The sequence below is a fragment of the Mercenaria mercenaria genome, chromosome 6 (assembly GCF_021730395.1).
Source record: "Mercenaria mercenaria strain notata chromosome 6, MADL_Memer_1, whole genome shotgun sequence".
NCBI lineage: Eukaryota > Metazoa > Mollusca > Bivalvia > Venerida > Veneridae > Mercenaria > Mercenaria mercenaria.
Window position 1 is genome coordinate 90,958,526 of NC_069366.1, and position 72,089 is coordinate 91,030,614.

A 72,089-nucleotide genomic window follows, 5' to 3' on the forward strand; every position below is an offset into this window, starting at 1 on the left:
TTCGGGCTTGGTTTGGGTTTATATTAAGTTAAGGTTTCAGTTGGGTTTGGGATTGGACTTGGGATGCGTTTAAGTTCGGCTTTGTGTTTCGGTTTGGATTTGGGTTGAAGTTTCGTTTGGGTTTGTGTTTGGGTTTGATGGTTTCAGTTTCAGTTGTGTTTGCGATTGAAATTTGCATGGGTTTAGGTTTGGGTTTAATTTTTTGTTTGGGTTTGTGTTCGGGTTTGGGTTTGTCTTCGGGTTTGGTTTGGATTGGTGCAACATCAAAAGGTCGGGTGTCTTGATCAGTTGACTATTGGGTTTGGGTTTGACATTAGGTTTTCGTTTGGGTTTGGTTTTGGGTTTAGATTACAGGGTTTGGGTTTAGGTTTGACTTCGGGTTGGGTTTGGATTTGGGTTTTCATTCCGGTTTGGATTTGGGTTTGGGTCAGACTTTGGTTTGAGCAAAATAGTGGATATGGGGTAAGCGTCATTATCAATTGACAGGTCTGGTTTAGTTTGGGTTTGGATTAAGTTTACTTGGGATTTGGTTTGGATCTGAGAGTTTGGGTTAGGCTTTGGTTTTTCTTTGGATTTCGTTTGGGTTTCGGATTGAATTTGGGATGGGTTTAGGTTTGACTTTGTGTTTAGGTTGGGATTTGGGTTGAAGTTTGGTTTGGTTATGGGTTTCAGCTTATCGGTTTGAGTTGTGTTTGGGATTGATTTTGGGTAGGGTTTAGGTTTGGGTTAAAGTTTGCGTTTGGGTTTGCGTTTGCGTTTGGGCTTGTCTTTGTGTTCGGTTTAGATTGGTGCATTATCAAAAGGTCTGGTGTCCTGGTCAATTGACTATTGGGTTTGGGTTTTGGGTTTAGGTTTGGGTTTGAGGGTTTCTGTTTCAGTTGTGTTTGGGATTGAATTTTGCCTAGGTTTAGGTTTGGGTTAAAGTTTGCGTTTGGGTTAAAGTTTGCGTTTGGGCTTGTCTTTGGGTTTGGTTTAGATTGGTGCATTATCAAAAGGTCGGGTGTCTTGGTCAATTGACTATTGGGTTTGGGTTTCGTGTTTGGGTTTTGGGTTTGAGGGTTTCTGTTTCAGTTGTGTTTGGAATTGAATTTTGCCTAGGTTTAGGTTTGGGTTTAAGGTTGGGTTTGGGTTTGGGTTCGGGTTTGGGTTTGTCTTTGGGTTTGGTTTGGATTGGTGCAATATCAAAATGTCGGGGGTTGCCGAATCAATTGAGTTTTGGGTTTGGGTTTGGGTTTCGGTTTGACATTAGGTTTTAGTTTGTGTTTGGTTTGGGTTTGGATTACAGGGTTTGTGTTTAGGTTTGACTTTGGGTTGTGTTTGGGTTTGGGTTTTCATTCCGGTTTGGATTTGAGTTTGGGTTTAGGTCTGACTTGGGTTTGAACAAAATAGTGCATCGAACTGGGGTAAGGGTCATTGTCAATTGACAGTTCGGGTTTAGTTTGGGTTTGGATTAAGCTTACTTTGGGTTTGGTTTGGATCTTAGTGTTTGGGTTAGGCTTTGGTTTTTGTTTGGGTTTCATTTGGGATTCAGATTGAATTTGGGATGGGTTTAGGTTTGGGTTTGTGTTTAGGTTTGGATTTGTGTTGAAGTTTGGTTTGGGTTTGGGTTTGAGTGTTTTATGTTTGAGTTGTGTTTGAGATTGAATTTGGGTTGGGTTTAGGTTTGGGTTAAAGTTTGCATTTGGGTTTTGGGTTTGCGTTTGGGTTTGTCTTTGGGTTTGGTTTGGATTGGTGCATTATCGAAACGTCGGGTGTCTTGGTCAAATGACTATTGGGTGTGGGTTTGGGTTGACATTACGTTACCGTTTGGGGTTTGGTTTGGTGTTGGGTTTTGGTTTCGGTTTGAATTTGGGTTGTGTTTGGGTTTGGGTTAAGAGTCAATTAACTATTTGGTTTGTGTTTGGGTTTTACATTAGGTTTTCGTTTAGGTTTGGGTTACAGGTTTGGGTTTAGGTTTGACTTTGCATTTAGGTTTGGGTTTTCGTTCCAGTTTGGAGTTGGGTTTGGGTTTAGGTCTGACTTTGGTTTGAGCAAAATAGTCGGTCTGGGGTAAGGGTCTTTAGTTTTGGTTTTTGTTTTTGGTTTCAGTTGTGTTTGGGATTGAATTTGGGGTGGGTTAAGTTTAGGGTTAAAGTTTGGGTTTGGGTTCGAGTTTGGGTTTCTCTTTGGGGTTGGTTTGGACTGGTGCAATATCAAAAGGTTTACAAGGTTTGGGTTTAGGTTTGACTTTCGGTTTGGTTTGGGTTTGGGATAGGGTTTGGGTCTGACTTTGGTTTGAGCAAAATAGTCAGTCTGGGGTAAGGGTCACTGTCAATTCACAGTTCGGGTTTGGCTTGGGTTTAAATTAAGTTTACTTCGGGTTTGGTTTGGATCTGAGAGTTTGGGTTAGGCTTTGGTTTTTGTTTGGGTTTCAGTTGTGTTTGTGATTGAATCTGCGGTGGGTTTATAGTTAGGATTAAAGTTTGGGTTTGGGCTCGAGTTTGGGTTTCTCTTTGGGGTTGGTTTGAACTGGTGCAATATCAAAAGGTCGGGTGTAATCCTCAATTGACTATTGGCTTTGGGTTTGGGTTTGACATTAGGTAAACGTTTGGGTTTGGTTTGGGTTTGGGTTGGGATTTGGGTCCGACTTAGGTTCAAGCAAAATTGTCGGTCTAGGGTAAGAGTCATGAGTTTGGGTTATCTTTCACTTTCAGGGTTTAAGAATATGGTGTTGTATCGCACGTCATGTGACATATGGCATCTATTTATAGCTCCATAACTCACGTGACCTTATGACGTATTCTGTATGCAATGAGACTAGTACGAACGCACGAATGCACGGCGAGCTCGTTCAGACAGACATACGGACGGACAATGGTCCCACAAGTGCCATTTTCGTCCCAAAAACGGGTTCGAGCACTGATTTCCAATATAAAAATGATTAAAACAACCAAATCAGCATTGCTACCCGTCATGCATGTACATTCAATAACACCTGCGAGCAATTTTATGCATGTTTATGATATTTCTTTCGGAAATAAATGCAGCAGACAAACAGAAACATCTTTGCTCGTAAAATTCCAATTAATTATACATTTCTTACCTTTTCATTAAGGCAAAAAAATCAAAAATATTACGCTTCTATATTCCTACTGCATTCACTTTGTAACAAAAATGGCGTCTTCTTTATCAACAACTTTGAATTCAGCCAATCAGAGCACGCCATCGCATGATGACATATTTTACCAATAATGCATTTCTCGCGCATGCGCAAACATACTTCCGTGAACATAGCGCACATAATCTTCCTCTCACTAATACCCTTACCCTAACCTAACCTAACCCTAACCCTAACCCTAACCCTTAACGTGGTAGATTAAAAACGGTAGGTAGTAGCTCTGTCAGTACCTGTTTTGCAGCTAAAGTTTGTTCTACCTTTTCCGTAACAAGAGTTTTCCTTTATTTTTTAATCTGAAAATCAGCTGAGGAATTTAGGACCTCAGGTCCCCAGCGAGGCCAAGAGGCAGTAGGAAGCGTGAGGGTAAAGCAGCTCCCCATCTCCAAGGAGTTAACGCAATTTGCTCTCTGCCATACCGTCTAGATTCTATCTAAAAGTTTTTAACCATATTTTGCTTGAACTTCTGCACATTTATATATTTCTAAAATTCACAACAGCCGAGTTCATTTTGTGTTATTTTTCGTATAACCTGAATATAGCCCAGATAATTTTCTGTTTATAGCCTAATTCAATTCTAATTTTAAATTTTATAACAACCAGGCTTGAAATAAAAAAAAAGTGATTAAGTATATCAACACTACAAAATTCGTTACTGCGATTATAATTCGTTACTAACTGCAATCATTGCTTGATAAGATATAATTACTCGACCCAGGGATGAGGAGTTTGGTAAAACCTAGGAGTTTCCGATATTTGAGTAACTGACAGTATACATATAGCTGAAGTGCATTTCAGAACTCGTTTTGTCAACAACATAATTCATCCGAAAATATTTTCAGCAAAGGGTTCATCAACGTCGCCGTGTAGACATTTTTTTTCTTTTTGTATCTATAATTTCTCAAAATGTGTGTTTGTAGCTAAATAATGTGAACATATCTATTTATATTCACGGAATGATATAAAAAGCATGTGCCATTTTCCCTCCAAATTTAAACGCCGAGTTGCACAGCCGATTAATTTTTATCCTCCGTGCCCACGGAGTATTTGTAATGGCTTTTTGTGAGTGCAATGTATGTCGTAAATGACGATTTTTTCCTTTTGATTTAAAAAATTTCATTTTTTTATTTTCAATGCCTGGCCAAGCCCAAAATAATGGCATCAGATTTAAAAACACACACGAGAACAATAAAATTTACAAGAAGAAAAAAAACTCAGAAAAGTAACCAGAAGAGCAGAAAAAAATCATTTTTGTCGGACATCACGTGGAAAATAATTTTTGTTTTCAGTCCGATGAATGCGCCAAAAAGAAATAGTTCTGATTAGCGTGCTTTTTTTCCATAAACTCTTAAACATGCATTTCTCAAGCACATATTGATGGCTTACCAATAACATTTTAAATGTAAGCATATCCAAATATGTTTACAGTGTGTTGCAATAACTACCGTTTGCGTAATAGTATTTGAAGTAGCTGCGCAAATGTTACGCGCAAATAACCAATCTGCGCATTTTGTAATCGCACAGCGCAAATTACCACTTTGTGATTTAAAACATACTGTTTTATCTTCCGACCAAATTTTATTAAAGTACCTTTCATAAAAAATTGTTTAATGATACAAATGTCGAAAACCAGACATTCTTGAAGGTGTGAATTATCCGAGCCGTTTCTATTTATATGTACATTTCTTTATATAATAAAGAAGGTGATCCATATATTTATATAGAGCGGACGCAATGATCCAGTGGTAACACGGTCTGACTACGAAACTAGGGGTCGTGAGTTCGAGCCCCGCTCCTCCAACTAAAAATTACGTACATTGGGATAAGAGTCCCGTGTATGTGTGCTTTACATTTTGCACGCTAAAGAATTAGGGAAGCTTCTGGAATTGGAGCGTCTTCTGTATATTGCACTATACTCCTACTAACATTACTAACATCTCCTGGATGAGTTACCGGTGGCGACTATAAATAAGCTGATAAAAAACACCGTATATTTATGCAGTTTTTTTTCAAGACCTTGGTAATGCACGTACTATTTCTTTAAAAGTCGTTTATAGAGTTACTTATCGTCACCCAACACATCATTCTTAACTTTTTAATGCTTTTATAGTTCAACATTTTAAAACAAACAAGTTTCCTGAAAGAGGATGGAACGCACGTCTGCATCCTTTGTACTGATATAATAAGCCTCGCTAGGTTAAGTCAGTGCTATAGACATTCAGTAATGTTGACTATGCCATTACTGTTATTTAAATCTAGCCAGTTCGTCTCCATTGTATACAACGACAAAACAAATAGATCCACATAAACCTATGGAAGCTCTGAAGGGACATTTGACTTCCGTAGTTACTACCTTTAACTCCAGACTTCTGCAGTTCTCTCTTGCAGTTTCTCGACTTCTTGCTTCTGATTCCCAACTTTCGCAGTTCTGACTTGTAACTTCCTGACTTCTGACTTCCGACATCCACCTTTTTAACTTTTCTTTTTCATCTTCCTCACTTCTACAGTGCTTCCGACTACTGACTTCCAATTTCTTCACTTCTAACTTAAAACATACGAACTTCTCACTTCTTATTTACAGTTTCCACATTTCTTACTTCTTACTTATTGACTTCTGACTTCTAATTTCAAGCTTCTACATTTTCTCTCCCAACTTCCTTATTTCTGACCTCTAATTTCCTTACTTCTGACGTCCAATTTCCACTCTTTTAGCTTCAAACTTCTAAGTTCTTACTTCCTGATTTCTGACTTATAACTTCTAACTTTCAAATTTCTCATTTCTGACTCCCATCTTCCAACTTCGGATTTTCGACTTCCACACTTCTGACGTCCACGTTCTACGCTTAAGTCTTCTAACTTCCTGACTTCCGGCTTCCAATTTCTAAACTTCTGGCTTAGAAATCAGAAATGTGGAAGTCTGAAGTAAGGAGTGTGGAAGTTAGAAATCCGATGTCGAAAAGTGAAAGCCGGAGATCAGAAGTTCGGAAGCAAGAAGTCAGAAGTAAGGAAGTTAGAAGTAGGAAGTAAGAAGTCAAGAAGTTAGAAGTGAGAAATGCAAAAGATAGAAGTGCGGAATTCAAGTGTCCCTCAAAGGCTACCATATAAACCTCATGTATTCAGTTGAGTCTTGTCTAATTCATTTTGAAACGTAAAATCAAGATACGGACCTAAGCGATAAACAAAACAAAAATCGATATTTATATTTAATATGAGGTTGTAAATAGGAAATAATATATAAGTTTGCAGTAGATGTATTTGCCGACCATTAAATGCTTGGAAAAAAACTATCCAACTTTTGAAAACGCAAAATCCGTGTTAAATGGAATTTATTTACATTTTGACTATGCTGAGAGAATACCAGAACTGTGTTTTAATATTTACTTCCATACTGGTTATATCATCAACCGCTGCAGCTCTCCTTATAGTAACTGACAACTAACCAACAGTTTACTTAATTGAGATATGTTATCGTTAGTTTCATTGTCTCGCTCAGTACCTACAACTCCACATTGAAATTATTTTGTACAAGCTATAATAACTTAGCCTTTAACGAGAAATAATGACTGACACTGAGTGAAAGGTTTAGAAACAATTTTATGCGTTTCATATATAAGTAGGAGGAAATTTGAGATAAACTTTCCTCAGCGGTCTATTCTCACGGGAGTAAATTTACTTAACACCGGTTGTGTCAGTGACAACCAAACCGACTCCAGGAAATTCCAAAAGAACAAACGTTTTCGAGAGTGGTAAAATTATTAAATTTGAAATGGCTGAGGGTAATGTGCTGGACTTAAAGATGCAAAATGAATTTTAAGGCTCAGTCATTGCTGATCTAACTGACAATAGTGTTAGAAAGTGCGATACTCACATTTCGTTAAGGAAAAGACATTTGATTTAATTTCAATTTCGAGGAAGAAGAGTAAGTCGGATGAGATAGATTGCTCGTCACAACGAGTAACGGCGCAAGCACGTCGGTCATTAAATGGGGATACACGGGTATGAAACCTAGTGAAACGGGAATCGATCCTCAAAACGAGTATGCAGGCATGAACAACGATCAAGATATGAACAGTAACAAAATAGTCGAATCGGTGAGCCCTCCGGTATCTTCTCAGACAAGTGACATTTATCAGTTGACTAAGATGATCGTCAGATTATCAGATGACGTCAGTTCGTTAAAAGGTAGCCTACATGACCGTATTGACAAGCTAGAAAACTCACTAGAGTCTCACAGAAACATGCCATCATGTTGGATAAGCGTATTAACAGTGAGGTTACACGCATCAAGAAAGACGTTGACTCTCAAATGCAACCATTCAAAGATGACATTCGTTTAGACATTAACGAACTGGATGAGAAGTTGGGCCAGCTAGCTACTGAAGCAGTGGGTAAATCAGAGAAGTCTAGGCATTTAAACATTGATTCAGGAGGGACTTGGTGTGAGGGCCGCGAACATTGTCAGATTGGAAAGAGAAGATTCAGACCGTGAGAGCAAGCCCGGAACGGTGATTGCTACCTTACAATCAGTTGAGGACAAGAAATATGTTTTGTCTACAAAATTCAACTTGAAAAACTATTCACAATATAAAGACGTGTACATTATGCAGGATCAGTCATACGAAGAAAGAGCGTTGAATAAAAATCTGAACGTTATCATGGGCGCATTACTGGAGAAAGGGTGTAATGTTCGGCTCCAGGGAAACCATGTTAGGCGTTACACCAGACGAGATGATTAAGGGAGCAATGGTGCACGCCCCCATTATGGTGAACGGGATAGCAGTTGTGATAAATATCGTGAAAATCGTGATCAAATTGAAAACAGACATGATTCTTTTTCAGGTAGTGCAAATGATTACGAGAATACAAATTATAATCAAAATACAGACAGACATGATTCTTTTTAAGGGCGTGCAAGTGATCATGATAATAATCGCAATCACAGCCTATGCAATAGGTATTCTGATAATAACAGTCATAGCTCTTTTTTTCAAGGAAATCGTGGTCGTGATATCAACAGAGGCCGTGGTAACAACAATCGAAACAGCTACAGATGTCGTGGTAGAGGACATATTTCCAACAGGAACAGAAGAGGTCGTTATTAGGTTCAAGCAGGCTTTTGGAATGTGCGAGGTTGGAATTTAGATAACAGATCAGATAATTTTATGGTTAGAAAACGGTGTATAGATTTTTTGGATTTTGATGAAATAGGAATTGCAGAAAGTCATCTTTTAGGCTCAGATAATATTGACATAGAAAAGCACTTGGTATAGCAATAATAGAAAAGCTCATAAAAATGCAAAGCATGGCTCTGGGGGTGTTGTTGTTGTTGTTTTTTTTTTTTGCTAAAGAAAAAACAATCTTTTAAATGATTTTAATGTAAATGTTTTAAATAGTTCACACGAGGGGATACTCTGGTTAGAACTAACACATAAATATGAAGATGTGTCGATATACCCAAATGTCTGCTACTTGCCTCCTGAACATTCATCCCGTTTCTCTGATATATTTCTGTATATACTTTTTTATGAAGGTTTATTGCAAGATATCTATGAATATCCAAATAGGGGTTTGATTTTTGTCAGCGGTGATACTGAGGATTTTATTTCAGGCGTAGGTAATATTATACAGCATGATATTGTTGATTTTACTAGTAATTCGTATGGTGACACAATTTTTGATAGACTGCAGTATGTATATACTTAATGGTAGAAACTATAATATATGTAATGACTGTAAATCTGTATCCACAAAAGGTTGCGCAGTTGTCGACTTGCCAGTTGCCATACATGAAAGCTTAGACTTCAGACTTTAATGTCAAACATACTATGGAGTTACTTCAGAATATTGCGTTGCATGAAATGTACCAGATCATTCTATATTATCATGGCAAATCAGTATTTTTGACGACAATCAGTCGGAGAGTTTGGATATTTTTACAAATGCGGAAGAGTATGCACCCAGTTTTGACAAATTTAATTTGAAAAATATACCGCCTGCTTTTTTGCTGGATAGTCATCAGAAGTTTATCGTGTTATTGAGGTGCTTGAGCAGGGTATGCGAGTGCAAGCCGACATAGATACTGCCTATAATGGTTGGTGTATAATTCTGAAACATGAAATGTATGATAGGTTCTCTTTTAAAACAATGCACCCTGGTACTGTTAACGAAAAGAGTTATAGGTGTACAAAACCTGTGTGGAGTCCGATTTTAACAGATATTTTTAAGAAAATGCATTTGACTGAAAAAGAGTGGCTAAAACGTAAAGTAAGAGCCCAGAAGTCTGTTTTAAAACATAAATATCTATTAGAAAGGAATTTGATATGGAAGTTCAGAAAAGCAAGCGTTTGTATTGGTATAAAAAAAAAAACAGAATGAATTGTTATCTGAACTAAGTAGAACAATACATAAATTATTTGGAAAAGTATCGGAAATGTTGGTATTATAGCTGACCGTAATTCTTCTATCCCAATGCAAATTGTGCTCGAGAATGGCACTGTTTCTTGTGAACTGAAAGCTGTTTTGAATAAGTGGAAAACTGACTTTCGTAATTTATTAAATGTAGATATGGCTGATAAAAGTACTGTTTTTACTGATTCTTTAGGAAATGTATTATGTGATGTTCTTGATGGTAATGTTGACCTATCAGAAGATGTAAAAGCTACAGAGACTGCTAAACTAGGTAAATCAGCAGGTGTAGACACAATACCGTCCGAAGTGCTTAAAAATAATGCATCCTTGTTGTATTGCATAGCCTGTTCAATGTATGTTTTGAAACAGTCAGGTACTATCTCTATGGACTAAGAGTGTTATAAATCCTATGCCTAAATCAGGTGATAAGGATGAAACAGATCCTCTTTCATATCGAGGGATATCGCTTGTAGCAACCGTGTATAAGATGCACACTAGTAGTTTGAATAACCGTATTGTGACTTGTGCTGATGAAAGAGATGTTATTATAGATTAGCAGAATGGTTACTAGAAAACGCGTAGCACTGTTGATCATATATCGAGCTTAACTAATATCATTGATACACGCAAAAAAACGTCGGTCAACTTTCTGCGCCTTCATCGATTTCAGAAAGGCTTTCGGCTCAGTTAACAGAGACCGTATGTGGAAAAAAATTGGCAGATATAGGCCTGTTGACGAAAATGCTCTCTGCAGTAAAATCTCTCTATAATAATATTTCATCCTGTGTGCGTATAAATGGTCATTTTACCGATTGGTTTACTGTTAATACGTGAGGGCTGTTTGTTATTCTTTTCAATATCTACATTAATGATCTTGCATTATTATTAAAAGGTATACAAAAGGGTATTGACATTGATAATGAAAAGTTGTGTATCCTTTTGTATGCGGACGGTATTGTCCTGATTGCAGGAAACGAACATGACCTGCAATTTATGTTAAATTTATTGAGTGACTGGTGTAAAACGAATTTCATGTCAGGTAACGCCAATAAAAGTAATACTGTGCACTTCAGGCCTAAATCTGTACAGAGGTCAGACTTTGTATTTACATGTGGAGAGTCAAAAATTGATTATGTAAATAAATATTTGTATCTCGGTGTTATTTTGAATGAGCACCAAGCAAAAGTTATAGCGCACAGTGCTGGGCGTGCCTTGGGGCTTCTCATTGCAGGGTTAAAAATAATAGAGGTTTGCCGTATGATGTTTACACAAAATTGTATTACTCATTTGTTGTATCTATCATAACATACGGTCCCTCCGTTTGGGGGACTAAATCCATTTCCTGTATAAATGCAGTCCATCACCGAGCAACGAGATTCTATCTTGGCACTGCTAAATACTTGCCAAATGCGGTTGTCTATGGTGAAATGGCTTGGAAGCCAATATTTGTATCTCAACGGATATCAGTATGTAGCCACTGACATCGGTTTTTGAGCTAATTCAGATTGATAAATATCAACACATTTTCGAATAAAAGATAATTCCTCTTGTTTACTAGCATCAGACATGCAGTAATCCCAGCCAGTTGGCAATTTGTTTAAACGGTAACGGCCGATTCCTAGATACAATACCACACTCGCTACATTGGCGCAATACTAAGATGTGATTTCTTTACTGTCACACCCTATCCAACATTTATACTTAACAGCTGATGTTCGCCTGCTTTGTGGCCTAGCTTGCAAAATACCGGGAAAATCGCTACATATAGATAATGGATATGTTTAGTTATGTACGATTTAGCTAATTCTACATTCTAGATGTAATTCCCCGCACTTGTTCTTCAGACAATTTCGGAAAGTCAATAACTCCTGACTCGTTTAGTTATCCCATCTTTTGCTTTGTCCAACTTTGAAGTTTATCTTCCACAGTATTTTGTAATTCGTTTTTCCGTTTAGCATGTTCGAACATTTTCGTGCCAAGTTCTATCCTATATTTTAGAAAGTGGTGGTTTTAACTTATTACAGATTGCGAAAATAATGCAGTTATAATCAGTTAAATACGGTAATAGACTTGTTGGTAATGTATTGTATAAACTCTGCCATTGTTTGATACCAGCAGTGGCAGATTCTACAACCTAACATATTTTCATCACAAGTCGACTTCAGTTAGCATCTTCTGTGTGTTGTGTTTTCCCATTCGTTAAAAATGAGGGCATTTTAGCTTCAATCCCAATGTCTTCAAGCATTCCTAAAGAATCTCTAAAACCTTTGTCGACAACGAAGACGTCGCCACACCTGAGCCATGTTTTCATTTCTTCAACGGTTTGCGAGGATAGCATACTGTTCAAAATATTCGCATCGTTATTCTTACTGACACTGTGTATCTAGATGTTGTTACTACCATCATTTATTTGACAAGTGGTCTTTTCTTGTGCACAAAGAATCATTTGCGCCTGAATTTGAAATTAGAACTTTTATGTATATACACGTACGTTCCGTATAAGACAAGGATCACTGACGGGTTACTTAATTTTGACATAATAAAGAAGTTGCTAATGATTGTGGATACTTCTCCATTACTTCACTCCTGCTAATATGTGAAAACCCGGTGTATGAAGGGGCACAGGATTTAGCCAGTTGCTTCTGGATTGAAGCTTTTGACATACGTACATTTTGACAGGTTATATAGAGTACTAATTATTCTGTTGGACAGACAAATCTTCATTTTGGTGAGAAAAACAGCAAGAGAGGGTCAAATACTTTTTTTTCAGATATCTTACTTTAACTTACAAACTGAACCATTTAATCGAAATCACATTTGTTAAGACCTGTTGAATTCAGATATTCATCTCTCGATATCGAGTCATCATCAAAGCAGAGTCTTCTTTCTTTAATTTCCATCGTAATTTTGCGTATATTTTCCAGCAAATCAGTCAATTCTGAACTCAAACGATTAACTCTGTTTTGAGCATTTTCATTTCCTTTGACAGTCGCAGTGCTGCTCGCAGTAAACAATATTTCAATTAAATGAACTGGACAGCATCTTGCTCCATTTGAAAGGAGCACCCCTCTTTCAACAAATAATTGATTCATAGCATCACTTTACACACTCATAAGTTTTGGGCCTGTCTTTCTGCAAAAAAAAAAACAACACCTGGAGTGTTTGTACCTTTTTATGAAAATGAAACTGTACCATTTCCAGCTTCCATTTGCATCATTCTTGTCGAGTTGTTTCCATAGTATTGCTGATATTCATCGTTTAAGCGGCGTTTGACTTTGTGTCTGCTTCACATTGTTATGAAGTCTAAAGAAGAATTTCCGCCTACATTATCTGCATGTAACGTCTGTTGTGCCAGACTGGAGATAAATAAGGAATTAGTTTTTCAGGAACTTTCTGAAATCTGTATTTGATTCTCCATTTTTCGGAATGCGGTCCTTTGGTTTGTATCTCTTATTGCAAAGTAAACATCGTCGATATTAATCCATCACTTCCGTCGCGATACAAAATAGATACAAGATTCTATTATCATTCTACTTTTTAACACAATCACGAGTATTCCCGTTTTCATTCTAAAACAATCCAAACTGAAATATATGTAGTGAAATATGAGCTCCTTTCATTTGAAATGGGCAGATATTTCACCACAATTTTTTTTGCTTGTATTGATTTAGGATGAAGACATATATCATTTAAAAGGAGCTTATTTTTCATTTTGGACTGATTTAGGATAAAACAGGAAATTTTATCTGTCTGGTCATGTTTTTTATCACAGGTCCGATACTCGTGCCAGTGGGTTTTAGCTCATTATGTCTCATATCCGAACCACATCACTTGATGAATGTACATCAGAATGCCTTTCATTAAAGACTGGTTTTGATATAGCTTTAGGAACTATTTTCAAGTCTGATGGAGGGTATGTATTTTAACAAATATGATACAAATCAAAAGAGAGTATATAAAATTAAAATTTTAATGCATATGTCATATTGCGGCTATAAGGGAGTTTAATAAAGAGGTTCCGATTAAATACTTGCACATGCAGGTACTGTAAAAAATATTCTTTATTCATGTAAGCCTCTGAGGTGTCAACCTATATGTATATCGTAATTGCTTGGTAGAAGTATTATAAGTTGTCATAAAGTTGCCCTTAATACGTGTTTTTTCAAAAATATTTATAGAATGCTATCACTCGGGGTTGGAGATATATTGAATATGAACGTTTGACAGATATTTCTGTTAGTCAACGTTATTTCGTTATTTACACAAGCAGTTAAACGAATTCAGCTATTTTCAAAGCACAATTCAAGTCTAAAAGCCAAAAGAAAGGCATAAGCTTATTATTCCTATCCTTAAATCACGAGAAAAACACGAATTTGACAAAAGCTGCCATTACGGCAAACAAAGTGATAATCAGAAGTACTGGTCTATTGAATTCGCGATCGTGTTTTCTTCGGAATTAATGGATCATGAATAATCCTGTTTCGAGTCAATTAAATATTTTAAAGCAACTAAAAAGAACGAGAGCAATTTGTTTTAACTATCTCCTGATCTTGACAGATAAATTATAGTCTCCTCTCATAAGTAACTGATGATATTCAGTATTGATTACCAGACTAGATATTATTATTATTATTATTATACCAGATTTATATAGCGCCCTTTTCAGGATCAATTTCACGTTCAAAGGCGCTTTACATAGTTCAAATGCAGCCAGACAGGGCGCACAGTTCATCCTCTACTAGTACAGACACAGGGCGATCTGACCAGAGGGACAGAGTGAGCCAAAGCCCCCACGACAGAGAGATCAGAAATCAGATACAGACTTGTCCGGCTAACTTAGCCTAGCTCGTTGCGAATAGACAGCCTGGTTTTTTAACGTGCCCAGTGTATAGACTGATACACGCAAGGATTGCCTGGGTTCCTGACCAGTACACCTCTAGTTGGGTGGGAAACACTGAAAAGCGTTTCTGAAAATTCCCGAGTAGCTGTCGGGGATCGAACCCCGACCTCAGGATTGTGCAAACCACTGAGTTATCCGTCCACCACTAATAGATAGCCCTATACGTGTGCCTATGGGTCCGGTAATCGGACCTCTAGACTCCGATTCTATAGGTCAGGTTACCAGATCCCTAGCAAATGCCAAAACAAAATTGGTCGACATTTCCTTCAACAGATAATGACTTGTACATAGGAGAATGTTGAATACCACCCTATGATTTTCGATAAATTTATCATGAACATTCATGATATGAGTGATGAGTGACAAGTTTCTGCCGTCTACGTTTGCAGATGAAAATAAAATATGATTAGACTGGTTTTAAGACTCAGACCCGTAACCCCAAGGTACGTAGTTGAACGATTTGTCCGCACACCTGTCTATGAACATGACATGGTAAATCAAATTAAATATGTATTATAAATACAGGGACAGAACGATCCACCCACATTACAAATAAGATTTATTCAGGTTCAGTCCAGTAATAAATATTGAAGAACTCGTCCGATTTCACTGCATGTGCAAATATTCAGAAGTGATAATAACGTCGCATACGAACGACGACAAAGGACGTTATAAAAGGGACGTTACTCTTAGCCTGGGCCAAGCTATTTTTATCAGTTAATTACATCTTGAATTAAGCTCTGGTTTAATTGTGTTAAAGAAAGATTGTTCTTTTTCTTTCCTTAAAATCGTGTTTTCTGACTGCAGTTTATATAATGGAAAAAAAGTAAATGGAAACGACCAATGATATCTCTACAACAACTGAACTATTGTTAGATGTCAACAAATTAAAGAAAAGTCAAAAATAAAAGGTAGATGAGTTTTGCATGAATTCCGGATTTGCAAAGTTAATCCGGAGACTGTTTGAAAAGGTGTTTGATCTCCAGAGATGTATGTTAAGAAAGGATATACTTCTATGCATAGACACAGAATAGAAACATATTCCGTATGAAATACTTTATTTCTAACATTAGAAACCTGTCAAACACAATAAATATGAGTAAATGCTTGATGCTAAAGCTTTTAAATGTTCCATAAAACGTAAAATGAAATAAAAATGTTTCGGGTTTAGCGCTGTTTCCTATGTTACGGCTGGCAGTCAACCTAACCAGTGTTGCTGGATTCTGTGTTCTTCACAGTAACTGCCAACTTCACCAAATTAATCAGAGATTGGAGAAGAATGATTTTGGACACAGGTCTTCTATCAAATCATCACGGAGAACATACGCCCCGCCCGGAGATGATTCATCATCCATAGATCTTTGCTTCTTCGCCTGAGCTAAGCGGGCGGTGTAAAAGAAACATAGTGGTTTATATTGAGACTCGATGTCACTCTTCAGTGGTCGAAGTTAAACATGACAGACATTATGTGTGTAGTTGTATGTTGCCCTTATCTATATGGGCTACTCTGAAGTCGTAACTTTGTACCGAGGACCGGTGACTAAAAATTGGTTTCGAATTAAAGATATATTAGGTATATATGGTTGAAATTTCATATATACACACAATAGACGTCAATAGGCGTATTTGAAGGTTTACAGAGAAAAACAGTACAGAAATACCATGAATATAAAATACGCATTTAATTATGAATATGGTGAATTTAATAGTTAACAAAATATCGAAATGGAACCCTATAACTTCAACTAATGCGCGTTCCACTTAAACAGTTTACGACTGGATTTTTAATGAATTAGAAACGCAGTTTCATAGGTAATTGATGGACATTGTCTTCAAAACAAACACAACTATACGATACGAGAGCAAACGAAAATACAAAGTTTACATAATGAACCTGACCTTCATAAACGTACAATGGTAAATTATGTATTTTCTAAACTGAATAGCTTGAAATACTAATACTTAAGAGGGCAAAATGGCATGCGGTGTTTATTGCGATTTTTTTTCGGAGTAGCATAATGCGAGTAGCTAAATTAAAGTATAAAACACAACTTGTGTTGGCTTAAAATTTGAAAAAAGGAACAGGATTGTTCCGTCACGCGAAACAGAATTAACTTACTAAAAGTGCTTATTTTAAGTAAAACTGATATTTTCCCAATGTTAATAACACGATGCGGATATATATGCTGGCATACAGGTGACAAGTGAATTTCACAAAAAAATAATAATGTCTCGCGAAAACAACTAAGAAAGAAAAGCAAATAAGAAATAAGTTGAAAATCTTGAAATGACCAAAGTTGGTCGTATCATTTGTTTTGGTAAAACAGAAACTCCTCAAGTATCTTTATTTCATAAGTCCGTAGGAGCATAGATGTTATGTCTTTCTCGAATTTTCGACTTACTTTCTCGGGATTTCCATGTACGAACTACCTTATATTGACGTTTATGTATAGGTCCTGGCTTGGGTAGCCTTAGATGGTCATGACTGGAGGTCTGCCAGTGTTCATATCTAAAAAGTATCACCATTTGGCCATGTTTAAGTCTGAAATGTCCTACCAAAATTTGATCCGAAGGTTGTTATTTGCTATTTCAGTTAGCTGTACTGATCAGAGTTAAACAGATATTGTGCATGTTACTTTCCCCGTATTGTTTCTTTTCTTGTCTCAACTATATATCTTAGGTCCTTCATCCCACACCGTTTAGCATTGTGTAAACGTTATAAGCACGAACAAATGACCCTCTGAAATAAAGAATAAAATGTAAGGTAGACAGCCAAACACAGCCATAGAGCCATGCATCGCAAAGTAGGCACACAACAAAAAGAAGCTGTAACGGAAAATATTGTAGACGGGTTGCTTCAAAAATCCAACGATAATTACATTATAAATATATGCAAAATACAGAAAAATGCGAGTGGAGTGGTAAGGTATAGACAATCAGTTGGTTCGGAATTCTCTGAGTTGTTGCAATCTTTGGCGGTATTCCCCAAACGGTTTCACCCTTGAACTTCCGTTATCTCTCGACTACGTTGACGACATGGCAAAATTTAATAATGAGCGTAACATGTCTTTTTGCCGCCTAAACTAATGGCACATTACGCACAAAATCATTGAAGAATGATCTAAAGATATTTACTTGATGAGAAGATATGTTCTTAAGTTGGAGTAATATCTATATTCTAAACAGAAAAATATGTTGCGTACGATTAACATCATGCAGTTATACGACAAATCATCACAATAACATTCAATAAAATTATCATCAAACTTCTATCGATTGATTTTAATCTATAAATTATAAATACGGCACAGAAATACTTACTTGCTTATTCAACATTATATTATGACACTTATGGTCATTACGTTAAACTACAAAAACATAGCATGCACGCAATCAATTCATGTTATCTCAGTGCAATAAACATATCTTTGCCAAGGTATACATCATTCAAAAATAAGGAACGGACGCTAAAAGTTACGGACGAATTTTGCTTCTTTAAGCTCTAAACCTTTCGTAGTATTCTAACTTCAGTACAATAGTGAAATATACGGGGTAAAATATAGTTCCTATTTTCACACAGAAAGACTACATTTGACACGAAACTACACCATACACTTTCATACACGGCTATGAAACTCTAGTGATCACTCGGTGAAAGATATTCCAATCTTACACTGGAACAAACACATCCTCTGTCCATTTACCGCTTTCAATAATTACAATTTGTGGTTCATATAGTGACTGATTTCTGCCATCGTGAGTTGTTGTGTTGGCGGAGCGAAGACACAAACATACGACTTTAGGATACACTACAAAAACAGAGAGTGTTCTGGCGAGGACACGATAATGCGATAGCCTGACAGATAAAGGATGCAAGTAAAACATTTTCATACCCACCGTCACAAAATCTCGACAACAGCATCTGTGAAATAGGCGAGTTTTATTGTTGTTATTTCGTGCAAAATCTGTTGAGCTGTAGTTTTATCGTGTGTTCGACCCGCCAACACGGCATCACAACAACACGACACATAAAACAAAAGGTTATGTCATGTTGGCGTAGCGAAGACACGGTAATTCGACAGCTCGACAAGATACGGACATCATTACCGCATTTTCATACCCGCCAATAAAAATAAGGACAAAAATACCTGCCGAGTCTGCTACCTTTATTTCTTGTTATTTCGTGTACATTCTATCGAGTTGTCGCGAGTTGTCGTGCCCCCCCCCCACACACACACACACACACTCCCGGGCTTAAGTGTCAAATTATTATTATTGACATGAATTTTAAGAATATTTGACAAGGCAAAACTTTGTCATGACGTTGCCATGGCTGATTTTCCGCCATTAACGTTTTATGGGAGATTTTGACATGGAAGTTGTTTGTCATTGTGCTTCCATATCAGAAATTTGCCATGAACTTGCATCCGCAAGACCATGCCAAGATATTGCAATGGCAAAAAGTAAAAGAAACACTAGAAGGTGTTTTTTTTTAAAACAACAAACATATGTCTCCCCCTAGGTATACCTTTAACTCTGGCGGTCATTTTGTGCAGCGAAGCAGAACGTGTCGGCGATATGCACAACTAGGTTTGGTACTGATCACTCATGTGAAGTTTCGTTGAAATCCGGCTGGCAGTTTAACCGGTGAAAGGATGACAAAATATTTCTATATATAGCTCTGATGGCCATTGTGTGCAGTCAAGCGGAACGTGCCGGCTATATGCAAAAGTAGGCTTGGTACTGATCACCACTGTCATGTTTCGTCGAAATTCAGCCAGCAGTTTAACCTGTGAAAGCCGGACAAGAATTTTCTATTTTTAGCTCTGGCGGCCATTTTGTGCAGCAAAGCAGACAGTGCCGGCGATATGCATAACAAAGTTTGGTACTGAGTACTTTGACCTGTGAAAGCCGGACAAGATTTTTCTATTTTTTCTATTGCCATTTTGTGCAGCAAAGCGAAACATGTCGGCGATATGCACAACTAGGCTTGGTACTGATCACTCCTGTAAAGTTTTGTCAAAATTAGGCCAGCGGTTTGAAATGTGAAAGCCGGACAAGATTTTTTTTTATTTTTAGCTCTGGCGGCCATTTTGTGCAGCGAAGAGGAACATGCCGGCGATATGCACAACTAGGCTTGGTACTGATCACTCCTATGAAGTTTCGTTGAAATCCGGCCAGCAGTTTGATCTGTGAAAGCCGGGCAAGCCTAATGCCTAATTCCCATGGGGAAGACATAATGATATAATGATATGCAAGTTATAATTTTACCTAAACATATGTTCAGAAATATATATAAAACACATTTTTCAGAAACTGTGAAGTAAATCTTGCCACGGCAATGCATTCTGCCATGTCAAAAAAAATGATCTGTCATGGCAATTCTTTTTTTTTTTGCCATGAAAAATCCAGTCTTTTCATTCATATTTTTACCAAAATTATATAAAATAATTTTATACTAACTTTAAAACAGGTCAGTATATATAACAATTTAAGAAAGTTTGAATTTTTGTAAAGCGTGTATAAATATAGGTTGAATTTGCCAAATACTGACGTGGCAAAAAGAAACCTGCGGCTATTTCATATAGATTACTGACCGTTCCAAGGTGCTGTTCCTTTTGTGTACACTTTTTCATTTCGATTTATATGTTATGCATATTGTCTTAAATGTTTTAAGCTCCTCTCATTTCTTGATGCTCCGTCTTTTATGCTCCTCCCATGTTGTTACTTACCCGTTCCCATTCACCCTAATTTACCCTATACCCACCCTATTTTTCCAGATTATTACAATGTACTTTTAATTGATATTGAAACAACCTGTCTACCTTATCTTTCTTCTCATTACGTTCATATCTGAAGTAATTCCTCAAGTTTCGAGTCTGATCAAATATAACGATGTGCCTTACGGATAAGGGTCAGAAAGGAGGTACACTATCGCAGATTATGCGAGTTTTATTCCATATAGACAAGTTATTAGACTGTTATTCTTGTTTGTTTTTTCAAATGCCGGAACCATAATTAATAATACATTTTCGTTTTATATATAGCCCTTGTAAAAGTTACTCGGATGCATTCACATCTCGCTCTAGTACTGTCTTAAAACTTGACAGAGCATTTTAGATGTGGTAGTGGTCTGGTCCACACGCAAAGCTTGACTAAAAGAAATGCATGTATTCCTTTATCAATGCTGCTGATTGGCTATGATAGACCTTTAGTTCCTACCAATACTAGTAATGCTGCCTTAAAAATAATATCTGTTTATTTTCCCTGTATGTATTGTATTGGACCTAAAGCATGAAACATGTACGTTAAATGCAACTTATAACTGAGACGAAGAATTCAAAATAGATGAAACACAATGTTTTGATTTAATTACATTATGTTGTATTCCAATAACATTGATTGCACGTTGATTATATTATGAATATTAGTATTCTATATTCACTGAACGAAAATTAAATTTTTTCAGATTACTACACACATCTTTATGGGTCTAGTGGGTACCCCTTGCAATAATTACCCTACAATCAACTGCTGTTACATAATCGTTACGGAGCATGTGGCGCACTGGTTAGCAGGTTGAACTACGCCAGCTTTTCGGATTTGATTCCCGGTCGTGACTGATATCAGTGCTGGGTAATTTATGTTCTGTTTCCAGCAGTATCGCCCTAAAGCGGATGCTGGGGAGTTAAATATGTTTGGGGATTTTTGTATGGTTTAACGTCGCACCGTCACAATTATAGGTCACAAGGTGGCTTTCTAGCTTCAATGGTTAAGGAAACCCCAGGTGTCTCTCCGTGTATTATTTCAATACGGACGGCACCTTGTTAGAGCCAGCTGGCTGGATGCCTTCCACAGATGAGGAATTCAACGCCCGAGGCTCGAACCTACATCTGTGAGGGGCAAGTGATTCGAGGTCAGCGGCCTTAACCACTCGGCCACGAAGGCACCTAGTTAAAACTGACACATGTCCGTGGGCTCGGCTTTAAACAATTTGTTCCATCCATTCCAGGCGGGGACTTTAGTCGACTACCTACGTTAATCAAGAAGCTAGCCTTTTTTATGCCTGATAAGCAAAAGATGATGTTTGATTTGTTTTGTGTTCTATTCTGGGGTTCATATATAGCAGTGAACCTATTATTTTAGAAACGTGTAAATTTAATTTATTTTATAATTTGGAAGCAAATTAGCCAAACTGATCCGCGATTTTGAAGCTGTAAAAGTCGGAAGTTATTCATATATTTAACAGAATTATTTAAACTATATTTCTAGTTGTTCTAGACCCAACCAATAGATTGATATGTGTTTATATTTTATTGTAATTGTTCTCCTTCCCTGTTTTCCATGCCTTTATTTCTTAATATTGAAAGATCGATATCAAAGTACATCGTATTCATATGTATGGTTTTAGTGTATATAAATACTCGGTTCGAACAAATAAGATACATTAAATCGTGTGTAAAGCGGATATCTACGGACTTACATTTCAGTAATATACAGTGCTCTTTACACAATAATGATAGTTTCTTTCACTCCTATACGTTCGGGATCAAAGTGTATTCCACATAAAAATGTTCGTTTACTTAATGGTAAACCTCTTTTTCATTATGTAACTTTAGAGGCACTAAAAGTCTCTTCTTTGGATGAGGTATGGATTTCAACAGATTGCGAACACTATGCAGTATTGGCACCTCCAGGAGTACAAGTACACAGACGGTCAGAAGTATCGTCTTCAGACAAATCACTACTGGCAGATGTGGTTATGGAATTTATCAAAGCTCGTCCGAATGTTACTACAATTGTAATTCTTCAAGCGACTTCGCCAACAACTACGTCCCAAGACATAGAAAAAGCTCTGCAACATAGCGCGTCTGGTAAAGGCTGTGTTAGTGTTCAGCCTGCGCATGTGTATCTATACCACGACAACAAACCATTATGGACAACGAGAACGCCACGACAAGACTCAAAAACATTTGCGGAAGATGGGAGTATATATGTTATTCATGTAGCCGATTTTCTAAAAACTAAAACAATCCCAACTTTCCCCTGCCATAACATGATTATTCAGCATCCGGTGTGTGATATTGATACAGAGGAAGACTTCAAACGCGCCACAGCATTGCTTTATCGGCCATATCCTGACGTGATAAATATTGATGGTATCAAAAGCATTGATTCATATCTTGAGTTGTGTGAATCCCTGCAGATTTCTACCAAAAACAAAAAACAGTTTTGTCAAAAGCGGACAATGATCATCGCTGAAATTGGATATAATCATCAGGGTAATATCAAAACTGCCAAAGAACTTATCCATGGCTGTAAAAATAGCGGTGTAGATGTAGTTAAACTTCAAAAACAAGATTTAGGTCCAGACGGACGTTTTACACCAGCGGCCTTGCAAAGACCGTATTTATCAAACAATTCTTTTGGTGAAACATATGGCGACCATCGAAGAGCTTTAGAATTATCTAAGGAAGATTTTAAAGCTCTGCAGAGTTATTCAAAAGAAATTGGAATTGCATTTGCCGCCAGTGCATATGATATGCCATCATTTGACTTTTTAGAATTGCTCAACGTTCCTTTCTATAAAATAGCATCTGGTGATATTGGTAATCTGAAACTCATTGAATATGTTGCAAAAAAGGGTAAGCCAGTGATATTGTCCACCGGAATGGCGGATATGACGACAGTAGCCAAAAGTGTTCGAGCTGTGTTAAAACATAATAGTGACCTAACACTGCTACAATGTACATCAAGTTACCCAGTACCTGATGACGAAGTCCAGTTAAATGTCATTCGTACTTACCAACGGGTATTTCCAAAAATAAAAATAGGGTTTTCAGGCCACGATCAAGGAACACCATTGACCCTTGCTGCTGTTGCATTGGGATGCAAAGTTGTTGAAAGACACGTAACATTGGGTAAACAAATGAAAGGTTCTGACCACATTGCATCTTTAGATATGAACGAATTAGCAACGCTCGTTCGAGATATTCGCCGCATCGATTCCGCATTAGGAACCGGCATCAAGTGCCTTCAACCGTCTGAGCAAACATTTATGAACAAACTTGCAAAACGCCTAGTGTATACCCGTTCATTTGCAAAGGGGTCTATAATTACACCCTGTGATATCGTGGCAAAGGTTAATTTTCAAACTGCTGACGATGTACCATTAGTCGACACAGAATGGGAGGTTCGTGAGCTAGTCACCGATGTGGTTCAAAATGAAAACATGCAAACAAACCATTTTAGGAGTGTGTCAGAAATTTGTAAGTAAACTAAAACCTAAATGCACACAAAAGATTTAGAATTTATGACTCCCACGTGCGTACTATTTTAAAAATGACACATTTGATTTTCGAAGCAGTCAAAATTAGGGTGTAGGACTGGGGTAAGAAATTTAGGTTATGCTTAGGGCAAGGAATTTGTTTCTTATCATCAATCTTTGTTTATATATATTGTTCATTCTTTGCGGATTTTTTAACGTTATTTGTGAACTAACGAGTTATTACATTGAGAGTACAGCATTTAATAAAAATCTTATGGCTGCTTTTGTCCGATTTTTTTGGGACATTCGACGCATCGTTTAAAGTAATTTAGAAATTTATTATAATAGGCTTTTTTAACAAAAAGAGTTAGGCTGAAATTACATGTATATGATTTCATTGACATTAAACTCTCGGGGTTCAGTTAAGAACAGATATTTACTGGTGTATTAATTCGTTGATTGCTTATTTTAAAGATGGATTATGGTATTTCGTATGTTTGTTGGGATTAAATTTTGTTGTTTATTTTATATGTAAATTTCATATTAAAATTGTTTCCAATTATGAATGATATGTACCCAAGAAAATATCTAAGGTAAAAATTTACTCGCGCATCGATTGAAAGTAAACTGGCTTCCACGTGTGTATTTTTGTTCAAATGTATTGAATTTCATTTTTAAAAGCTTAAGTTAAATACTATATTACATTGAATTGTTCATTGAATTAGACAGGTCTGTGAATTGACTCGATTTTATGTTCATGCCATTATCATGTCAAAGGTTTGAAAAGGGGTTCTGTACAGGTTAGAGAGCGCATGTTCGAAACTGGGCTAACATTCTCGCAGTCATAGAATGCAAGAAGATTTTACACATTGTAAGTTTGAATTAAGGGCCAATCGCTAAACTTTACAAATATAAGGTAAAAAGTTATATGCGGAATGAAGTGACTTTTCCACAGCTGAATATAATCAACACTGACATGGCAATAAACTTTTTTTCTTGTTTTTGATTTCACATGCATTGAATGAAGCCCTTTGCTTTATTCACTGATGGCAAGTGAACTTTTAACTTGTAACTATTTTTTAGTTTGCCGGTACAATTTGAAGGCAATCTCATAAGACCAGATATATGTCATTCGTTAGAATCATCCATTCCAAGTTCTGTATTTTGAATGATGTGTCTAGATATCTGGAAACTGGACGCCTAGCCTACGTTCTAGCTATTCGGTAAGCGGACGCCTAACCTGTTCTCTAAAGATTTTCTAGCAGGCCGGTAATCATTTTGTTTAGGAATAGTGTAATGAATTAATTAGATTGATCATTTTTGTTTGCCTAAGATATTAATAATATTTACCTGATAACAGATGCTAGGCCAAATTCAAATCTTATAATCACATAACTGTCGACGAGTAAAAACTGAATCATGATAAATTTTATAATGCAGAAATGAATAAAACAAAGAAATAAATTGCCAAAGTCTAAAGACTTTTTGGAAAAGTGAATGTTTAAACAGTTAATTTACACCATATTTATACAAGTTAATTGAAAAATCGTACACACGGTATGTACATAATTTTGAGATATATATATAATTTGTTGAAGATGGTTAAAGACATTTAAGAAATGAAATGATATTTTCGGTGTTCATGCGAAATGAACGACAGAATAAGATCGGCAAATCCATGAATCGCGCTAGCTGCCGATCCTATTCTGTCGTTCATTTCGCATGAACACCGAAAAAACTTTCATTTCTTATATTTACATTATATTTCCTTTCCATTTGCAAACAAGATGATATTATAAATTGCACATATGTTGTGGCATTTAACATTTAAATCAGCTCCCTGGCCATTCTGTTCACCAGACGGAACAACTGCGACGTCATCTAAGGAGCGTTCTCCCTGACTATACGTGGACGTCGTCGAAACAGCGGTCGGTTTTCACTAAGCAGCGATGACGTAACTTTTGCGCCTTTCCTTTTGTTGTTCATACGAAATGAACGTCATAATTTTCAATGGAAAATGATAGGCTGGATCTAAATATTTTAAGTAAAAAAAGTATTTTTTATGATCATATTCATGTTAGGAGATTGAAGTTCTTACATTTCTCAGCATATCCTCTAACATAAAAATAAAATATTTTATCTTTGCAATCATCTTTGATACTTCTGTTTTCAATATTTATCTCAGCACAACTAAAGCGCACAATAACACTATTGAAACATTTTTAAAAAACGATATATATAAGCAAAAAAAAATATTGATCAGACATAGTGCAGCAAATATCAGATACTTTCATTGCAAAATACTTAAATTCATACCGGACGGCTAGAAAACCCCTAGAGGACATGCTAAGCGTCCAGTTACCAGAAGAATATAACAAAAGCTAGGTTTCTAGTTACTGGAATACATGAATAGTTTAGAACAATATGACAGATCAAACAACATTAGGATTTATATAAAGGCCCTTCCCGTATAAAGGCCTTCTACATTTTGGCTCCTTGGGAAAAGAAATGGAAGGGGTTAGAAGGGGTAAGAGTGGGGTAAGAGTTCCTTAGATAAAGGGATCATGCACGCACAGGCAGCCACAGCCTACTTGCGATATCAGAATCTATCCTATATAAAGGCCTTTCCCGTATAAAGGCCTTGTACATTTTGGCTCCGTGGGGAAAAAAATGGAAGGGGTTAAAAGGGGTAAGAGCGGTTTTGTGGTTCCTAAGATGAGGGAATCATGCACGCACAGGCAGCCACCGCCTACTTGCAATATCGTACCGTATAATGGTAAGCCTTTGTATAGGAATGCAGATCGTACCGTACAAAGGCCCTCTAACTGTTAGTACTTGTATTCTCACCACATATTCATCCTATATAAAGGCCTTTCCCGTATAAAGGCCCCTATACAAAGGCCCCTATACAAAGGCCCTTTATATACTGGACTTAGAGCATTTCTTATACGTATATCAAACGTTTCAGTTAGTGATTTAAGGGAACGTTTGTAACTGTAAACATGTTATTAATTGTAATTGACATTCTAAAAGGAAAGTCATACTCGATAACCGTTCGGCTACGTTTCCCTGTGAAATTTATGGTAGAAATATTTCTTATTGAATTAATACATACGACTGACTGTTAATAAAACAATTTTAAACTTTACCAATTGTTATTTATGAGGCATATAAATATCTCTGGTTAACACATTTTAAACAAGCACATCTGTGATAATAACCGCTCTACCTCAAGCTAACACTGACTGCTAGGATACCATTTAGCTACTTTTTGAAGTCCCTCAAAATTTGAGGGATAAAAATAAAACACAAACACACAGAAGACAAATACAGTACAGTGTTTTCCTAGCCCAATGGTTTGACGGACAGACAGACCAGGCAATGGCGGAGTTAAAATCAATTGTCTAGGGCCTTTGTATAGGAATGCAGTCTCCGTGTGATAAAGTTTAAAATGGAAGGGGTTAAAAGGGGTAAGAGTGGTTTTGTAGTTCCTTCGATAAAGGGATCATGCACGCACAGGCAGCCACAGCCTACTTGCAAGGGCAGATTCGTCCCGTACAAAGGCCCTCTTTCGGTTAGGGTTAGGTTTTGGGTTAGGGTTAGGGTTAGGGTTAGGGTTAGGGTTAGGGTTAGGGTTAGGTTAGGGTTAGGGTTATTTGTAAAATGTTGATCAGTTAATTGCCTCATATTGTTTTAAAACAAGATGTTACTTAAGTTTGTAAAATAGCCAAACCCTAACCGCACCTAACCTCACCTAACTTTTCATAGCCACACACCTGGGACCACACACCACCAAAGCAGTTATTTTTCTGAAGTCTTGATCTGATATTTTTAAGACTGTTGTTGTACACTTTAGTTACCTGTAAAGCCATTGAAAAATATATCATCATCAATGATAAAGAAAGAATATATTCATCTCATTGTGAACTGTAATGTCGTACGACTTGTCCCGGTGTCATACACGGATAAAAGCATTGGATTTAAGTTTGGTGCAATTATTTGATTTCTATAGGCCTTTTTATTTTCTAAAACAATGTGACCGTGGGATGATTAGTGATTGTATATACATTTAAGTACAATCACAAGATATATCAGATATTCTATTTCGTCTGAAAACAACTAATGGTTATTATGTGGGAACAATACGTTTGCAGTATTATAGAAAATAGCCTATTCAAAATTTATTTTAGGCTTGTAAGCCAAGATTTGCTATACTTATTGTGTAAATCAGTTTGCTATACAAAAACGCTCAGCTCAGTAGGGAGAGCGTTGGTCTACGGATCGCGGGGTCGTGAGTTCGATCCCTGGGCGGGGCTTATGTTCTCCGTGACGATTTGATAAAAGACATTGTGTCTGCAATCATTCGTCCTCCACCTCTGATTCATGTGGGGAAGTTGGCAGTTACTTGCGGAGAACAGGTTTGTACTGGTACAGAACTCAGGAACACAGGTTAGGTTAACTGCCCGCCGTTACATCACTGAAATACTGTTGAAAAACGGCATTAAACCCAAAACAAACAAAACAAACAAAAACAAAAACGCCTTCAAGGAACTTGTTAACTATATTTTTAACAAACACATTTTGCATGTCTAGATGAGCTTGTTATATTATAACCGGGATACATTCTACTTTAAACAGAATACGAAGTAAGCAAAGATTACGTATGTCCGTTGCATGATATAGACTTCTTATTGCACCAAAAAAAATAAGCCAATTCAATTGTGAATGCTTGCTATATTTTCACTACGCAGCTGCGTATCTGCGTAATGGCAGCTACGCGCCTGGGGGTAAGGGTATGGGTCTTGCGCATGACACATCGTCTCATTATGGTGAACATTTATTCCAAGTGATTTCAAAATCCCTTGATGGAGTTACAGCCCGGACAAGAATAAACCGGACGCACGGACGCACGGACGCACAGACGCACGGACGGACAGTGCGATTTTAATATGCCTACCTTCGGGGGCATAAAAAGGATTGCGTGCTTGATTTTATACATTACTAAATTGTAAAAAAAAATCGCCATCGATCATGTTTCAATACTAAAAGTTTATGGGAATTTAAATTTTGAGATTTTTGCACAATGAAAAATATCTTACAACATTGATTTTAATAGATTTCAATGAAAGATTTAACAGTTTTAAATTTACCTATGTTCTATCATTATGGTCAAATAAAATAAATGCGATGCTATATGCATTGTAATGTATTTCCCTTGCAAAATCGGCATTTTGAATAAATCTTGACCGGCTGAAGGCTGGCTGGAATAAACCATTACGACACTTGAGAGTTGATATTAGCCTGCTTTTACATGTTTTGTCTGAGCTTGTTGAAGTATTGAGGTTCTACTCTCACCGATTAACTTAAGTCTCTTTTATTTCTAAGACAATGTTTTAATTTGCAGTATATGTTACATAATATTTAAACTATACCTGACTTTTTTCAGAACTGAAATTAACTATTTCAGACAAGATCAAAAACAATGTTATGCTTTATTTAAGAAATAATTTATAGCAAAACCGTGTTTTAACACTATTTATACACGACTGGCGGTTATACGCTAGGCGTGTCGAAAGCTATTTGAGTACACGCCTACTGGTCAATGTCTATAAAATCCAAACTTTTGTGTGAACATTTATTGAAGTAAAGGAAAGGTAATAAAATAGCTTTACATAGATAATATAGTTGATTACTACTGTGCATGAATTCGAATGAATATTGTGTTGGTGCTGAAATAATTCATAATAAAATAAAAATAATTACATTAAAACTCTATAACTTCAATTTGTTGACTTTACTAAAATATCATGATTAAGTGAATTAGTACTTGCCTCTGCTTATTAACATTTGTGTTAAAATTCATTATGTCTTTTTGTGTGTATTTCACGAGTTTAACATCAGTTTATCATTTCTTTATACGTTTCATATCAGTGTTATCATTGGATGTCAATAGAATTGTAAAACAGTATCAGTATGGAGTAAGTTTAAAAAGAACTTATTTACATGGGAAGGAAAACACTGTATACATCTATTGATACATACTTTATCATGAAGTGAAACAGTGACAGATATTTTATGAACTTATTAAAAACAAAAGTAATTTGTACGAAATGGATATAAAAACACTGATATACAGGCTGGATTTATATCTATATTACACTTGATAAAATAATAACAGGTAAATGTTATAGTCATAGTCGATGATTTTGAATTTTTGATTTGTTGACAATATATACCAATAATAATGAAAATGATCTTACCTAATTTTTCAATACAATACTGACAAAAATAGTAAAATGGTTAACGTACACTGCATATCACAGTCTTGTATTATAGTACACGTTTTTATTTATATTTATCTTTAAATAAGCTTTAGCTTTTGTTATGATAATTGTTCTTTGGCTATTTTGTTGCATTAACCTAACTTTGTCTACTAGACAGACCAGTAATACAGAACTTTCTTTATTTCTATATACGAACTCTAACCTACACTAAAGTACCATTGCCCTATTATATGAATCTTTCATGTTTGGATGTAAACGGAATGACAGTCTGCATACAAATAATTGAGTAAAGCACTTAATCCATTGTGAAGCTCATGTAACTGGACATTTTTAAATGAACTGTAGCATTTTTCTGAAAACATAAATAACTCGATAAGCATCATTGATTTGACCGGTGTACGATGGATGATAAATTATCAATTGTCCAATAAGCATAGATCCCATTTACCGAACTGCAAGCTTTATGCTGATTTACACACACAGAAAGAGGTTAGTAATGTCCATGATTCTCATAGTATACCTAGCGGAGGTATAATGTGCAATGGCATATTCTTTCTGGTCTGGTGTTAGTGGTAAATTACTATATTTTGAAAACAGAAATGAATGTTGATTAAATCTAAATTGTAAAAAAGAAAAAGTTGAGTGAAAATGTCAGAACGGGCTTTTATATTGAACCGAAACCTGACACCACTACCAACTACGCTCGCCAGTAATTTTGCAAAATTTCCCTTCTAAGTTAATAAATTTTATTACATTTTCTGCTCTTTTGGATCATAGTTTACTATAATAGACATCCGCATTTTTACTTTAGCAAAATTCCGCTTAAGCCGGTGATACGGGGCTTTAGGGGTGTTGCAGTTTTTTCAATACTAGTATTAGGGGCCTACTTGTCATGAACAGACACAGTAAAACCGAGGCTGCTATCATTTTACTTGGTTGCACTCTATGCTTCGAAATGATCTATTTATTGATGTTATCATTATTATTATCTATTTATATTTTATTTTTTATCATATTGACAATTTACTGTCAATCACGAAAGGAATATCGATAAAAAATGATCTGTGTGAAGTTAGCAGAATAGCAGAATAACAGAAAAGCAGAATAACTCCAGCAGAATAGCAGAATAACTCCAGCAGAATGGCAGAATAGCAGAATAGCAGAATAACTCCAGCAGAATAGCAGAATAACTCCAGCATAGTGGCAGAATAGCAGAATAAATCCAGCAGAATGGCGGAATAGCAGAATAACTCTAGCAGAATAGCAGAATAACTCCAGCAGAATAGCAGAATAGCAGAATAGCAGAATAACTTCAGCTGAATGGCAGAATAGCAGAATGGCAGAATAACTTCAGCAGAATGGCGGAATAGCAGAAAAACACAGCAGAATGGCAGAATAGCAGAATAACTCCAGCAGAATGGCAGAGTAGCAGAATAGCAGAATAACTCCAGCAGAATGGCAGAATAGCAGAATAGCAGAATAACTCAAGCAGAATGGCGGAATAGCAGAATAACTCCAGCAGAATGGCAGAATAGTAGAATAGCAGAATAACTCCAGCAGAATAGCAGAATAACTCCAGCAGAATAGCAGAAAAACTCCAGCACAATGGCAGAATAGCAGAATAACTCTAGCAGAATGGCAGAATAGCAGAATAACTCTAGCAGAATGGCAGAACAGCAGAATAACTCCAGCAGAATGGCAGAATAGCAGAATAACTTCAGCAGAATAGCAGAATAACTCCAGCAGAATGGAAGAATAGCAGAATAACTCCAGCAGAATAGCAGAATAACTCCAGCAGAATAGCAGAATAACTCCAGCAGAATGGCAGAATAGCAGAATAAATCCAGCAGAATGTCGGAATAGCAGAATAACTCTAGCAGAATAGCAGAATAACTCCAGCAGAATAGCAGAATAGCTTCAGCTGAATGGCAGAATGGCAGAATAACTCCAGCAGAATGGCGGAATAGCAGAATAGCAGAAAAACACAGCAGAATGGCAGAAAAGCAGAATAGCAGAATAACTCCAGCAGAATGGCAGAATAGCAGAATAGCAGAATAACTCCAGCAGAATGGCAGAATAGCAGAATAACTCCAGCAGAATGGCAGAATAGTAGAATAGCAGAATAACTCCAGCAGAATAACTCCAGCAGAATAGCAGAATAACTCCAGCAGAATGGCAGAATAGCAGAATAACTCTAGCAGAATGGCAGAATAGCAGAATAACTCTAGCAGAATGGCAGAACAGCAGAATAACTCCAGCAGAATGGCAGAATAGCAGAATAACTTCAGTTGAATGGCAAAATAGCAGAATAACAGAATAACTCCAGCAGGATGAATAGAAACAAACTGAAAATGAACACTTCAGAAACTGAATTTATCATGTCTTTTAGCTGACCTCAATTGAACAAATATTTCACAAATGCGATTAACATTGCGGGTGATGATATCAAACGTGCAAGCATAATTAGATATCTCGGTGCATTTCTTGACGCAACACTGAACTTTAAAGATCATATAAATCGCCAATTTCGTACAGTCATGTTGAATAACCTACGAAATAAGAGCATCCGTTAATATTTAACAAAATAAGCCACTGAAATTTTAGTTTTGTCTCTTGTTATTTCACATCTGGATTACTGCAATGCCATACTGTATGGTGTAGCTAACGGTGAGGTGCGTATGATGCAACGTATTCAAAACATATGCGCAAAAGTTGTCCATAACCGAAAATTTGACAGTTCTAAACAGGCATTGTATGACCTACATTGGTTGCCGGTGAAAGCAAGGATTGAGTTCAATGTATTTAACAGAATTGCTTAGACAGTATATTCATAGTACATAAGGTTTGAGATAGTCCGGAAATTCTGAATGTCGTTATGTTGTTCCATACAACAAGTGCAAAACATTCAATAATAGAAGTTTATGTACTATTGGTTCAAAACTGTGGAATGAACTGCCGTTAGAACTACGCAAAAGAAAAACACGTGCCACATTAAAAAATCTTAAGACACTGTATTTCAGAGACTTCGTGTCATTGTTCTAAATGTTGTGCTAACTATTTTAGCAGCCTATAATAGTTTTTTGAATTTTTGTAAAAGGTTTTACATTTTAACATTTATATTTTTAATGTTTGTTTAATTAAACGTAATTGTTGGTGCAGGCACTACTGGTAAGATTGTGTGTAGTATTTCTTTTTTTCTAATAATCTGTAATAACACCATTAACCAGTGGGTTTGAACATCGATATGCAGCCCGTCTGTGCATATCATGTAAGGCTGTTAAAGCACTGCATTCGCAACAGAGGTAAAATAACTTCAGGGGGAAGGTTGCGGTCATTACTTTTTGTTTAAATAAGTAAGGCTGTTATGATTGTTAATATCATTATTGTCGTTATTATTATTATTACGTACACTGTCATAGAATATGTCTTTGTACAGAAATAGGTGTTTACTCAAATTATTCAGTTCAAGATTCAGTTTCAAAGTAATTCTGCTATTCTGCATTTCTGCTAGATTTATTCTGCTATTCTGCTATTTTGCTTGATTTATTCTGCCATTCTGCTTTTCTACCGTTCTGCTGGAGTCATTCTGCTATTCTGGTATTCTGCCATTCTGCTAGCGTTATTCTGCTATTCTGCTATTCTGCCATTCTGCTGGAGTTATTCTGCTATTCTGCCATTCTGCTGGAGTTATTCTGCTATTCTGCTGTTCTGCCATTCTGCTGGAGTTATTCTGCTATTCTGCCATTCTGATGGAGTTATTCTGCTATTCTGCCATTCTGCTGGAGTTATTCTGCTATTCTGGCATTCTGCTGGAGTTATTCTGCTATTCTGCCATTCTGCTGGAGTTATTGTGCTATTCTGCTATTCTGCCATTCTGCTGGAGTTATTGTGTTATTCTACCATTCTGCTAGAGTTATTGTGCTATTCTGCCATTCTGCTGGAGTTATTCTGCTATTCTGCCATTCTGCTGGAGTTATTCTGCTATTCTGCTATTCTGTTATTCTGCTGGAGTTATTCTGCTGTTCTGCTATTCTGCTATTCTGCTGGAGTTATTCTGCCATTCTGCTATTCTGCTAACTTCACACAGACTAAAAAATGGCCAAGTACAAAAGGGGCAGAATATCATCAAAATAAAAGAAAGAGTTGTTGAACAAATGTCTTTCAATTGATATTACCATGGCCGAGAAGTGTGCGAAAATGTTTGATTTTTTGATGTGTAGTTACTGAGCTGACAATCGCGAACACAATTTTGTTGATGACAAAGATTTAATACAAAAAGGATATACGAGGAGTGTTCGAAAAGTATTGTGTATTGTGGTGACACGCCATTTCCATGAGGAATTTCACGTTGATGTTTATACAACTGATTACCTCTATTCATTATCTACACAAAAGTATATACATGTATCCTTTCAATAACCGTTTTACCGAGTTGTCGCTATTTCAATTTGGACAGTCGTTTAGCACTGTCGCAAAAATGGTTGGAAACGAATAACAAATACTGAAGAAATTCGGACATATATAAAAATTCACAGTAAACTCGGTTGTTCTTTGAAAGAGCTTTTTCCCGAAATTAACCCGTGTTTATGGGTCTAGTGTCTTATGAGACGGTTCGCAGGTGGAAAAAGTAATTTGATTGTGGTGTAGAGTCTGTTGAAAATGCCCCCAAATCAGCTCGGCCAAGAACAGGAACGTGTGAGCAATATGTTTTGAAAATCACAGAATTTTTTTTAAATGATGCTAGATATACTGTACGCAATACTGCACGCATTGTTTGCATTTCACTATCGACAGTTCATTTTATTTTAAAGAAAATCTTGAAAGTTAGAAAGATTTCTGCTAGGTGGGTATCCCATCTTTCGACTGATGACCAAAAAGGCTACGTGTTGAAACTGTCAAAAGAATGCTTAAACATTCCTAAAATACGACGAAAAGGTTTTTTGCAAAATGTTGTTACAGGTGATGAAACCTGGGTGCATTATTTTGAACCTGTCAGAAAAGTTGGGAACAAAATATGGGCCACCAAACATGGCCACAGGCCAATAATTGTAAAACGCACTTTTAGTGCAAAGAAAGTTTTGTATTCCTTATTCTTCTCCAGCGAAGGTATAGCACTACGGATTCCAGTAAAAAGGGTAGAAGTGTTACTGGTAGGTACTACCGTGGATTTATCTTTAAAAAAAAAATAAAGAAGTACTACAAGAAACATCACCCAGTTACAGGTTTCAAACATGTTCGACTGTTGCATGACAGTGCTTCAGCGAACATCTCTAGTACAGTAACACAGTTTTTGAAGTCGGAGAGAGTTACTGTGCTACCACATCCACCTTATTACCCAGATCTGGCGCCATGCGACTTCTTTCTGTTTCCAAAACTGAAAAACTTCCTTTCTGGTTGTAGATATCGATCGCGACCAGCTCTCGGTTCTGCTGTCCATCAGTATCTCCGTAGTATACCAAAATCAGCCTACCGTGACTCTTTCCGGAAATGGATCCATAGACTAAAATTATGCATTTCTCACCACGGGGAATATTGTGAGGGTATGAAATGACAATATGCACGTTTTCGTCAGTTTTCAAGTTTTCGGACCACAATACACAATACTTTTTGAACACAGCCCGTAATTTCATCAAAATGAAATCAAGAAATATGGAATATTATCACTCGGTTAGTATTATTATGGAGAAAACATGTATGAAGACATGAGTTTTAAATGAAATACGAGTTTTCTATGAATCGTTACCTAGGTATCAACGAACGACGCCGACGGAGAGGGTATCGCAATAACTCTGTTAACTTTCGTCACAGCGAGCTCAAAAGTCACAGAATGAAGTCAAAATAAATCAAGTGTAGGTGAAAAAAGTGGAAAGTCATGCTATAGGCGCGAAGCTGCTTTTACGCAGATACGCAGCTGCGCAAGCATACAAAATTTAACTGGCTAATCTCTTTCGTTGCAATCAGAAGTCAATATCATGCAACGGAGATTGCTTCAAATGCAGTCATTGCTTACTTCATATTCTGTTTATAGTAGGGTAAATACCGGTTATAACTTATCGGGACAAGCAAAATGTGTTCGTTAAAACTATATTACATGTTCCTTACCACTAGACATTATTTGTATATCAAACTGATTTATATAATTAATTGATTTAACATGCGTTGTCTTTGTAGTTTTATAACACTTGAGGTGCAGTTTTGGAATTTATTTTTATCGTACTATTTGATTATTTATTTTGTAATAATTCTGAACATATGGAATATTACAATCACACGCCGTCTATGCTAACGGTTTAAAAAGGAAATCTTTTATAAAAGAACTATAATACAATGTCAAAAAAATGAAAAAAATGTTTACTTTCAAGCCTAAAAGAAATTTTGAATAGGCTAATTTTTATAATAATGCAGACTTACTTCTTATTACGTTATTTTTAGACGACATAGTGTATCTGATATAATTGTAGTTATATGTATACAAATATCAATCATTCCATGTTGACATTGTTGTAGAAAATAAAGTTCAATATAAGTCAAATAATTACATCCAATTAAACCCTACACTTCTGCCCGGGTATGACACCGGCACAAGTCGAACAATAGTACAGTTTGTGACGTGAGATAAATATCTTCTTACTTTATTATTAGTGATTACATATCGTGGGGTTAATGCCAAAAGGTACCAAATGCTGATAATAAAAGAAGGTTATGGTACCTTTTCGCATTAACTCCACGATATTTTTCAATGGCCTATTAGGTGACTAAATAACATGTATTATATTTCAGAAGACCTTAACCAATAACAATTGGTTTTAGATGCCGTTGAGATATATCAACAATCACGCTATGTTTTTATATCAAAGAAGGGCTAAAATAGGGACAGATTCATTATAACTGTGTTTCTTATATTTGAAGTTAACTGTTTACATTAATTTTGCTAGCGTGAAATCACAATGGCGGAGCACGAGATCACAGTGTGAATTTCGCGCTTCGCCATTGCAATATCGCGCTTCGAAATTTTGCGTTTTGTGCTTCTCCATCATGCGCTGGTGATAAGCGAAGCGTTGGATCACGATGGCGAAACACAAAATCATGACGGCAAAGCACGAGATCACAAGCGTAAAAACGCGAAATTTTCTTAATTTCGCACTTCGTCATCGTGATCTCACGCTTCGCCACCGTTATATCGCTGGTCATGCAAGATCATGATGGCGGAGTATGAAATTGCTAAAATTTTGTGATCTCGCATTTCGCCGTCGTGGCCTCGTGCTTCTCATATCCCTTGAGAAAGAAATCCATGAAGCTCAAACTTCACGATGGCTAAGCACGAGAACACGATAGCTAAGCCTAAAGTCGCGAAAATGTGGCACTTTTACATCGTGATCTCGCTCTTCGCCATCGTCCTTTCGCGTTTCACGCTTCTCCATCACGGGCAGGCGATACGTGAAGCGCGGGATCACGATAACAAAGCTTGAGTTATGGCAAAATTCTTTTTAACAACTATCGTATATATACTTAAAGACATATCCCTTGAATGATATATATCCAATCTTAATGATATTTTGAAGGTGTGTTACCATGAACCATCTGTTTTGAATAAATACTTGCACACATGTATACGAACCACAGTTTACACGTGCAATATTACACAGATACCTAGTAAAACAATACATTTTATATAAAAAAAAGAGAAAGAACAAGTAATTCGTGCAACATTTTTGCTTCAAATATACGCTAAAATGCATCATTTGCCGTTCTCACATTAAAAAAGTAATCAAGGGGAGGATACCCCGACCACCACATTAAAAATGCTCCAGCTACGCGCCTGTTATACCATTTTGTGATCATCTTTGCACTCGTCAGAAGCTTGAAGACGTCCTAATAATTGACATTGGATACTGGTCCACATGTGTACATTAGCTGATTATTTGTAATGAGCATTTTGCACCAGTTAGGCGGAGACGATATCGCATGCCTTTAGTGGAGAAATATTTATCCGAGTAAGAACGAGTGTAAATTTCTCGATGCAAATCAAATAATCATTTAGTTGCATATACATTTCAATACATATTTTTTTTACTTGTTTGAGAAATTTGAAAACTTTCGATTTTAATATACTTTTAGACAAGAACATCTATTAATGTGGCGCCATTAGTGCTGCCGCATACCTGACTTGTAATTTTAATCATCACGGCGGTATTATGTTGACGTTACGTCGACGTGCTATTTAGCGCCATGTACGCATCACTAAAACATGTTTAAAACGAAATGTCATATATCATAACTGTCTTAATTAATTTACACACATACGGAGTGGGTTATTAACTGTGCAGAATAATTTGCCCTCATTTGCGCCCTAATAGATGTATTCCGCAAGACGTATTACCGTTTCCGATTCTGTTGCATAAATAAATCATTATGGTAATTTATCAGTAACATAATTTCTTGAAAGAAATAATTATTAAAAGTATACATAATGTACAACTGAAGTTACGATATGTTTACACAGAGAAAAACATTTCATTCAGTATTCATGTAGCGATGTTCATTGAATAGTAGTTAATCAGTATATTTCATAATTCTAAGTTAACTTAAAACATGTGTTTATAAAATCCGGTGAAAATAGATGGGACTTAATGGATCTGCCGACAGTCCTTCAAAGCAGGCGTTGTCTTTGATGTAATCGAGATGTGTGTACCATATATACTCGCTAAATACAAGACAAATGAGATGTTTGTGCCAAAATTCTCTCGGTAGTTGTTGGTTGAACATTTGTATAGGTATTATTATTTTTGAAAGAGTTTTCGTTTCTACTGTTCTTTTTCTCTTTCTAATTGCATTATTCTTTTAAACTACAAGCTGTGTTACATTGTAACGAAATTGTTCATTAGTTTACATCATTATTATCTTACAATATTCTGCATATTGCGTATGACTACTTCCTTCCGCGAGTATTATAACACAACGCTCACCAGTAACCTTACGCAAAGCTTGTTGTCTACTAAATAAGTAGAAGATAACTATCGCAACAGCAATCTGCAAGTGCCGTGTGGCTGCCGTAAAAAGTCTCCCTGCGCTTGTATTCAGTGTTTGTTGTATTTTCTGGTCCTTTTGGATCATGAAGTCCATTCAATACATATGTAATAGTGTTCAGCTGAAGCCGATGATAGGGGTCGTGAAGGGTGTTGTACTTTCCATTATCTCTCATTAACAGACTCAATCATACCGAGTCTGTATTATTTTGCTTGGCTACGTTCTATGCTTCTAAAGGATCTTCTTTCAGATTTGTTACAAAAGAACGCTTAGACCTATCGGACCGCACCGAACTTAACTAAATTGGGGCGCGAGGGGTGTTGCATTTTCCATTTCCTCTCATGAACATACTCAATCAAACCGATAAAACGCTTAGACCTATCGCAACGCGGCAAAGTTTCATGACGTGACTGCCTATGGCCAGTAGATGTCTTAAGGGATCAATACGCCAGAGTCACATTGGCTTTTGACCACAGACGGATTTCTGTATAAACCTTTAAAAAGTTTATCTACACCAAGCAACATTCATAGATTTGATAGACAGAGTTTCTTTGAGTTTCAAAACAGCCGGCATAAGCATATGGCCAGTTTTATAAATTGATGGTAACATTATGTTCTTTGAATGGTTTGGTTTTCTGCTTGTCTGCTTGATCACTTATCTATGCTATTCGAATAGGTAATGTCAAGTAATGACTTATATAACATTATTATTTGTAGATCCTGATGTGACCCATAAGAAAACATGTCGGAAAAGGTCTTTTACACCTGCATAATACCAAACCAAACGTGTTATCCACGATACCACAATACAAAGAGGCGGCTCAAAGATCTCCAGCAAAGATTTGCTGGCTTGAATGCTACCCTTAGCTTTGGATGTGGTGCAGATTTGACAGAAAGTTTTGGAGATGTGCACTTCATTATCCTAAGCAAAAAACCTACGAAATGTATCAAAACGGCCAATAAATCTATATCAAAGGCATTGTTTCCAAATGGAGATACAGAAGAAAAGTTTATTGTAGGAAGCAGCTTGCAAGAAGTACTGACAAAAATACAAACTGAAACGATAGTATTCCTGCCTAGCCGAATGTCAGAGTTTTTACACAACAACATCAGCAAAAACAGAGACGTTCAATTCGTTATTGCGACAAATGATACAAAGGAGCGCAAACAAATTATTGATTTATTCGAAGGTTACTCAAATGTTAAAGTTTCTCTGGTTGAAGATGTAAAGGATACAGCAAGTGTGGGCCTGGAAGAAATTATTTTCAGACCAATGAAGTATACGACCGAAACCTTAGTGAAACTTCTCAAATCAAACGGAAGACATAACACTAATGAAGGTACGTATGCAACAATAATGGAGAAATAAACGCTCAATAAATTATCTATATTGTTACTTGTTACATATTTCAGTTAAATGAAGATTGTAAAGTCCGGCTGTTTTATTTGCATTTCAGCTTTTTGTTACAGTTGTTTAGTTTATACATGCGAAATATTTATATTTCTACTAAAAAAGGGAAACCTACCTATTTGTTTCAGATCAAAAAAGGAAGCGTAGTGAATCAAAGACGTACATCGGTACGAACGCGTGCGGGATCTGTTCACCAATGAAACGTTTATCAGGGAAACTGGGGAAAGGAACTAGAAAAAGAAAAACAACCAGGAAGATGACAAAAAGCACACGTTTTAAGACTTGTGTAAAACTGCAAGGTATTCGTAATCGGCACCCGCGTTTCAGTATATGTGAACTTGAGCATTCATCTTCGAATTAACAAACTAACACATTTGAGATTCTTAATATGTTGAACCATATTCTATAAGTACAGGAAAGTGCCTCTATGTTCGACATTCATTTAAACTTGCCGGTATTATTATGTATTCGGTATGAAAAGTATTGCCATAATATCAGCTCTCGAACACTTAAGCAATTTCTGAAAACATTACGGCGGATGTCTGTTTGATGGGTTTAAAGATATTGTAGGTATTCAATGATTCTGAGTTTACCTGAACAGGGCTTTCTCCACACTAAATGGAAATCGATAATTTCTCCACTTGGCATAAATGTGGAATCCGAACGACTTCAGACACATTACCTTAAGAGGTCAAATCGTCATGGATGGCAAAATTGTTCCCGCGGATCGAACACGAGCCTATCGATTCATAGTCACGTGCTCTATAAACTCACTCGATTTTTTCGAAAACATACATTGAATGTGAAAGCCCTATTCACACTTTTCGCCATGTATCAGTTGCACCAACATTTTTACTAGCAAGGCACCTTTTAATTGAATGAAACAACTTTATATAATGCTATGTATGACATTATTAATTCGACTTTGCCATTTATTAATGGATAACATTTTCTGTACAGAAATTCCTATCTTTATATTAAGTAACATCTACATATGAGAATAAATTATTGAATATTGAATCAATGTACAAGGATTATTTAAATCAGATAGTTTTGTGTCTGTCATGTTTTTAGTATAAGGATCTTACATGCCTGCCTGTGTTAGACGGGGTTTTCCCTACCCGAGGGACAGTGTGGAATAGAAAACCGAGCGTTAACGAGGTTTTTTATCCAAGCTGTCTGGAGAGTTGGGGAAACAGCGCTCTTACACAGGCAGACATGTTAGAATTTTTCTTGCTTATCACGTTAAAAATAGATCGTGGAGACAAATAAGTTTGGGTATTTCCTGACATTATTTATATACCTATGACGTCATAATAGTGCCAGTACTATATGACGTCACCTAAGTGCACGCTATTTTAGACAAGGCTTTTCCCTCAGGAAAGACAGGAATATCTATTCATTGCGCGTGCTCGGCCAAATGTATACTTTTCCCGCTAGGTAGGCAAGAATAAACTGTTATCATATTAAGCAAAAACAAAAACGGGAACATGATTCACATTCTTTATATATGATAAAATTTGTGAAAAAGATATTATCAGCAATAAGACTGTAACATTGATTACCGTTCTGCCAATTCTTGTTTTGTTTCCAATAAAATCAAAATGATGTAGAAATAATAAATAAATGTCTGTGCAAATGTATAAATGTATTTACACGAAAAATTAGACAAGCAAAATCAATTAAATATCTATAATGATGAATTAACTTTGTTGATATTATTATATATAAAATTAGGAAAGACGAAGAATAGAGGCACAAGAAACAGAAGAAAAGAAAAGTTAGTAGCCCTGGACTGTGTTCAGAGATCCAAACACGTTGAACTTAAGGAATACGCAACAAGAAGTAAAGCCTATAGTGCCAAAGGTGAAGAAATAGTAAACATTTGATTTTTCTATTGATACATTATGAAGCTTCTAGTACTTTTCTAAAACATGAATAAATCTAACAAAATAAAATCAAACATGAAAAAATAAATGTTAACATAGTACAAATGTCAGAAGTATGGTTTGAAGACATCTACTTGTGTAGGAATTTGTTTTATAACACAGACTGTGCTAATGGATGACTGATGTTTTTTACAACTTTACTCTTTACGATCTTTGATGAATGTGGTACATACTGGTTATTACTTTAAGCTGAAACTTAAGTGCTGTAAATACGTTTGTTTTGTTTGTTCTTAAGTGCTGGAAGAAAAGATACAAAAGCATAGAGATTCGATCGAACGTCTCCTTGATGAAATATTAGGAATGTACGACAGAAGTAGAGTACCAGAAAACGAAAGACCAGTGATCAATGAAAGTCTTGAACTAAATGTAAGTGATGAGGTATGTATCTTATAAATTTAACCAATTACAACGAATTTGAATATACCATATCTTTATCAATAATTATTCTTATTGATAAACACAAAGCACCTTACATCATATATACAGGCAATAAAATTGTAACATAGGCAATTGCCATTTAAGTATCTCTCAAGATGGCAATATGAAAAATCTAAGAACGTAGCTTATTCTTCAGGTTGCAGCTGAGCTGTATGCAATAGATGCGTGTGTTAAAAGTTGTGGCTATCGATTTGAAACGCTTCAAGTATTTGTCGATGATACCTGCAATGACGAGATAAAAAACCAAGTAAGAGGCGTCTTAAGAAAGAATAAAATAATGAACTATGACATAGTGCCATCAATTGGGTCTTTCAAACCATTATATAAAGTAGGCGCCAAGGTCCATCCAAACCCAGATCGAAAGAGTTATGGAACTGTTGCTGGTTTTGCAAAGAAGAACAGAAAGGATTTGTGTGCCTTAGTGTCTAGACATGTTGCTATTCATTCCTCTGACAATAATGTTCTTCTTCGAAACGGATGTACGAAGATTTTGGCAAAAATTATACCTGAAACATTACCAGAAATTCCAAACGATAAAACACTTGACATCTCGGCAGTTGAGATAGAGTCCATTGACAAAGAAAAATGTGATACAAGGTTTAAAACGGAAGATGGAGTTCTAACGACTGGAAAAGAAAGTAGCTATGAAACCAAACAACTTCGCAGTAGGGACGTACATCTCTGGGGTGGTACAACCTCACCAGGTTTGGGAATTATAACCATGCCGGAGATTCGTGACAGAGATGAAGATAAATCTTTTATCATTGTAGAAGACAGACAAAGTACAAATAAAACATTTTGTAAAAAAGGTGACAGTGGTTCTATGGTATGTGCTGATGATATTAACGATGAAGGGGTTGAAGTGATCTCAATGCTTATCGGTGAAGATGCAGATAACCCGGGCAAATATGCTACATTTAGAATAGACAAAGGTTTACAACAATTAAAAAGGCAAACTAAAGATGACTTTCATTTATGTAAGGACTGAAATGGGATACTGACATGTGTCTTGAGTATATGCATGGAGTCGCATTGGGTTTTCATTTATTACTTCGTTTTGAATTAAACAGTCCATATGACATTGCTGTTCTCCAGACTAGTACCAGTACTGAATATCCTCCAATATCATAAGCAGTTCTTTCCCGAGCCTTTTATAAATGAATAATATAAAAATGTCATTTGGAACCACGTCAGTTATATTTGTTATTTTGTTATTTTTTGTTGTTGTTTTTTGTGATTTTATTTTTACATCTGGTAGTTATTTTTCTTTTTTTTTGTTGTTGTTGTTTTATTTTCTTTTTTGTTTGTTATTTTGTTATTTTTGTTTTATTATTATTTTGTTACTTTATTACTTTATCTTACTTTTTTTCAAGTAGCATTAACTGGACTTTGTGTTTCTCATAATTCACACTTTTTTTAGAAGTTTTGTCATCCGGTGATACGTTTATAGCATTTGTGTCTTATTGTGTTTCCAGTTTCTTTAGAACTGATGCATTGAGTCTATGATACGGGGAATATTTGTTTGTGTTGATTTAAGATCGAAATGTATTTCACTGAGTGAACGCTATAATACAATATTTTCACGAGTGGCGTCGCCACAGGTTGAAGTGATCTCAATGCTTATTGGTGAAGATGCAGATAACCCGGGCAAATATGCTACATTTAGCATAAACAAAGGTTTACAACAATTAAAAAGGCAAACTAAAGATTACTTCTATTTATGTAAGGACTGAAATGGGATACTGACATGTGTCTTGAGTATATGCATGGAGTCGCATTTGGTTTTCATTTATTACTTCGTTTTGAATTCAACAGTCCATACGACATTGCTGTTCTCCAGCTTAGAACGAGTACTGAATATCTTCCCATATCATAAGCAGTTCTTTGTCGAGCCTTTTTATAAATGAATAATATAAAAATGTTATTTGGAACCAAGTCAATGGCACGGCTAAGGCCCTTACTTTTCATCATATTACATTTTCTTATTTAAACGACATGCATCAAAGATTTTGTCATACACAAATGTAACATTTTCGGCCTTTCGTAGTGGTTAGTATAAAAATACAATGACGGGTTACTGAATACAAAAATAACTGAGATTTTGTTTTTACATCCGGTAGTTTATTCTATTTTTGTGCCCCCATGAGTGGTGGGGGCATATAGATTTGGTCTTGTCCGTGCGTCCGTCCGTTCGTCCGTCCGAAGTTCGTGACACGCCTAGCTCAAAAAGTATTTGATATAAATTGATGAAACCTTGCATGACTCATTAGAGAGTTTGAGATTTCAACCTTCGCCTTCCCCTTCAACGTCTCTGATATATAGTTGGGGTAAAACGTCACCAATATGCGTGTATTTTATTTATATCAGACGTTGCTACTAAAGTTTTCCATGTAACTTCAAGTAAGCCTAAGAATTCGTTTTATTACTATGTGAAATAAAAAGCTTAGTTTCTGGATTTCTGCTTATTAAGTTATTCGATTATCCATTTGTATAACTGGACTAAATTTGATGCGAAACACAATCAATAAGTATAAGAATATTGAAGTTTTGTTTGGCTAATGATTTTAACTAAATACATTGAATTGAACCTGGTAAAAAAAAAAAGTCTGTTCCACCTATTACGTTTACCTCCTCGTTTCTGAATTATCAGTATCGGTAACATCGTCCAAAAAAACATATTTATATACCATACATCAATATCTCTAGACCTTTTTTCATTTTTTCAATAAAGTGTATTTCAAAGATATAATCTTGGATTTTTCTTTTTTCCCCATAGGCCGTAATGCTATATGACGTTACGCCAACTTTCCAATATGGCGGCGCCCGTAGCGCAATAAACTAGGGGTCAACTCAAAATTAAAACGCCCGAGTTAATATTTGAAAAGACTGTTTTTGTTATCATAATATGTTATTTCTTGGGGAAATTCAGGTTAGGCCACCTCAACATGAAAATAAATAAATAAATAAATAAATAAATATATAAGAAAATAGAAAGAAACAAACACAAAAGAACAAGGACATTCTAAAAAGAAAAACAAAATTAATGTGCGTGCGAACGTCTCGATATTTTAGTAACACATGGGCATTCTCCTTATATCATGTTTTCTGTCGTTGAAAGAAAATTATATATATCTTGACTTCAGTTGATGTGACCTAAATAGATATTTTCTCTCGGAAGTATCTTTATGGATTTAATTAATAAAAGTGAAAACTAAACTTCGCAGTCTGTCAGGATATTCCCTTTTAACACGTCGCCTTACTGAATTTGAACGGACAGGGCAAGGAAAAAACTATTTTAAACATAAAAGGTTTAGATGTCTACAACTCGAAATATTTGCGTTAAAATAAGTTCATACATATAAAAACCATCGTGACCGTTTAGAATTACAAATATTAGGTTTTCCTAAATAATCTTGTTACTATTTCTGTATTTTTAAGTTATATTTAGGACCCAGATCTAACAAAGAAATATCAGTTTATGTAAATGTTCCACTGAAACACCAAATTTTAAACTCTGACCAGTGAGTATTCGGAAAACATACAGAAAAATAATAACTTAAAAAGATTTTTTCTTTAAGACTCCATAATTATGTTGCATGTAAAATCCTTTAGTCACCACTGTGGATAAAAAATCATTAATGTAGAACGGACCATGGCCTCTTTTTCAAAGGTAACAATTTAACGTTTTGTATTGTTATTATTAAAATAACATTTGATAACAACATTGGTTAATCATACCCATTTCGATCCGTATCTTGCACATGTTTGTCCTCAAAAACGGAGAGTATATGAGCTTGTAAGACTACGAGATGTACAGGGATATATTAAACATTCTGTTCAGCTGGCAATTAATTTTTTGTCCGCCAGAATAAGTGAAAAGTCTTTTTGTGATTCAACTTGACGTCCTTTTTGAAGTTTAACGCATAATCAAAATATTAATATTTCCGCAAGAAAATTTTCATAAACATATAGTCACCGTCGTACAGAAACGAAATTCATTCACGTTCAGAATCGCGTATATATTTTCATTTGGTAAACTTACAGAATAATTCAAGATTACGTTCTATAATAAAATCAGAATCGTTTCTGTTGATATAAAACCATGACGGCAACATGAAACTTTATGCTAATGAACCGGTAGAGCGCAATAAAAACACGTGCAGTTTTCCGCCAAAATTAGGAACGGATAACATAAAACACATAACAATTACATATACATAGAGATATTAATTCCCGCGGAACTGCACGGCAAAAAGCCTGTATGATTATTTGACATACATTTTGCATGAGCAAAACTGTCCTTTTTAATCATCTTCAGCCCGATTTAGGCCCCCGACGTGCATGCTTTTATTTCGGTTTAGGTTTCGGCGTATATATGAAAACCTTCGTCAGCTATAAAGCATTCTATTTTTTCAGGTTCAGGTTTGGTATGCATAGTTATGTTAAATCTCTCTCTCTCTCAAAGTTCATTACATTAGAACAGTATGTTTCTATAATCTTTGGACTATTTGCGTTGCATCAAATTCTTATGTAAATGCTCTCTCAAATGGACTTTTCTGTTACTTCTATGGAAAAACCTCTTGTTTTAATTAAAAGTGCGGGGAGCGACGGGGAGTGGTTGGGGGGACAAACAAAATACATGCTGTACACCATATTTGTGGGTGTCCTTCAGGTCCCGCTGCTCCTACGCCTATGTTACACTTTCTGCTTATCATTTTGAACATTCTATTATATTTTCTTCGATCGCGCGCCTCGTCACGTGCCAATTATGATACACGTGTGAGCAAAGGCCGAAAAGAAGAATTATTAATCGGTCTCCGTGGACTTTATCAACAAGACTTTGTGCCAGAGACAATAATTAATCTGTGCTCGTTTAATCCAGCAGAAAACTGAAGTACGTAACACTTGCGACGATTACGCACAATGTCATATCTTGTGGAATTTAAAAGCATACTCCAGCCTACATATTCAACATAAATGTACGATATATAAAAATAATGAACAGGAACAAAAAGAAAATGTCAAACCTTTGTTAAAAACCCTGACTGGCAGTTTCAAGAATAATGTAAGACTAAAGTAAAACTTTAACGGAAAAAAGTTTCAGCTCACATTACCGTTAATTATTCATGAATGATCTGAAAATAGTATTTGAATGTTTAGATCTGTTTCTGGACATCGTACCTCCGGTGGACAATAAAAGTTGATAAAATGATAGTTCGGGGATATATTTCATAATTGAAATCGGCGGTTATAAATAACAATATTTTACGCTCTATGACTTCTCTCTGAGTCAAATATAAATCTGACATAATAATTATAATAATAATGATGATAATAATAATTTAATAAACAGAGAGAATGTGTTCGCGATCCGATTTCGCTTTTAAAGAAATCTAAATTAGCAGCCTTCGAATCAAGAGTAAGTCACAGGTTTTAAAAGAGATGCTTTCATATACACACCCGTTAACCGGTTGCGAGCTAAACAGTTCGTGGCGGACAAAACAGTTCTCCGATATTTTTGCCGGCATCTATATTGGGGTAAGTATTTTCGATCCAAGAATCGGTTGGTGCAAAATATGTTAAAGATATTTATTTCTGTAAAAAGTAGCATGAACAAAGAACATGCCATGTGATTCCCATTTAAAAGTAATGTTTATTGAGTAAGTTATGCCGAGTTAAAAGTGTGATTTTGTTGAAAAAAAATGCGAAAACGAAAGTTTATCGTGATATATTTAATTCACTTTTCAACTTACGGCTATCCTATTAACGTCAACCTTTAAAATAATGTTTGCTCTGAATATTGTCCAACTTTTAACCGACAAAACGCAATATTCAACGAGTTATAGACATTCAAACATGACATGGTCGAAAAAATGTGTGGCGGCATTGCACAGTTCAAAATTATTTGTGTGGCGAGACAGAGCAGTTCTGCGTCTTTTGTGATTTTAGTTTAATAAATGGTATAAATAGAGGTATCAAGCTCGTTACTCATTGTAAACTGACAAAAGCAATACTAGCTTAGCAATGTCTCAGTGAGTGAAAATTTAGACAAACGTAAGCCTTGGATTTAGTACCTTTATCTATAGACATTTGCGTAGTTTTAATAGCCACGGTACCGGTAAAGCAACGTGTATTGTGTCTGTTTGGGCTGATCACTACCAAATACAGTGTAAGCCTCCGGGGTCTAGTCACAAGTAGACCCAATTAAAATATAGTGCATTTTTCCCCTTATTTTTTTTTCACAGGACATTGCTTGATGCCACTAATGTTGATTGTTACAAGTAATATAGGTTGTATAGATAACAGAAGTCACTTTGGGTAAGTTTAATAGGCAATTATGAAAACAGGAAGTGGTTCAAGGATACCACTGTCAACAAGCCGGAACCGGTGTAAAAGTTGCTGTATTTTAGACGCTGGTCACAGTTTTCTTATATATAAGTTAACACCCTATATTCTTTTGATTATTTTGTTGCACTAACATTCAGCTTTTGAAAGATGGCAGGCTGCCAAATCTGATATTAGTAAAGGCCATTTATGGCCGAAATGTCAAATAAAAGAAAAAACTCGCAAAGAATTGATTTTTTTTGTGTAAGTGTTTTACAGGATGTATGTAACAACATACTAAAAGTATAGGAAAGTAACATGATGCAAAATGTCTATTTTGGGGTAAAAATGTTAAAAAAAATAAATGAAACTGTGGATTTCTGGATTCGACCCATAGCAACTGAACTATGCATCTTAAGAGATCCAAATTTGGCACAACATTAGATTACTATATTGTACCAAACGTAGATTAGTTAGAAATTTTGAAAAAAGCAAGATGGCGTCCTAAATCCAATATGGCCGCCATAAAAACGACATTTAAACCAGAATTATCATTGATTTTATGTTAAATTGTCTCATATCCTTGCTTTTACACACAATAAGTTGATTATTGTTATATGCAGCTTAAGATGGAAAACATACTGCGAGAAGATTCAATATGGGGCAATAGTGAAGTACAAAAATGTATACAGACAACATTTTTGAGTCATTCAGAAGTAGAAATTATCGTTAAACAGCGATAACTTCCTTATTTACTAACAAAACATATAAAAGTTCAAGTATTTGTTTTCTTAGTAGGATCATTTCCCACTTTTTCTTAGTAGGATCATTTCCTATCTGATAATCATGTTTTGGGGAAAAATTACATTGAAATTGTTTACAGTTCTGTTTTCACTAAATAGAAAAATGGCGCGAAATAGATGATAGTTGCATAATGGCGGATTCAAATAGTCCTCAGGTTTTGTTTCATTATTTTTTGTTCAATTCTTGCTGAAATCACATGAGAGATCTATGCTTGATCTGTATGTAGCCTTTTCCTAATGAAATGATATCATTACAGAATTTGCCATGTATACTTAGATCATACATCACCTCTACAATCTGGAGTCTCGATCATTGTTAGCTAATTTTGTAGTTTGAGTATTTGACTGAAAATATTTCCCCGCATCAAACATGACCCCGACTTTTATATATCTTTATTCAGAACTGACAATATTCTGTAAGAAAATGTAAGTTACAGACATTTTACATTTTAAATCGGTCCTTGCGTGTGCTGCGGCCATTGCAAATACGTGAATTTTATATAGAATAAAGAAGAACAGCTATTTAGTGTGTTGTATGTGGTTAATTACAGTGATAACTTGATTTCATCATCACACATGATGTTATATACAATAGTAAAAGGGAACCAACTATTTATTAGAGCAAGTACACATGTTCTTGTTGTAAAATATATTAGAATTTGAACCTATCAGAAACAAGATATAGCTGCAATTAAAATACATCTCTGCGTAGGTAAGTTAACAAGACAGATTACAATGAAGTCATTTTCTATCCAGCGACTGATGTAAACACACTGAGGATTCAACTTAAAATTTAACAAAACACCTTAAATGAGCTATTACAGCTACACTGAAATAGCAGGTAAATGGCAGATAAATTACATAAAAGAAGACTTGAGACTAAAAAAGTGTTGCAGTGTTGTAACTAGGTTTCGAGCTTTAGGGCCAGCACATAGAAATTAAACCATTACGGGATAGACAATAGAGGCTGAGCATTGGAAAGTTGAGAGACGTTTGGTTTGGTAACCTTCTGAATCAGTAAGAGAGTTCCCGCTCACAGATGGGGTTCAACATTCATACCGATATGGTGGTTTAATACTATATGTTATAGCATATAAACACTGAGCATCCAAGAGTCAGTGCATTCATACTGAGTTGCAACTTCAAGTAAGAGAACATCGGCTGAACATCTATGTAAAAACACGTCTATGGATGTCTCTGAATTACTTTTTGTACTTTTAGCATGTGCAAATGTTGAGTTCTGCTCAACCCCGGGCTAGAGGGCGTGGACGGTAGCATGTATTTATATTACCGTTCATGAACAGGCTCAATCAAACCGAGCCTGCAACATTTTCGTGTTTGTTGTGTTGAGCAACCCGTGGAGTTTCCATTTTTTCTGTTTTTGTATGTTGTCCATTCAAAGAAATTGTCTGAGAGGGAACTTCAACAAAAAGACCTGTCAGTATAGCATCACCAGCCTAAAGTTTGAGCTGATTATCATTAGTTGAAGGTTGTTAGTTTGAAGCATTGAATGATTTTTGCCTGATCCCTGAAATTATCTAGCTCATAACCAGGGATACAAATTAGCAGGGGCCCAGTAGCTCATGGCTAAATAGATTTTGAGCTGGGCCCCTAAATTGTTGGAGAAAATGCCTACTTACCTAATGTTAAATATTTATTTTTGACAGTCTGGTCCCTCAATAAAAATATCTAGTTTATATCCGTGAAAATGCAATTATTTATGAAATATTGGAACACAAATCAGATAGGCGAGATAGTTAGAGAAAGAAAATATATATGAGGTATATGGTTTCACTAGCTCTACATGTTTTAACAAAAGACATTCTACATAGTTTGTCAGTTAGTCTGAGACATTGTCACCTTAGTGATTGGACCCATTACAATGTTTAAGATACTAAAGGCATAGACACTCTCCTGGGCCATATAACTCTAATTTGACATACATAATATTGATATAAATATGCTACGTGGAAGTGTTGTTATGATATATAGTTTTCTTTACTTTTGCAAAGCTAATTTTTGTAAAATGTTACCAATTTATTTTCTTGGTAAAGGTTATAACATACTTCATAGCCGTTTTTCTTTATTCTTTACAAAATTCATATATTTCCAATGACTGTAGCATACATCAGGACCTATTTTAAATTTGTATAACTCACATTGTTTTGCAGAATATTGTCAAATACTAAATATAAAGAAAAAATCATGAGTCATGTTTGATGCAGATAAAAATATTTTCAGTCAAACACACATTTTTTAAACTGCAAATTTTTAAATTAGCTAAAGAATGAGACCCTTAATTTGTAGAGGGTGGTGTATGGTCTAAGTATACATGACAAGTACTGTTTTGTTATCATTCCATTATGAAAATGCTACCAACATGTCAAGCATAGATTTGACATGTGACTTCAGCAACAATTGAAAAGAAAATAAGGAAAATAGGTCTACAGAGCCAAAAATAAAATCGAGGACTATATGAATCCGCCATTATGCGACTACCATTTTTCGCGCCATTTGCCTCTTGAGTGCCTTTATGCCTTTAAGATATACTTGTTTCTCTAACATTGTGCAAGTTTCATTTGAAATGTACAAACAACCCAGATGCATGTAAAAACAAAAGGTTTTAGTCTGATACCAACAGGGTCTAAGGTTTTATGGTAATTTCAGTAACGTATGAGAACTCGTCAAAGTTTGGCAAAAATAGCTGTCACAACATTATTTTCAATCAGTTATCATACCTGTAGCCTACTTTTGCCCTGTTTTGCAATGTTCTACTCGGATCTGTATACAAATTACACATTTAAGCAGTAACTGTTAAAATATGTTGGTTGTACCTCTGATTGCTAGAAATCTGTAATATTTAGAATACCGATGTGCAGTTTTTGAGAAACAATACTGTACAACCAAAACATTAAAACTGAGATATTTTTGTGATGTATCAACAGTTAACGCAAAATTGCAATAATTTTATCATTTTTTATCAATTCTAGTCAAAGAAAACCTTTCCCATATGGCCAGATTTCATTTTTTACCAGTATGCCCTTGTATGTTACAGCACACTGAATAGCTGTTCTTCTTTATTCTAGATAAAATTGTCATATTTCTAATGACTGCAGAACACATCAGGACCTACTTTAAGTGTCTGTATTTTTTAAACTTACATTTTCTTGAAGAATATCCTCAGTCCTAAATTAAAATCAGAAGAAAAGCGGGGATCATGTTTGATGAAGGAAAAATATTTCAGTCAAACTGTTTTAGAGCCATTTTCCTATTCAGTGTATGTATTCCTAAATAATCTTGTGGCGGCCATTTTGGAATCAGGAAGCCATCTTGAATTTGTTTAAGACTGAAGTTTGTGCGTTTTGATATAAAATGTATGTATGCACAATGATGTTGGTCATTTTTCACACTATTTGAAGTTTTTGAAATACTTAAACGGTTTCCTGTATAATGAAAATTTAATGGCGGCCATCTTGGATTTTGGCGGCCATCTTGTTTTCTTTTTTTTAAATAATCTTGAGCTTAATTTTTTTGTATTTTAATTCTCTACTAACATGCAAAATTTCGTTTTTTTAATACAAACAATGAAATTATTATGGGTCGATTCCAGAAATTCATAGTTTCAATTATGTTTTTTAACGTTTTACCCCAAAAATGCATTTTGCACCATGATACTTTTCTATACTTTTAGTATGTTGTTACATACGTCTTTAAGAATGCTTACACCAAAAATCAATTCTTTGCGAGTTTTTTCATAAAAGGCCTTTACTATATATTAGAAAAAAGATTTGCAGAGCTGGTTTTGAAGTGTGGCTTATATAGAATTTTATAAGGGATGCATTTAGTGGTGTTCAGCCTTTCAGGATTTATTATTTAGTACCGCCGAGATGACATTATGCATTTCTTATGCGTACACTGGTGTAAAATACGCGTATTTTGATTATATACATCGCCAGTCCATAGTTGGTACTATTTTTCAAGTATATTTTGACATGAAAACTTGAATAAAGAACATATTTTTTGTATTTTCATGTAATGCCATGCCGGTCAGTAATATACATTTGCTGAATAACTGGGTTTATTAGTTAATTATCATTACTATTTGCCCGAGGTCTGAATGCAACCAATCTATAAATAGTTTATTACATGAGATCTGAATTAGGTTTTCAAGTTTTGTTAAATACGGAATACTGCTTGTTTATTTGTTGGTTCAGAGTTTAGCGTCGTTTCTTGATAGTATTTCAGTTATATAACGGCGAGCCTAACTTGTGGTACTACCCTGTTCTCCGCGAAAAAACCTTTTGGAGGACGAATGGTTTTAGAAACATTGTCTTCTTTCAAATAGTCACAGAGGACGTAAGTTTCGCCCGGGGACTTGAACTCGAACTCACAGCCTCATTATGTATAGCTCTCTCTCTATAATGACCTAAGTGACTGGCCTTTGTCCGGACTATGGACTGGCTATTTATATAAGGATTATTATAGTTTAATTAATCTAAATATCCAATCAACTGCCAGATATTTCCATTTGTACTCACTTATTGGATTAGTATGCCGGGTTACAGTGTTCCTACCAGTGAATCAGCAAAGACACCTATTGATTTCCTTATTGATTAAGCTATTGCTGTCATTTCGGTGCGTCCATTACTGCAAAAACGTAAATTTCATTAGATGTTCAATAAATTCTCTGCTGTTGTCAGAATATAAACATTACTTTTTATGAGTTACAAGCTCGATATCACTATTTAGGCACTATTTATTAATCTAAAATCACAAAAGACGCAGAACTGCTCAGTCTCGCCACACAAATAATTTTGAACTGTGCAATGCCGCCACACATTTTTTCGGGCATGTCATATTTGGATGCCTATAACTCGTTGAATATTGCATTTTTGTCGGTTAAAAGTTGGACAATATTCAGAGCAAACATTAATTTAAAGGTTGACGTTAATAGAATAGCCGTACGTTGAAAAGTGAATTAAATATATTACGATAAACTTTCGTTTTCGCATTTTTTTTTCAACAAAATCACACTTTTAACCCGCCATAACTGACTTAATATGCATTATCTTTAAACGGGAAACACATGGCATGTTCTTTGTTCATGCTACTTTTTAGAGAAATAAAGATTTTTAACATATTTTGCACCAACCAATTCTTAGATCGAAAATACTTACCCCAATATAGATGTCAGCAAAAATATCGGAGAACTGTTTTGTCCGCCACGAACTGTTTTGCTCGCAACCGGTTAACGGATGTGATATAGGCCTAAACAGCAAAATTATAATAAAAAACAACAACAAAAAAAACCCAGATAGGTTGATGAAATGATAAGCAATTAAGCATTTTTTAAACATATATTTCAAAAAGTAAAATTTAATTCTAGCGTGATGTACGTCAATATGTCTATCTTCTATCGGCTAATTGTGTATCTACACCTGTGTTATTCTTCCCTTGTGCGCCTCGAATAAATCTGCATATTGCCAGCAATACTACGTCATTTATCTTATACGTCATTAGTTTCTTTCGGAGAAAAAGAAGCATACACATATGCTGCCCTAAGATGTACTTTGCAGCTAGCGAACCCAATTGACAAGACGAAGACACTGACTGTTCAAGCTCTTTAATGTATATCGTGCCATCGTGTAAATTACTGAAATTAGAATTACATTCGTTAAAATAGCAGGACAAGAAAATTACTTATTGTTAAATATATTATATAATGGACAATATTAACGTCTAACAAGTCCTAATCATTTACATGATATGCGTAGAAACAGTCTATATTGACATTCAACCTTTTAATAAAGATGTTCGACTTACAAAACAACAATACATGGTTCGAGAAAATTCAGGTGCGAATAGCATGTCATAAAAATCGCCTGTATCAAAGGCTATATGGCTTGACAGGTTTAAACATTTTTACAGTCACAAAGAACAGCTTCAAATTATACAATGTAACTATAAAACTTACACCATGAGCGGCTATACAAGAGAATTTCGACTCAAAAACTTGAAACTCCGAAAAAACAAACATGGCGCCCTCAGTGGCGATAAAAACGTGCTTAATACCGAAAAGAACTACCGGAAAGATTTTATATCAACAAAAAGTACTCTGGATAGAGGGGCACCACACACAACCGGGACTCGATACGGCGAATATTGTGTTTTGAAAACTGAAAATTGTGAAAGAAATTGGATATGTGGTGGACTGTAAATACTTCAGTAAGGATGCTAAAATACAGGTTATCTTTGAACCATGCGTTTGGAAATGATGTTAAATTGAACAAGTCATCGTTTCAAGGGCATGGTGCGATTGATGCCTGAATTTCATCAATGTGTAAAAGAGCTTGTTTGTTTACAACTGATTCACTGAGGATTGGATAGAGCTACAGAGGACTAGGAAGATTTTTGGAGTGTTTACACCTTTGATAGGTTAAAAGTGAGTCAATTTACATTTTGTTAAATCTAAATAACATATTTTTAAACACAAAATTTCAGTTCACTCAATGCATTTACATGTAGGGAATTGTAAACGAAATGAGTTTTGAGTCGCTCCCGATAAAATTCACGTGAATTTCCCGTTATACTTAAATTTAGAGAGCAAACTCCAATGGCGACATTTATTTGGATATTTGGCAAAGCAGAAAAAAAATCGTTAAATTTCTCGAGGGTGGCTTTTTTTTAGTTTATCAAACCATGTTTACTTTGCCGGTAAGTGTCGTAGTTTTGTCATATGACACCAAAGTTAGGGTAAACCTTTGGAATGGAACAGACTTTATTTTTTTCTTTTTAGTAAGACGGATTGTTTTTGAAGTGTCAGACAATTTTAGATGTATGATATCATGATGCGAGAGGTTTCCTGTTAGCCGTATGGAATAGCTCAATCTCCATTCTTTACATGCACGGACTCAGAACATGGCAGAGGGACATTTGGGTCAATCCCCCTTTCATTCTTACATTTTACAAAGAAAATCGGTCTTGAAACTCGGTGTGACTACACCCACCCACCCCTTCTCCCATCCCTTGAATGGATGACCCCTCCACCCCCCTCCCCCCATCTGAAAGTTGGTGTCCCTCTAATCAAAATCCAAAATTCCTTGATCTGCACATGCTTTACTTATGAAAAACATATACGTGTATATGCCAACATGTTATTTTGTGCGACAATTTTCGTCTTCACCTAACAGTTCTTGACTGTTTCGCTAGACACAAGGTGATTTGGCACGATTATATTGTGCTGTCTGAGAGTTTGGCATTATACAGAGTCAAACTGAGTGTCATGATCACGAGAGTATCTTACATTTGTTTCAAATCGCTTGTTAAATGTATTCATAAATTGTGTATATTGGCTTGTGTTATCAACATAATTATCTTTTAAAAGGTTAGATTTTAAACAGGAACAGTCTCCAAGTAAAACGCGTCTTTTAAGGAATTCGATGTATAAAGTACCAATTCAAAGTAAAAAAAAAAACTTTAAGAGAACTATGAAATATTAGTCAACAGCATTTGTGTTTGCTTTATCTCATATATTTAACTTCAAAGTATATCGAGAAATGCATTTGTTGTAGTTGATGTCTAAAAGATATTAACTGTAATATCTTTCAAGAACACCATCAACAACAGAATACGTTGATATGATTATCATTTTTATTTCCTCTCATGTATGATTTACAATATACTGACATCATTTTATATAAAATGTTTTTTTTTTTTTTTTTTTTGGTTTTTTGTTTTGTTTTTTGTAATCGCACTAATATCCATGCGATGATATGTTAATTGAAAAGTTTTTATTTAATTTTCATTTCTAAAACCTCTTTTAAAAGTCCTGCACTTTCGGACAATTGATATCAAAATGCACGAGAAAAACGATCATAATTGCAGACAAATTGAATGGGCGGATTAAAAGAAGTAAGGTTCATTCTAAAGTTTGAAATCTCAAGGAATTTTAATCGAACTTCAACTTCATACGTTCACTTCGCAAGAGACGTTGAAGAGGAAGGCGAAGTTTGAAATCTCAAACTCTCTTTTATCATGACAAGAACTTGCGCACCTCCTATTTTTCGTCTGGCTCCACCACTATTTTTAGAGTTATGGCCCCTGAAATAGTCAAAAATGCACATTAATGTACACTTATAATAATGTTAATTTATTATTTTTATCTTAATGTATGGTTTCATCATTTTTTTCAAGTAACAGGACTTTGTGTTTCTCATAATTCACATTTTTTTTTAAGTTTTTGTCATCCGATGATGCGTTTATAGCATTTGTGACTGATTGTGTTTCCAGTTTCTTTGGAATTAATGCAATGAGTCTATGATACTATATACTATGAGTATATTTGATTGTGTTAGTTTAAGATCGAAATATTTGTCAATGAGTTAGTTTAAGATCGAAATATATGTCACTGAGTGAACGCTATAATACAACATTTTCACGAGTGGCGCAACCACATGTGAAAATGTAAATTATGGTGTTCACGAGTGAAATATATTTCTATCTTGTACATTTTTAATGGTTTTAACTAAGGATGGCAATGAATACCATTTTTGGTATTTGAATATTCGGTCAGCCTTCCGAACGAATATTCGAATATTCGGTCATCAACTGATCAACAATTCAACTCAAAATCCTACGTGTTTATCCTACACGAATCAACGATATGCATTAGTTCTACTTTTGTTTACACCGGAAGTAATTGAAATATTGTCAAATTAAAACTGACAAATCGTTCTCGTCGCTTGTTACAGCTTTCGGAGAATAAAATGTTTGTTATTTGCCTTCATATACATATTGTTTATTCCTTACAGGGATAAAGACCCCGCGTAAGTGAGGTCTTTCAACGCATATTACACGTAACCGACTTTTTACCGGATGGTCGCGTAAAATACCTCAAAACGGCAGGAGGCACTTCTGGTATGATGGTATTAAATGCCTCCGCTACTATTTTCTACATAAAATTAACAACTTACAACATATTTTTATCAAGATGCCTAGCCTTTCACTTCCTGTGAGACTACCCTTGTCTTGAAGGTCTGTCTTTAGGCAATCAAAATATACCCAAAAAATATGGGGTTGACCATAATGCAGTGAAACCATGGTCACGTGACTGAGACACGTGATGAAAACGTTAATATTGCGTAGGTAGACATAGGAAATACCTACTTTCACTTTCATTTTACAAGGCGGCTTCCAATCAACTTTAGAAGCATATAACGTAGCTTAAAATCATCTGCGGACATTCCTTTTAACAATCAAGCATCAGTAAAGCTTATATCTGGCATGAAAATGGCCTTTACTAGGCGGGAAAATTGCACTATATATTGATATGGACTACATTCGAGTGGACCACGGAGGCATATCCGGCTAATTGCCCCCTTCATGCCTTCTGGCATTTTGAGAGTCAATATTCACTGCGGGGATTCTAATCATGATAAAATACAGGAAAAGAAATATTTGGTTTAATTTTACGTCTCTGTTTGAAAATTGAGTAATGATTTTTAAAAAAAGTTAACCATACGAAATGCATTAATTCGTAATTTTAGTCAGATAAATCGACTTACGATTTAGAGACATCCGCAAATGTATGGATGTTAAAGACAATGTTATCTTCTCAAATTGTTTCATAAACAAAATTAGATTTTGTTGATTTGTCATAAAGCCTATCTTAGTACTGAACATTTATTACAGTTTAACTTAACCCCTGATACTTGGGAAAATTTCTCAAAGATTTTCATCATTTCGTTGAAACTTCCACCGGCACGTCGAGTTATTTGCAAACATTTGTTACCTTCGATATTGTTTTATTTTTCGAAAGCCTATTGATAATAATTCTATCGCTAAAATAAATATATAAGGAAATAAAGGACATCCATGCTGTTTCAAGAAAGTTCTTAAATTTACGACGTTAAAATACTGTCGAACAGACTTCGTATATGTTGTAAAACATCAATAAAATGCAGATTATGTTTTGTTATGTCTCCCCCAGGAGACATATTGTTTTTGCCCTGTCCGTCCGTCCGTCCGTCCGTCCTTCCGTCCGTCCGTCCGTACGTCACACTTCATTTCCGAGCAATAACTGGAGAACCGTTTGACCTAGAACCTTCAAACTTCATAGGGTTGTAGGGCTGCTGGAGTAGACGACCCCTATTGTTTTTGGGGTCACTCCCTCAAAGGTCAAGGTCACAGGGGCCCGAACATTGAAAACCATTTCCGATCAATAACTGGAGAACCACTTGACCCAGAATGTTGAAATTTCATAGGATGATTGGTCATGAAGAGTAGATGACCTCCATCGATTTTGGGGTCACTCTGTCAAAGGTCAAGGTCACAGGGGCCCGAACATGGAAAACCATTTCCGGTCAGTAACTTGAGAACCACTTGACCCAGAATGTTGAAACTTCATAGGATGATTGGTCATGAAGAGTAGATGACCCCTATTGATTCTGGGGTCACTCTGTCAAAGGTCAAGGTCACAGGGGCCTGAACATTGAAAACCATTTCCGGTCAGTAACTTGAGAACCACTTGACCCAGAATGATGAAATTTCATAGGATGATTGGTCATACAGAGTAGATGACCCCTAATGATTTAAGGGTCACTCTGTTAAAGGTCAAGGCCACAGGGGCCTGAACATGGAAAACCATTTCCGATCAATAACTTGAGAACCTCTTGACCCAGAATGTTGAAACTTCATATGATGATTGTTCATGCAGAGTAAATGACTCCTAATGATTTTGGGGTCACTCTGTTAAAGGTCAAGGTCACAGGGGCCTGAACATTGACAACCAGTTCCGATCAATAGCTTGAGAACCTCTCGACCCAGAATGTTGAAACTTCATAGGATGATTGAACATGCAGAGTAGATGACCCCTATTGTTTTTGGGGTCACTCCGTTAAAGGTCAAGGTCACAGGGGCCTGAACATTGATAACCAGTTCCGATCAATAACTTGAGAACCACTTGACCCAGAATGTTGAAACTTCATAGGATGATTGAACAAGCAGAGTAGATGACCCCTATTGATTTTGGGGTCAGCCTATAAAATGTCAAGGCCACAGTGGCCTGTTCATGTAAAATCATTTTTTGGAAATAACTTGAGAACCACTTGACCTACAATGTTGAAACTTAATAGGATGATTGGACTTGCAGAGTAGATGACCCCTATTTATTTTGAGGTCACTTGATCAAAGGTCAAGGTCACAGAAGCCTGAACAGTGACTTGAGAACCACTAGGCCAGGAGTGTTGAAATTTAGCGGGATGATTGGACATGCCAAGTAGATGATCCCTATTGCAGCCAACCATCAGTGTCTCTTTGACTTTTGCTCCTAACCCCTATTGACTTCTTGCCTATAGGACTTTGCATTGGGGGAGACATGCGCTTTTTTACAAAAGCATTTTCTAGTTATTTTTTTTTTTTTTTTTTTTTTTCATTTTTGCTAAACACTAATTGAAAATACCTCATCAAATGTGTTCGTTATTAAACTATAATATTAATTTCCTGACAAAAAACTCTGAGAAATACCTAACGCACATATCTAATGCTATGTTCAAACTCCATATAATAACGGGCTTCAATTCTACATTAGATCGGGGTTTTCCCGAAATTAAGATTGTTATTACATTAAATCATTAATCAATAATTATTATTGATAAAAACTATAAAGGTGTAATTCTAGAAATTCTGTAATGAGTTTGTCCAGGAAAATATATCTCTTAAAGAATATTATTACACCAACTTATGATAATACTATACATTAAAAGTACAGACATTTGCTTAATAACATTTTGTATATGTACAGAAGAACGCACGGTTTTATGGCATATTATGATGGTTTTTTAAGTGGATAAGAATCTCGTGTGGCTCTTTGAAATCGTTACATTACGACCCAACTGAAAGATGTTTTTCTTTGAATTTCGAATACGGTAAGTGACGTTGTAAATGTTTCTTAGTTGTAAGAGTTGTAATGTCGGCAGGGTTGTGTCTAATTCCCATTTTCATTAAATCTGATAAAACTCCATAACTCTAAGTATGCGTTAAGGGTGATTAATCATATTTAGTCAAGTAGTGGAATTGATTGAATATTAACAATTGATCATTTACACTTACTGTCTTCACTTAGCACTTAAGGTATTAGATCACTAATAGTAATGTTTACAAAATAGTCTTTGCTTGGTGTATTCTGAAAGGTAACCGTGTTTTGCACTATTCTGCAATTTTTAAACAACTTTTACCGTGCCGTTTTTGGTTGCGGGTTTGTCCCGCTACCAAAGTTAAGTGTATTTCTGACAATCATGTAGCATCTTTATTTGATTCCAAATAACATCCAAAGGAATTTGTTCATGTGCTACACAAAGTAGTCCCATTCATGAACAATGCGGATGAATTATCAATGATCAAGCAGTTCTTATTTATCCTCTATCCATTCACACTGGCCATTTAGATTATATAAGATCTATCAATGATTAGGTATTCAAGCCAATGGTTACATCACAGACTTCCAGCTGTTCATGTAAGGTCAGGCAGAGTTAATCTTAGATCGAGGCATATTAGTATTTGTTTCTTATACATGTATATTTATAGATTGGCATTTAAAATGAAAATAACTCTAGCAAAACCCGCAACCACCAGACATCTCAAGGCTTTGATTTATAAATTTTGTATAACTTATGGTATTATATTATCCTCAAGCTCAAGTAGATACAATTTTCAAAGTGATAGCCACTAACTAAAACGATTGCACAGAACTCATTTTACCATTAATTTTAATAAAAGAAACATCAAACTATTGGTAAATAATTATAAAATACAAAATAAAAATGTCAATATCATTTTTTCTATAGTGCCTCAAGTAAAGGGATTTAATGAGACAGAATTCATACTTCAACATTGAAAACATAAAGTCGAATGCTGTGTTTCTGTTTTGAATTTTGCTTACTCCATCTAAAAATAACCTTAAGGCAGACGTAAAACCTACCTAAATTTCTTCCAAAATATATAATCTAAGAGTTAAAGCAAAATAGAGAACTTTCACCGTGTGTAACTCAATATTTTTAACGATGTGTAACTCTACCCCTTCTGTTTACGTAGTAAATTCACTTTGAACACCAAGAAAACGCTTATAAGATTCATCTTTTTCCATTTTTGTACAAGAAATAAATAATAAGTCTTGAAAGAAGTCAAATCTTACTAGAAAAAAAGGAAAATAAGGTGGGGGGGGGAAATTTGGTCCCAGTAGGGTTTGAACCTACGCCCCCTAAGAACTTCAGTAAAAGTAGGCTAATTGTAGGAATTGAATACTCTTCAAAAAGATGGTTCTCTTTTTCTCTATTAGTGATCTAATACCTTAATATAAGATCACTTGAGATATCTTAAAAATCTTATTTTCCTGCCTTAGTTGCCATCCAAGATAGAGTTATTTTAACAAAAATATTAATCTGATAAACAAACGTTGCCTTAGGAATAATATAAGATATATTGTATCATATTTTCAAGGATTTGCATCAACAATTATACCAAAAGCTGAAATTCAATAGAACGCAAGTTTGAAAATTGATATTACCTCCCTTTACCTGTCTAGTTGCGCAACAAAAATATATTGTTACGTCGGAGGGTCACAATTTCTTCTAGCAGTAGATAAAAGTAACAGAAAGACAAATCATCAACTATTAACAATAACAAAATAATTGATAACTCGAATACCTTCAAAAATGACAAAGAGCCGTAAAATCCAATAATAAATCCTATCTAGGACAAATTTGAGTCAAATTAAAATAAATTCCACAATATTTCACAACAGTTCAAAAGTAACTTTAGTTTTTCCAAAACTTATAATTCCTCTTTTCAAAGATAGCTTTTTATATCCACAATCTAAATAAATCCTTCAAATAATCCTTCAAAATATAAAATATCAAAACTGGTAATACCTTGTTATTAAGAAATACAAGAAAGTTTTCATTAATATCTTTATTCTAACTTCTATATTCTAAGTTCTAATTTCTAATCTTACAACACACAGTTCTCAATATAAAAACAAAGAAAGATATCAAACAGGGAATGCCACGCACCAAAAGCGCAGCCTCCTCAAAACGAACCCCCCAGCACGCAAACGCGTGCACCACACACACACACACACACACACACACTTAAAGTTTACGAATCAGGACAAAACGAACAACACACACACACACACACACACTCAAAGCCAACACATAAGGACAAGACGAACAATAAGCATACACACACGCGCGCACACAAAGTCAGCACACAAGGACAAAACGAACAAACAAAGGAACACAGTGGGGCACCGCCTTGGAACGGTCAGTGGCAAAAACACCACTGGGGAGCTTAAACCGGTTTATGGTGCGCACCCAACCTCACTCTTACCCCCACCATGTTCCAAAGACATGGGACAGTGTAAATAAAAGTAATCCCCTCCAGGTGAATCTCTAACACACGTAATGGAAACAAAAATGCATGGCATGTAAAACACAAAAATGCTCGTGTATAAATATATAAAAAACAAACCTTAAGAACCAAAAACGTATGTACTCAATGCCTTTTCAGAAGACAGAGCAACAAGAGAAACACCCTTAAAGTATCAGGGAAAGTTCCAGAACTTTCATGTAATACTAAGAATAAACAAATCATTCTGGAAAAATCAAGGACAATCTTTTTAAAAATAACTGTTTATCAGTAGTAAGGTAGGATATTCTGGAACACAGTAGAAATTAAAGAACTTATTTACATGATGTCTCAAAACTAGGTCAGTAAACATTGCCTAAAATTTAAAGGAGGAATATGATAGAAACACGTAAAGAGTGTAAAACCTGCATTTTGGTTGATAATGTTGAAGTATCCCCATATTTATAAAATGCAAGAAACTATATAGAACTGAATATCAATACTTAGCGTTTTACATAATTTCACACCGATTGAGATCATTACATATAATTTCATCCTTTCCCGAATCTGTTTTCCATATAACTTTGAAAAGGTTAATCATAGATTTCTTCGACTTAATCCATTGGAAAAAAAAATTTATGTCCATTTGTGTTTGAAAATTCTTTTCACGTTATAAGGACAAATTGTAGTTTAAACCAAACTTTATGTCTTGAGGTGAATCATAGCGCAGTATGACTACCACACTAGTCATAAGGTCACATACGTCTTCGTCTATATTCCATATATATTCTGTACAAACTGACACAAACAGACAATTTTTAAGGAGCTGCCAGACATAGCTAGACCAGTTCTAGGATACAAATCATTGCCTCTTTTTGAGGAATTGTGATGAAACTTACATGAAAAGAAGAAATAAGTAGAGGTCATATATCATCTAAAAGAGATTTCCCCTGTCACATTTGCTTACTGTACAATCAAACCAAAAATCACACTGCTGTGACCTGGTAGTGCTACTCATACTAAAACTGATTTTAATTTCATCAAATACAACTTTCTCTCCCATTTATTGTTGAAATAAAGCCAGCTCTAATTTAGACTTCTGTGGCAATGCCAAGTGAAAACGTATATTGGTAAACAGAGATCAATTACGATACAAAACTATACAGAAGAGAAAAACGTTTGAAGGATTTTCTTTCTTTTACTGTCAGCCACAAAAGTTGGTCAATATCAATGCACTGAAATTTCGGGGAAAAAAAGAAACTATCATCCCAGGATGCAACATACGTTTGGTTAAGATCTATCTAGCGGTAAATGAGGAGGAACCTATTAAACCTTTTTTCTATTTTTAATTTTAGGAGCCCCTGCAATCTTAGAAACCCATTTGGACAAACTTAAAAAATAGTCTCTTGTGTTCTGACATATTTTGGTCTCTTATTGTAGTCAAATAGAACAATTTAAACAAACGTAAGGTCCATCCCAGGAATGAACTTGAAAAAGGTTTTCATAAGAATGCATCAAAGTTTGGAGAAGCAGTTTACATACAGCTGCTCAGATCACCCATCATCATCTCGCCCGTAACACAAACAAATCTAGGAGAAATTTTTTAAAGATATTGTTGCCGGCGCAACCTATCATGAACAGACTCAATCAAACCGTGTTTGCCATAATTGCTTGTTGCACTCTATGATTTCAAAGGGTCTTTTAATAGATTTTATTGATGTTATTGAAAAAGAACAGATATGAATCTTGAGGACTACGGTTCAGTCCTGATCCAAGGTCATAAGTCAATATGTCAATATCTTCTTCTTACCCCTTACACTGTCAGACCAGCAGCCTCGATGAAACTTATGGGTCCTTGCAGATCCTCAGGGCCTCCATACTAGATTGAAAACTCCTGTATCTCCATCTTTGATGGCGCATGTGGCTGTATAGATATGATTTTATGTTTCTGGAGTTTTCATTGATCATAACTAGTGTGAGGCCCTTCTGAATACCTTCATCCTCTTGTTTTCCGCGGTCAAGACGAGGAACAGTAAGTCTCACAGTCACTGAGTTGAGGGTTTAAAATGTTTTCACTACCTAGGGGAGTCGTTGTTATGGTCAGCTCAGATGCGAACTCTCAATCAAGTTTCTTTGCCTGGTGTAGCCATCCCACTTGGCTTTCATGGAATGGTCTTGGAAAGACCTGAACTCTGCTTGAAGCAGGGCCTATGCATGTCTCCTGTCTTGTAAAGGCTGTATATCTGTTAACTTATCCATGAAGGAGATTGGTGTAGACTTTGTAGCACCTGTCATGATCCGCAGTCCGGAGACTGTCGGTTAGTTTTGGCAGTAGTGGACCAGGCAAATGAACTATACTCTAAATGGGATCTCACTGTTCCCTGATTTACTATTTTGAGTATATACTCATTTGTTCCCCACATTATTCCAGCAAATTTATGCATCTGCAAGCTTGCTACGGACCTTCCCTTATGCTTGATTATGTGGGGTCTTCAGGTTAAAAGTTTGTCAAAGGTCACTGCAAGGTATGTTGCCACGTCTTCTTCTGTCAGCGAAGTATTTCCCATTTTGAGATAAAAACATTGGTGATGTATTGGTATTGGCAAAACTAACAGAGTGTTTAGTTCATCTCTTGATAAATGTTCCTGTAATATTTGTCTACTGATATTAAAAGGGGAGGTAGCAGACATAACAACCAGACACACATACCAGACTAAAATATACTAGCTGTAGTGATATCAATCTGGTGTATGGTTTACTAGTATATGTTGGGGAAACCGAGAGGAGTCTGACAGAAAGAATAAGTGAACATTTACGTGACACCAGACAGCAGGCTGGCATGCCTAATCAATCGCCATTTTGTAGGTCATACAGAAAAGGAACTTGCAGGTTGTAGTACTGCAAAAGTTATATCATGAAGGCCGTCTTTACATACAGATAGTAGACGACAAAATGGACAAATAAGCTTGAAACAAATTTCCACAAGGCTGAAATGTTCAATATAACACATAAATTGACTGACAGACACATGTGAAATAATACGGGAGATGGCGTTACGTTGTTTGACGTCGTGTTTACAGGAAATAACGTCACGTCATTTAAACTAAACAGGTGTTGTAAAATGGACATTACATGGCCGTATTAATGACTTCATATTTTGAAGTCAGGTGGCCGAAAATTCCAGTAAGAGTTATTTTTAACAATTAAAGCGGCATGCCTCCAGATCGTTTGACAACAAAAAATCATTTTTCTGATATCTTAACATAAATGCTAAATTTCTTAAGAAGGCTTTAAAACTTAATTACTGACAAGCTTTATGTTACGGAAACACATGAGAATTTGCTGTTTTTACTACTTTTTACGATGAAAACCGAAAAGCGTTTGTCACGCTTTTACTCTAGGTAAACTGTCTCAATTATAAATATCTATATTTTGATGTCAATATTCACTACTTCAGCTACAGCGCTATTGGTTACGACGACGGGAAAATGTTTGTATTGCCGCTGCGGTCCGGGGTTCGATTCCCGACCCGGTCATCTGTTTTTCTTGATTTGGGATTTTAAAATGTTTTAGAAACAAAAATTTATATTCTAATGTTCATAATATGACCAAATCTTCAATTTGAAAGAAAGATTATTTTAGCCAAATCTGGAGACATGCTGCTTTAATATATACAAATTAGGTTTACAGTAAGACAATCCATATAAATTGAATACTAAGTGCACAATATTAAATGCTTTTAAGATTTTTATGTATTGCTATACATTTATTACGTACAACGCAATAACAAAATCAGTCAAAATTGGAATGACAGTTGCAGTTTCGATTTCAAAACAAACGTCAAAGAGATCATAATGAAAAGGTTTATTGATCTTTTTGAAAGGGACAATGGTACTTTTATGCCTGTTTTCCGTTACGTTTTTGAAAACAACCAATTCAATGAAGAGCAAAGATAAGTACTGTGGGCATACGGGTAGCTCGAACCTCATTCTAGGCGAAATACAAAAGATTATTGTTTCGGTTATCGATAATGTCTCAGAATTTAGTAGGTTTTTGTTTGTTCTCTGTCATTCTCATTAACCTGTAAATGATAACTAATGCTTATTAGTACAGAAAAGGAATAATCCTGGTAAAATTTATTCTGAAATGACTTCCATAAAGGTTGTAATTCTAAAATGTTTAGAAGACTTCGCAGTAACGGAAAACTGACATAAAAGGATCAAATATTTTACCCAAGGTCATTTTTTTCAGCTCAAATAACTCTTTTTCAAAAATCATTTTGAATATTTTTTTTCAGACAGTGTACTTTGATCCAGTTGACTACACATACATCTAAAATAGGAAGTGCCTAATTGAGTTTGCATTTTTAGTTCCACTGTCTATCTAATAGCAAAAATGTCATTACTACTTGCATACTATGGAAATGGTTCAGTAAGCATTTCTGAGGAAATGGGTTCTTTTTTGTTGATTGGTTCAGAACGAAGACGCTATAAAATATATTGTCTGTAAGATCCGCAGATTTCGAAGCTAATGAGCCAATTTAATTCCGTAGATTGTAGATGAAACAACGGCATAAGAACATTTTCTAACTAATAACTTTGTTAGATACATTGAAATAACAATTGGTGAGGCTGGAACACTATTACCCCGCTTTGTTTTTCTATAAGTTTCCCATTTAATAAAATAGGAATAACACTTTTTCACAGTACTGTCACTTTAAGAATTTGCCATCTTCCGAGCGGTGGCTGTGAAGGAACTGTCTACAACGTCTGTCGTCTGTACTTCATCCTCTATGCACTGTGCCAGATTTAAACTTGAAGAAAACATATCAAATATAGCAAAATGCACATTTTATTTAAATTTTGTAGCAATCAGACTAAAACTCAACGACCTTTTGTCAAAAGTGCCGTTTCTGTCACAACCCCGTTTGGTAAGAACTCCGGGCTTAAACTGAAAAACATATTTAATGAAACTCGCTCGTGTAACTGCAGGAAGCAGACAAGTTCAAAATGGTGTCGAGTGCCAACAAGGCAGAACCAGAGTGCCACTGCACTCAACATGTTTTATTATTGTGTGAAATTATTGTCTGTCGCGTCACGTATTAACCAGGGTGATCAAAATGTGTCGGTCATGGTCACTAAATCGAGACATTACAACAGTGTAGAAAATAAGTATGTAAGTGGTCAGTCTATCGGACGATTTCAAACAGAGAATGTCGTATAAATCATTTTGCTTTTAAAGGGACTCTCCTATCACATTTTAGGTTAGAATTAATGTTTTTCTCATAAAATTCCATAAAAACTTAGTACACTGAAAGTGACTAGTGGTTGACATAGGATATTTGCAATATATCCTTATGAATAATCAAATCCATTGTGCACAAGGTAGTAAATTGTTGCAAAGATTTTAAAATAATGCGAACAAAATAACATTCCTGCATTATTACCACTGTCTAACTTTTTTTTTCACTTATCAATTTTTTTCCGTGTCATTTTACATTCTTTGCAAAACCACAGGTGCTCGAGGTCGGGAACGCAGAGTTTTCGGCCTTGTCCGGCCTTCATGTATTGACGGAGCTTACCACCAAAGTTTCTATAATCCATACTCTCATATTTTCAAAATTACTCACAAACTCGATTATGCTAAAAATATCGATGTGTTGGTAAACCCGAGTTTGTGAGTAAAAAGTGAAATTATGGAAACACATTCGTAAAGGCCGTAAACTCTGCCAATACACAAAGGCCGGAAAAGGCCGAAAAATCTGCGTTCCCAAACGCGACCTCGAGCTCCTGTGTGCCAAACTTGGTGGAAATGAACAGACAGAGTAGCATACGTCTGCGCAGAAAAAAGGGGTCCAACATTAGCAAATTGGCAGTTGACAAACGGACACATGTTTCCAGTAGTCTGGTTTTTCCTGGGCGAGACGTGTTGCAGTGCGAGTCAAATTTAAGCCGAATAATGTTTTTGCGAGAGATTAATTATAAAATTGTTTATCTTATTTGACATGGATGTAGGCTTTCATTTTGATATACAGATAACACACTGGATATCTGGCTATCTCAGTAGGGAGTCAGTGGCGTAGTGGTAAGCAGGTTGGACTGCAACCGCAGCGGTCCGGGTTCGATTCCCGGTCGCGGCTGATATCCCGACTAGAATTCAGTGCTGGGTTAAATTGGTACTATTTCGAGCAGTATCGGCCTAGACTGGATGCTGGGGAGGTAAATATGACACCTGCCGTGGGCTCGGCTGGAAATAAGTTGTTCCATCCATTCCAGGTGGGGACTTTTGTCGACTACCCACATTAAACAAGAAACATTACCTTTAACTCCGATGTCTATATGCATACCTTTGTATTTAAAACGTATCATTAGTAGTGATTTGACCAACCCCTAATCAATTATAGAAATCACTCATTTTTTTATTTCATTTCAAGCAGCTGTGTCAAATATGAATTGATTCCTTCTCAGCTTGACTGACTTTTTACCAAGCACTCGCGTTATTGCCATTTCTTCACCATGCAAAGGATACTACAGAAAGTTGTGTTTAGTTTGTTGGGTTTAGAGTCACAAGTACGTAATTGAGATCGTATGGTGACTTTTTATAGCTATTGGAAGTGGAGGAAGAGCCCAGGTGCCCCTCCGTTCTACTCTAGAAAATACATTTATCGCGGTCTTTTCAAGTGTAAATGATTGCTTCTGGTAGTCAATTCATTGAAAATTTGTTTTGATAAATTAAGTATTTAAATCATAATGTCATACATTTAATATTACAATACATTTCATTAAATATGCTTAGATGAGAGGATTATATCGTTAATGCATTTCTACTTTTAATGTTGATATTTCCCCTGACGTATTTTGAAAAAGAACCTGTTATAACAGTTCAGGTTTTCTGTATTAAACTTCATTTGAATAAATGTGCAACAAATGGTGTGTAATCTCGTCGTTTTAAATCAACATATGTAGTAATGACAAATACACAGCTTCTCATATTTTTCCTTTTTTACAGTAATTATTTGTGTTTCTTTTACTGTAGACCGATCCTCGTTCACCCCTGTAGATGTTTGACTTCTTTTTTTCTCTTGTAACATGCCGTCGTTTCAAATGGATAGAAATCTTGTAACTCTTATATCGCACTCTTCTGGAATAACAAACTCAAAACTATTTAGTTCTGTATCCACATTTTCCCGTTTTAAGATTAAATTATTTCAATCCAAAATGTAATATTGACCAAAAAAAAGAGGTCATTTACTTGCCTCTTACAATAATCCCATTACGTTTCAACGTAAGAGTTCTCTAGTAATTATTCAGAAGTCCTTCTTATGGTTAAGGTTACTGAATTTGGTCATCTGACTCTAAAGTAACCACATGACTTACGAAAATGACCCATATTGTATTGCTATATCAAGGTCAGTTAAATCTAGACGATTTATACGTATTCTGTCGTCATACTACTGATACAGTGCTCGTTATGATCAGCTGAAAATCAGATTTATCCTGTCTATTGCCAGTGTACTGTGAGCATATAATAAGACTTTTACCAGATTTAAATGTTGGCGTATTGTCATATTGCAGTCAGTTTATTTATCATTTAAAATCACATGGTTTCTAGGAATTGCATTTTAATTTATTGCCATTGAAAGATGGTCTAAAATGATCTGCACATCTGACAAAAGGCTTACTTCAGTAGGACAATAACTGACGTGAGAAAAGATATGGAT

General features: G+C 35.6%; 1 protein-coding gene across 2 annotated transcripts; it reads left to right on the plus strand.

Moving 5' to 3' along the window:
- Window positions 1-29,410: 29,410 nt before the first annotated feature.
- Window positions 29,411-45,597, plus strand: LOC123549967 (uncharacterized). 2 transcript variants are annotated; one of them, XM_045338411.2, is made up of 6 exons: window positions 29,411-29,908; window positions 39,759-40,381; window positions 40,581-40,751; window positions 42,190-42,318; window positions 42,637-42,767; window positions 42,976-45,597. In XM_045338411.2, exons 2-6 carry the CDS (start codon window positions 39,784-39,786, stop codon window positions 43,825-43,827), a joined length of 1,881 nt encoding a protein of 626 aa, XP_045194346.1. In that variant the 5' UTR covers window positions 29,411-29,908; window positions 39,759-39,783; the 3' UTR covers window positions 43,828-45,597. The 2 variants fall into 2 exon arrangements, with proteins under 2 accessions (XP_045194346.1, XP_045194345.1); XM_045338410.2 differs by having other exon boundaries at window positions 29,412-29,908; window positions 42,637-42,779.
- The last annotated feature ends 26,492 nt before the right edge of the window (window positions 45,598-72,089 follow it).

Coding starts and splice junctions, on each gene's coding strand:
- LOC123549967 (XM_045338410.2), top strand. CDS start 39,784: ATGTCGGAAAAGGTCTTTTACACCTGCATAATACCAAACCAAACGTGT. Junction 40,382..40,580: donor AAGACATAACACTAATGAAG/GTACGTATGCAA, acceptor TATTTGTTTCAG/ATCAAAAAAGGAAGCGTAGT. Junction 42,319..42,636: donor TAAAGCCTATAGTGCCAAAG/GTGAAGAAATAG, acceptor TTTGTTCTTAAG/TGCTGGAAGAAAAGATACAA.